Below are 72089 nucleotides of genomic sequence, written 5' to 3'. Positions count from 1 at the left end.
CCTGCCGCGTGTTTGAGGTCACGCATCAACCTGGCCTTCAACCCTTGGAGGATCAAACCATTTGCCCTTTCTGCTTGTCCATTCGACTGCGGGTGAGCGACTGAAGCATAGTCGACTCGAGTGCCTTGGGAAGCATAGAAAGCCCTGAACTCATCTGAATCAAAGTTTGAACCGTTGTCCGTGATGATGCTGTGTGGGTCCCCATATCTGAATGTTAACTCTTTGATGAAGCTGACGGCGGTACTTGAGTCGAGGTTTTTGATGGGTTTGGCTTCAATCCATTTAGTGAACTTGTCGACTGCAACAAGCAGATGGGTGAAGCCACTCCTACCAGTCCTCAGAGGTCCAACCATATCCAATCCCCAAACAACAAAGGGCCAGACGAGTGGAATGGTCTTCAGGGCTGATGCAGGCTTGTGTGACATGTTGGAGTAGAACTGACAACCTTCACATTTATCGACTATGTCCTTTGCCATTTCATTTGCTCACGGCCAATAGAATCCCGCTCAGTATGCTTTGGCCACAATGGTCCGAGAGGACGCATGGTGACCACAGGTCCCCGAGTGGATGTCGTTGAGAATCATTCGACCTTCATCTGGCGTGATGCACCGCTGAGCAACTCCAGTAACACTCTCTCTGTAAAGTTGTCCACCTATTACGGTGAAGGCTTTGGATCGACGGACAATCTGACATGCCTCATCTTCATCTCCTGGAAGCTCTTTCCTGAGAATATATGCAATGTATGGTATTGTCTAATCAGGAATGACGACCAAAACCTCCATGATCAAGTCGACCACGGCTGGAATCTCGACCTTAGTCGGATCGGTAGGACTTTTTGGTTGTGGGGGCTCTTCTGTGAAAGGATCCTCTTGAACTGATGGTGTGTGAAGATCCTCTAAGAACACATTGCTGGGAATGGGCTCCCGCTTGGAACCTATCTTTGCCAGGTCATCAGCTGCTTGATTCTTTAGTCGGGGTATATGGTGGAGCTCTAACCCTTCAAACTTCTTTTCCAACTTTCTCACTGCATTGCAATAGCCAGCCATAGCTGGGCTCCTGATGTCCCACTCCTTCATCACTTGATTGACCACTAAATCTGAGTCGCCGTAAACCAGTAGGCGACGGACGCCGAGTGAAATGGTTATATGCAACCCATACAGAAGTGCCTCATATTCAGCTTCATTGTTGGAGGAATCAAAGTGAATCTGGAGAACGTAACTGAGTTTGTCGCCTCGCGGGGATACCAGGACTACTCCAGCACCAAAACCATTCAGCATCTTGGATCCATCAAAGAACATAGTCCAATGTTCTGAGTGAATCTGAGTCGGTTGTTGCTGCTCAATCCACTCGGCGAGGAAATTTGCTATTTCTTGGGACTTGATTGCTTTCTTTGCCTCAAACTTGATATCCAACGGAAGGAGTTCAATCGCCCACTTTGCCACTCGACCAGTTGCATCTCTGTTGTTCAAAATTTCTGACAATGGAGCATCGCTGACGACTGTAATCGAATGATCTGAGAAATAATGTGCAACCTTCTTTGTGGTCAAATAAATCCCATAAACAAGCTTCTGATAATGCGGATATCTTTGCTTGGATGGAGTCAAGACTTCAGAAATATAGTACACTGGGCGCTGAACTTTGTAGGCTTTACCTTCTTCTTCCCGCTCGACCGTGAGTACTGTGCTGACAACTTGTCCAGTGGCTGCAATATAAAGCAGTAAAGGCTCTTTGCTGATTGGGGCAGCAAGCATCGGTTGGGTGGAAAGCAGGGCTTTGAGCTCTGCAAACGCTGCGTCAGCTTCAGGAGTCCACTCGAACTTGTCAGATTTCTTCATCAGTCGGTAAAGAGGCAATGCTTTTTCACTGAGACAAGAAATGAATCGACTCAAAGCGGCCAAGCAACCAGTAAGCTTCTGAACGTCATGTACACGCACAGAGCGTTTCATTCGGAGGATTGCACCAACTTTCTCTGGGTTTGCATCGATCCCACATTCAGAAACGAGGAAACCGAGTAACTTTCCACCTGGAACCCCGAATGTACACTTTGACGGATTAAGCTTGATATCATATCTCCTCAGATTGGCAAAGGTTTTAGCGAGGTCAGTCAACAGGTCGGAACCTTTACGCGACTTAACCACGATGTCATCCATGTATGCTTCTACATTCCGACGGATTTGAGTGAGCAAGCACTTCTGTATCATGCGCATGAATTTGGCACCAGCATTCTTGAGACCAAAGGGCATAGTAACATAGCAAAAGCACCCAAACGGGGTGATGAAAGCTGTTTTTATTTCATTGGGTCCACACAGTCGGATCTGGTGGTACCCAGAATATGCGTCCAGAAAGGACAATCGCTCACATCCCGCAGTCGAGTCGACTATCTGATCGATGCAGGGAAGAGGGAAGTGATCTTTCGGGAAGGCCCGATTGATATGCTTGAAGTCGATACACATACGGAGTGAATCATATTTCTTGGGAACCATGACGACGTTGGCAAGCCACTCGGAGTGGTAAATCTCTCGGATGAACTCAGCTGCTAGAAGCCGAGCCACTTCCTCGCCAATCGCCTTTCTTTTCTCCACCTCGGACCGTCGGAGATGCTCTTTGACAGGTTTTGCCTTTGGGTCGACTCGCAAACGGTGCTCAGCCAGTCCCCTGGGTACACCTGGCATGTCAGAAGGTTTCCATGTGAAGATGTCCCAGTTCTCATGGAGGAACTGGATGAGCGCTTCTTCCTATTTGTTGTTGAGTGTTATTGAGATATGAGTCGGAGCAGCGATGGGATCGGTCGGGTGAATATGAACTGATTTTGTTTCACCAGACGACTGAAATGCAAAGTCTGAAGCAGGCTTCTTAGCTCTCAACAAATCACTCGGATCTGCAGTCTTCTTGTATTCTTCCATTTCTACTACTGCCATTTGTTCATCGGCGATCTTTGAGCCCTTTTGGAGGCACTCTTCTGCTCGCTGCCGATTACCAGTGACTGTGATCACGTTCCTAGGGCCAGGCATCTTCAGCTTGAGGTACACGTAACATGGTCGAGCCATGAAACGAGCATATGCAGTTCTGCCCAGGATAGCACGATAAGCACTGTGAAAATCCACAACTTCAAACGTCAACTTTTCCTTATGGTAATTCTTTGAATCGCCGAAAACCACGTCAAGAGAGATCTGGCCGAGTGAATCGGCTTTCTTTCCAGGGATGACTCCGTGGAATCGCATGTTGCTCTCGCTGAGCTTGGACATCGGAATGCCCATCCCTCGGAGGGTCTCAGCATACAAAATGTTCAAACCACTGCCGCCATCCATCAAGACTTTGGTCAGTCGAGTGCCCCCAACGACTGGGTCGACCACCAACACTTGCCTCCCGGGGGTGGCAACGCGCGGAGGGTGGTTGGACTGGTCGAATGTGATGGGAGTCTTTGACCACTTCAAATATGTCGTTGTTGCCGGAGCAACCATGTTTACTTCCCTGTTGATGACCTTCAGTCGACTTTTGCTTTCAATGTCAGCAAAAATCACCAAAGTGGAATTGACATTGGGGAAACCATCATCATCCTCTTCCTTGTCCTCATCCTTATCAGATTCCTTCTCTTTCTCACTGGGTTGTTTCTCCCGGAATTGCTGGATAAGGAGCCAACATTGTCGAGTGGTATGTTTGGGATAAATCAGATTACCCTCTTCATCCTTCTTGGTGTGAATGTGACATGGTAAATCCAACACATCATTCCTTGCTTGATCTTTTACCTTCTTGGGGATCCAGGGCCCTTTAGGCTTTCCCTTAAATTTTCCTTGGGTCGCAACTGCAACCTCTCCAGGACCCGCAGGCTCGGCTTTGCGCTTCTGCTTCCGATTGGAATTACCTCCTCCAGTGTCCTGGCCGACTGGTTTGCTCTTGCCGCTGCGGAGTCGGTCTTGTTCTTCGCCATTAGCGTACCGAGTGGCTATTTCCATCATTCGGGTCAGGGTCATGTCTCCTGTCCGACCGAATTTCAGGTTAAGCTCTCGATACTGAACGCCCTCCTTGAAGGCGCAAACTGCTTGGTGCTAAGATACATTCTCCACTGTGTGATGCAAAGTGGTCCACCTCTGGATGTAATCCCTCAAAGTTTCATTCGGTTTTTGTACACAATGCTGCAATTCTGCCAGCCCTGCAGGTCATTTGCATGTGCCCTTGAACGTTCTTACAAACACTCGGGCTAACTCTTCCCAACTGAATATGCTGCCTGGAGTCAACTGATTCAGCCATGCTCTGGCCGAACCCTCTAGCATCAAGGGAAGATGCTTCATGGCTACTTCATCATTACCACCACCGATCTGCACAGCCACTCGGTAATCCTCCAGCCAAGTATAAGGCTTTGACTCACCGGTGAACTTGCTCACTCCCATTGCCAATCTGATTGGGAGGAATCTCAGTGGCTCTGATAGCCCTGCTGAAACACTCAGGTCCGGAGACATGAACTCTGCTGCTATTCGGACGGTCTCTGTCGAGTCCTTCCCTGCGTGCTCTGTTCCTGTCGACCAGACCTTGAACGAGGATCGACCTCGCATCAAACCCTGGCTCTCTTGAGTCGACTGGGACCATCCGCTCATTGCTGTACAGACGCCTGTCATCATATTGCCGGGGCACATATGATCCGCCCCTCGGAGGGGGTGTAGGCACTCGACGGCGGTCATCACGGCCGAGTCGATGATCATATTGCTCATGATTCCGACCCAGATACTGCTCCTGGCGGTGCCCACATCCCTCACGCCGCAGAGGTGATCTGGGGCTGTGGGCCGACTGGACTTTATCGGCCACCACAGATCTGCTGTGTATCCTGTTGCGGGACTGAGAAACTGCTGTGTTTTGCTCTCCTGCTGCCCGGAGCAGTGCCCAGATCTGCATCAAACCTCGTCCAACCTCTAACTGGGACGACTGGATGGACTCTGCTATATGAGCTGCAGCTGTAAGATTCTGAATCGGAGTGTGGTATACCTTAGGCTGAGGCAGGAACAATTGTCGCCGTCGACTGGACTCAGGGATCTGCTGTCGAGCGCGTTCGTCGAGTGCATGCTGAAGGTTTTCCAGTCAAGTGCGCTCAGCCAAAGTGGCCAGGCGCGCAGACTCCAAGGCCCGAGCCTCGGAGGTCTCTCCGATGATGGGCGTGTGGAGTGCCTCCACGTTGCGGCGGTGGAGTTCCTCCCTCTGCTGCGAAGACAGGGTTTCGGGATGGTATTCCTCGTGAACACGTGACGGATCGCCGCCGCTGCCGCGACGGAAACCAGGCGGGCTGCACGGCGTGTCGACCATCAGGACCTCCGCCGCAGGGTCGCTGCTGTCGCTCTTGGACAGGGTCTCGACGGAGCCAGTCGAACAGGCCGTAGAGAGATTCGTCGGGCTCGATTGCCGCAACTTGAGGGGTGGCCGACTGACGCGCCACCGCATGCTTCACCCACCGCTGAAGCCGTGATCGACCGGATCGCTTGCGACGGCGAACAGCGGGGAGCGAAGATGCTGTGGGAGCCGACCGATATTGGGTCGACGGCTGCCGCAGAAGGATGCCGCAAACGCATGCGCGAAAGTGCGTCGCCCCGCGGATGGGGAGCGTCTCGACGTCGAGGGGGCCTCCTGGAGCCAGGCGGAGTCGTCGGCGACGAAGACGAGCGCGCCGAGACGGATCTCGCGGCCCTCAGCCAATCCACCGCCGGAAACCATGATGATAGGAATCGGAAAAAAAATTGCAACCTCATCGGAAAGTCGCTAAGACACCTGCCCCACGGTGGGCGCCAACTGTCGTGGTTCTAAGTCTGACAGTAGAATGGGGGGTAGGTAGGAAGAGGCAAGATCCTAGCTACGATGAGGTTGTGCACGCAAGATTTACGAGTTCAGGCCCTTCTCAGATGAAGTAACAGCCCTACGTCTCGATGCCCGGAGGCTGGTCGATTGGATTATGCGTGAAGTTACAGGGGGTGCGAACCCTTGTCCCAGAGGAGGGGGTGGCTTATATAGAGTGCGCCAGAACCCCAGCCATTCCCCGTTACATAGGGTTCAATGTACATTAAGGTGGTAACGACTATATTAAAGACATATAAATGCTCATTAAGTCTACAGAGGGAATACCCGACCGTTGCTGTCCTGAGTGACCTTAGACCTTCTGTATTCCGAGTGGTTTCCGGTATGATCGAATGAGTATATCTTGGTCGAATGGAATTGGGCTATTCGGGTGAACTGTTGGTCGAGTGGCATGCACTCTGAGGTAACTTCAGTCGGTGGATGGTGTTGTCCTTAGAATGTCTTGACTGTAGGGCAGTGTCCTTGGGAAGGGTGTCTAGGTCAGGCCTATTACCCTATCCTAGGTACATATCATCGTCATTGACGGAGGCCCCGGCGGTGGTTGATGGCAGGCCCTTGCTGGCCATTGAGTATGAAGGAGGAAGAGGACGTCGACAGTAGCCAGGTGATCCAGTCTCTCCATCTAGCACTGAAACCAAGCGCCTGCAGGAGGTCGAGGAGGTACTTCCAGGAGACGTTGTCGAATGCACGGGCAATATCCAACTTCAATAGCAGGGCTGGTGTTTTCTTCATGTGTAGTGATCTGACCGTGTTTTGGACATATAGGAAGCTGTCATGAATGCCTTTTGAGCTGAGAAAAGCAGATTGCGCTGGTGAGATAATGTCCTGCACAACAGCCGCCAGCCTGATGGACAAGACCTTCGCTATCAGCTTCGCCATGGAGTGTATCAGACTGATTGGTCTGAAATCAGAGATCTTGTCAGCGCTGTCTTTTTTTGGGATTAGAGAGACTAGGGCGGTGTTCAATTGTGTGAGGTTTCCGCCGGCAAGTCTGTGGAACTGGTCGAAAACATGCATGATATCGCCTTTTATCGTGTTCCAACTCGACCCGAAGAAGACTCCTATGAAACCATCCGGCCCCGGTGCCTTTTCTGCTAGCGACTCCTTGATTGCAGCCCACACCTCTTCCGGAGTGAATGGATTATTTAGGCCTCTGTTCTGCACCGATGGGAGGTCAAACTGCTCCCAATCGATCGCCCTTGATCGAGGGGCTTTTGTGCCAAGAATAGAGCTGAAGTGTTCAGTGATCAGCTGCTCCTTTTCTGCATGAGTGGTGGCCATGGCTGTATCCCTGTGCAGGGAGTGGATGAAATGTTTTCGTCGCCTCGAGCACATCTTTGCATGAAAAAACTTTGTGCTTGCATCCGCCACTTTGAGCCAAGTTACTCTGGATGCCTGCCTCCGTCTTGCTCTCTCGATTGCTGCAAGGCCCAGGAGTCGCTGCTTCAGCATCTTTCTCAGGTTAAACTCAACAGGGGTGAGGGCTCTCTTTTCTTGTGCCACATCCAGGCGGAGAATGATCTCTATGGCAATATGGAATTGCATCTTGGGGTCACTGAAGAGGGACTTGCTCCAAATTTTGAGGTCTTTTGCAGTCCGATCCATCTTAATCTTCAGTCTGACGAACGCACAGGGGTGGTTCACTGGCCTGTTCCATGCCTTGTCCACGGTTTCAGTATAGTGGGGGAATTTTGGCCAGAAAGCTTCGAATCTGAAGCACGCACGACGCGGTGGGGCAGCCATGTCCGCAAGCAGTAGCGGACAGTGATCTGAACAGGCCGTTGATGCTGCCATCAGTGCATAGGTGGGAAACATGAGCTCCCAACTTGTGTTGCAAAAGAACTTGTCAATGCTGACTAGAGTTGGTCGCTCCCTCTCGTTACTCCACGTAAAACGCCTGTTTTTGCACTTAATTTCCCTCACCCCTGCGGCATCAATGGCTGCCCTGAATTTGTCCAGCACTCTACGGTTGATGTTGAGGTTGTTCTTGTCTCTTGATTCATAGATCATATTGAAATCACCATTTATCAGCCATGGCTCGCCGAGCGGTGGTGCAGAGGCAGAGACTTCGGCGAGGAAAGCATCATGGCCTGTCCCGTCTGCAGGGCCGTAGACGGAGGTCAGCCAGAAGCTAGTACCAGCCTGCAGGAGGTCAACCTTGGCTGTGATCGCGAATTCTCCTACAGCATGTGAGGTGAGTGGCCACGTCCGGGTTCCAGAAGATCGCTACTCCTCCTCTGGTGCCGATAGCCGGTAGGACAATGCATCCCGAGAGGCTTGCGCCGCCAATATCCCTAACTAGTTGCGGAGTCCAAACGTCGATCTTGGTCTCCTGGAGACAGAGGATGGCCGTTCAGAGAGAAACAACTACTTCGCTTACTGCAGATCGCTCCGCTGGTGAGTTTAGGCCGCGGACATTCCAACATAGAATTGGTGGGTTGTCATTCATGGGGACACAGATGATTCCTCCGATGACTATCATTACTAATGGGCATAAAGCCAAGCAAATACACCATTCATCTAGCATGGGAGCAGCGGTGACCACCAATAGGCCCCAGTAAACACCGTTGCCGAGCTATCCTCACAACTAAAACTGAATGTAAAGCTACTGAACCTAGCTCAAGCCAGCTTAAGGCCGGCCGCCATCGGAGACTACAACAAAGACTAATACAATAGAAGGGCCTTCCTATCATCGCTAAACCTTGGCCTCATCGGCAGCTCCTTCTGGCCCCGCGAGGCCGGCCGCCACCAGCAGGGCGTCTTTGCTGAGACGCGTGAGCCTGGCGATGGCGATGATGTCCGCTTCAGTGAGGGGCTCGTCGAAGCGCTTGATCAGGGCGTCGACAGCTTTCTTGGTCATCTTGTCTCCTGGCCCGAGCATGCCCAGCTCCTTGACGATCCGTAGCGCAGCCCGGTTCGCCACCGATCCCAGGTGGGAGTTCTTGGCCTGGCGAGCGCTCTGACGTGTTGGCACGGAGGTTGCTCTGGATCGTGGCGGCTCTGATAGGCGGGGTGGAGGCGCGGCTGCAAGCAACGGAGGTTGGACGTCCTTGAAGAGGCGGCGGGGGCCGGAGCAGCGCCGACGTCCTGAATCTCCAGAGTGCGTACCTGCTGCGTTACCGCTCCAAGCTGGACCTCCACCGTGTGGGCAGGCTGCGGGGTGTGGCAGTTGAACTGGCCTGGGCTGGAAGATGGGCCAGCCAGAGTTGGCCCAAAAACATCAGCCGGCCCAGTTGCCTTGGCTTGCATCTTCGAGAACTGGAGGGGGCTGGAGACCAGCTCGTCCACCGTGGCCTCCAGCTCAGCCGCCATGCAGTCAACGCGGTCGCATGGCTTGGTTGGACGCTTGGCATTGGCGAAGAAAGCGTCCACGGGGTCGTCGCCGGCCGTGGCCTGCACCCTGGGGCCTTGCTGGTCGGCGGCAGGGACAGGAGCGGCTTCCTTGCTGGAGTGGGGGCTTCTGCATCTGCTGCCATCTCTCCTGTGGCGCCTTCCAGGCGGCGAGCGGCTCCGCTGCCTTTCTTCCGGGGCCTTATTCTTGCCCGTTTCCTTGGCTGGAGCATGGCACGGGTTGCGCCCACGTCCCAGCAGCGTATCCCTCCAGGATCGCCTGCCGGACCCGTCTCCATCTTGGTCGCGGAGCGGCTCGCCTCGCGGCAAGCCCCTGCAGCCCGAGCTCACCACAGGTGGCTGCTGCTGGGGGCGGTGGCGCTCCGGCTGCTGCCCGTCTTCAACCTTCATGGTCCAGGTGCCCGGGAATTCATCACTACTACATATGTACATCGTGCCATAGTATCTTCGGAATTACTTCACGGATCTTTCGAATCTTCAGATTGCCTGACCAGCTCGGTATATGAAATGGTCTTTGTTGTATCGTGAGAATGTTATGCTTCGAAGCCCTGCGAGTTCATATACTGAAGCACCTTAATTAAATAAAGAGAGAGAAAAAAAACACTTTTAAAGCACCCACTCACCCTCTTGCCAACAGCCAGCCTGCAGTTACCCAACCGACCAAGGGCGCAAAGACCGGCGACATCATGGCCTCCGGCTCCGATCCCGACGCTCGCTACGTTGAGCTCGCATCCCTCTCCGGTGAGCAGCTCGTGGACCTCCTCCGCACCACCCACCGCAGGACCGACTTCGAAGCGGTCGCGCGCGTTCTCAGAGCGCGGGATCGGAGGATCGCCAAGGCCGAGGCCGCGCTCTCCGCCATCGACGCCCTGCGGAAGAAGTACGATGCGCTCCTGGACGAGCACCGTCGCTCGCGGGGCGAGGCCGAAGAGATGGCGCCCCTGTTCGTTGCCGTCGCCCTTGACAAGGTGCGTAGGGACGAGCCGCGCGTCGAGGAGTTGGACGATGTGCCGCTGAGTCGGCGTTTGAAGCGGCCGAGGCAAGGCGAGACCGGCGTTGTGGAATTGGGGAAGGCGGATGGACAGGGGCAGAGCAAGCCGGTCGCTACTCCGGAGAATTCGAAGCAGGGGCGGGGAATTGTGGCACCGGAGATGTTGGGTGGAGGAGGAATGCCCCGGACAGTGCCTCCTCTTTCCCCGGGGCTTCTTCAGAGGAGTGTTCTACCAAAGGTTTCGTCCCAAAGCGGCCATGGCAGAGCCAAATTTGGCAAGAAAGAAGGCTCATCTCATGGTGTCCTAGCAAGGGAAGTTAGTGAGCTACGCAGGGGAAATGGTAAAATTATCCAAACATCAAGGGTGGAATCATCATCAACATGTGCGAGCAAGATACCTGGGACTGCAATAAAAGAGTGCGCATCTTCTTCTCTGGGCATTCGCAGCCTCTCTGGGGCAGAGCTTCGAGCATATTTTCTCAAGCCAGAACGAACTGCCCCAGCTTCTTCTTCTATAGAAAAGAAAACGCAAAAATTCTGCGATTTGATGAAGAAAGGAAATGGCCTGCTAAGAAACTGCAGGGTGTGTCCTCCAAAAATAAACTGCTGGGTGGAGACTGAAGAGCATCCAAAACGTAGAGAAAATACTAATTGTTACACAAATGTTAGCTCGGAGTAAAGCTCGTATCTATTCAGACTGATTGAAGGGGCGAGGTTCATTCTTTGTAGTTAAGGTTAAGAAATTATAAACTTCTTATGTGTAGATGGGTTACTATGTCTGTTTTGCTCCACGGCTGCTGATGGAACTAGTCTGGTCTCTGGTGAGTCAGTATTGGGCGGAGTAATTTGCACTCTACCTCCTCTGGAACCATTATTAATAAACATATAACAATAACAATGATTCGAAGCATAGCTCGATATTGTATTCATACATGGATGATTCAAAACACTATAATGTTTATGTCACTGAGTACCATTATGCAAAATACGATGACATTTTCAAATTTGAACATTATTACGCTCCAGGTATTCTTAATGTGTTCTTTTTCTAGGAATGCAAATTTTTATGTAAAAGCTATTCCTTGTGCTCCTGCGTAGGATCAATTAGACATAATGGTAAATCCTGAAGCTACTGCACTTTTTACTAAATATAGTTTATAGCGCCACCTCAAATCGATCAAGATGGTGCTCTTTGGCTCTCTTTTTTTTTGGGAATACTCTTTGGCTCTATCATGGTTTGAAGATGAGTTCAAGTTGGTAACTTCAAACTGTAATAGTTGGGACTTATCTTTTTAGATGTCTCCCTTTTGAACACTACTTTGTTCGTTTGGTTGATTGTTCCATGTTCTCGTATTGGACCGCAAAGCTTATGTGCGAGTGAAGTTTTGTATTTCCATCCTATACTAACCAAATCAAGGTGGTAACTCTTTTAGGACACATAATCAAGAAGTTTTATCTTTTTAATTATATTGATGTAGACTGCTTCAGTTGGTTAGTAAAGATGCGATTGTACTTCATGTGGTATGGTGCTTAACTTGGTCTTTGATGGGGGCGCACATGTTCAGGTATAATAACACTATCAACGGATAGTAAAAGCATCATAAGGTCAAGGACACCCAAGTCCCATTCTCTTTGGTGTCAGCCAACGATGACCCCTTTTTCAAGAAAGTGATAACCCCAGCCTCGACATCAAACGATGCACACAACTAATTTATTTAATAAAATAAGTCTAAGTCACCGAGTACAAAAAGGTTTACAGCAAAACACAATCATACCAGTCGAAAACAAGATTACATGGCTCTTCCACATAATTTGTTTCTGGCATGCCAGCCAGATTGGTTGAACAAACTTCTTGCAACCATTTCTAGATGGCTGCATCCAAAGGTCATAAGTCCCCGCTCGTTCACACGCTACAGTGATGATCATGCCCGGCCATAAATGTCATCGGTGCCAATGGCCATTCGGCGCTGAAAGAGCCGGTTAAGGGAGTTTTCGTACACCAGATCCTATTTGGCGCCTTAAGCGCCAATTATAGGTAAATTCACTAACTGGCGCACACCCCCTCCGAGCAGAATGTGACAACATGGGCCAGCCCATGTGTATTTTTTCATAGTTTTCTGCGCGATTTTTCCAAGCATTTTTTCTTCTAGTTTTTCCTAGTATGGGTTTTCATGGTTTTTATTTTTATTTTTTTATTTCTTTTCAAATATGTGAACTTTTTCAAATTAAAAAACCTTTTGCAAATTTGTGAACTCTTTGAATTTTTTTCAAACTTCTGAACTTTTATTCAAGTTAGGATTTTTTTTCAAATTAGTGATTTTTTCAAATTTGATTTTTTGTGAACTTTTAAAAGTTTGCTAACTTTCATGAACTTTTCAAATTACAAACTTTTTTTGTTTTATCTTTCAGTTTGTTGTTTGTTTATGGTTTTATTCACTTTTCCATATTTTTTCCACCGTTATTTTGCTCTTTTCGTGGTTTTCATTGTTTCTTTTCTTTTTCTCTGTTTTTCTTAGGTTTTCTTTGTTTTTTGTCAGCTTTAATGCATTTTTCTTTTGTTTTCTATTTTCTTTACGTTTCTTCCGTTTTCTTAGTTTTCATGCATTTTTTGTTTCTTTCTTAGTTTTCACTGTATATATTCTTTTGCACTGTTTTTCTTTGTTCTTTTTTCTTGTAAGTTTTATTGTATTTTCTTTCTTCGTATAGAACATGAATATATTTTTATGCATGTTTAACATTTTTCCAAATATATTTAACTATTAAATATTTTCCTGTACATGTTGCACATTTTTTCAAAGACATCATTAACATTTTTTGCTAAACATAGATTTTGATGTCAACCCTTTCACATACACATTCAACATTTTTCGTATACAACAGAAACAGTTTTTTAGATTCACAAAAATCTGGAACATTTTTTATATATGTTTAAGATTATTCAAATACATGATCATTATTTTTGAAAAATGTTATACTTTTTATGTCTACTTTCTTCATAAACATTGTACATTTTTTGGATACATCATGAAAAAATTTATATACAATTTTAACTTTTTTATAATTAACTTTTTTTAATGCATTTTTTATGTCTACTTTTTCCCATACAACATTTTACATTTTTTCTGTGCATCACAAACATTTTTATATACACATGTAACAGTTTTCGAATACATGATTAACATGTTTGAAAGCATATTTTTGTTATGTCTACTTTTTATATAAACATTGTACATTTCTAGTATACATCTTTTATACACACATCTAACATTTTTCAAATACTACCCGTGTAGCAAAAATATAAAGACGTGTTTGCACTTCAATTTGAACTACAAAAACGTCCTATATTTTGGTATGGAGGGAGTACATTTTAACATTTTTTCGTATATACCTTTTGATGTCTATTTTTTCAATACATATTGTACATTTTTCGTATACATCAGAAACACTTTGCTATACACATTTAACATTTTTCAATTTGATCAGGCGTCGAATAGAAATGTCTCTTGATCGGTTGCATAAAGAAAGACAATGTGATCAGGCATCGAATAGATCGAATGCTTGCCAAGGCAAGAGCGGCGGGGTACATCACAGGGTTGGTGCCCCACCTCGTCCCAGGAGGGGTGACTCACTTGCAATATGCAGATGATACGATGCTTCTCTTCGAGACTAATAACCATAGTATAGCTTCGATCAAGCTGCTGCTCCTTGCTTTTGAGCTCCTTTCGGGGCTGAAAATAAACTTTCTAAAAAGCGAGGTGCCCACCATAGGGATGGGTGACCAAGATAGTAGGCGAGTTGCTAACCTACTTAACTGCAAGCTTGGGGGCTTTCCAATTAAGTACCTCGGCCTCTCGATATTCCAACGGAAACTTTCGATTTCCAAGTGGGAACCACTCTACGGCAAGGTGGCTAATAGGGTTAGCCCGTGGAGAGGGAGGTTTCTGTCTTCGGCGGCTAGGCTGATCCTTACTAACTCTAGCCTCTCCTCCCTCCCACTTTTCACTATGGGAATGTTTCTTCTTGCGGATGGGGTAGTTTAGGTGAATTTGGTAACTATCCGCATACCTTTAAAGGTCATAATTGTAAAAAGTTAAGACACCCCTCGCTCCCGGTTCTTTTGGGAAGGAACTGGAATCAATCGGAAGTACCACTTGGTCATGTGGGCGACGGTTTGCAGGCCAAAAAAATTCGGAGGCTTGGGGATTACCAATTCCAAGCTTATGAATGTGGCCCTTCTCACCAAATGGTGGTGGCGTCTGGCCCAAAACGAGCCAGAACTCTGGGCAGACCTTCTCCGAGCTAAATACTTCCCGGACGGAAATCTTTTTAAGGCTAAATCTACGGGTTCGGCGTTTTGGAATGGGATCCAAGCGGTCCGACCGGCCTTTGTGGTTGGGGCCCGGTTTGGCATTAATAATGGCATTTCCACACGGTTTTGGCTTGATAATTGATTGGATTCGAGCCCGCTATGGAAGTCCTACCCCTTACTCTTCCAACTAGCCACGGACACAAATGATGGTCCGCGAGGCCCTTAGTACCTCCCCATCAGCAATACACTTTATGCGCACCCTTTCTCCGCTGGAAGCGGCGAATTGGGATGAGCTAGTGGCCACAATTGGAAACAAACAACTCAACTTGAGGGCTGACGCTGTGACCTGGAGCCTGTCAGTGTCCCAAAAATTCTCGATCAAATCCTTGTACTCCAAGCTGACCGAAGAGTTGACTACGATGAGGTTGTTTTCATCGTAGCGATGCTTAAAGTCGGTTCGGGTTGAACTAGCAATGAATACATATTTCAATCATGAGATATGAAACATGGATGACAATAGGATTTCCATCTGATGGAAATGAAACCAAGGACTTGCATGTGTTACAGTCCAAGGCATTTTGTCTATCTAGAGGATGCTAGTAAGGGTGCAAACTTCAGAGTTCCAGCGATGGACAGAAGAGAGCAAAATGGAGTTGGAATCTTCGTACTTTGATGAAATGGTCAAAGGGGTTTGACTTCATCAATGGGTAACGAAGATGCTTGTAATTCAAGAAAGTAAGTGGGAGCATAATAATATTTCTTAAAACCTTGTGTGCTTGACACATTGTTAATTGGAAATAAATTTCTTGACATGAATTAGGACTTCATTTGAAAATAGTTTTTTGATGAAGTGCATAGGCTAAATAGCCTCAATATTAGGCATAATGATCTATGGAGATAGATTTACCTAATAGGGCTAAGCAATGAATACATATTGACAAGGTGCTAAAACCTTTTAGCATTTAAAACCGCCAAGGAGTGATTCTTGCCGGAGTCACATGGAAGAGTTTTTTGCAAGACTCGGTGTCGCAAAACACTGATGAGAAAACTACATGATGCAGATTCCACACACTTTTGTGTTTGGATTAATCATGTATTCCATGGTATGTAAAACAACCAGATACGTCCGATACTCCCAAGGTGTTGCGAGTATGGATACTAAAGTGATCAAAGTACTGATCGTGGGACAACAGTGAAAGATGTCATTGAGTACTAGAGTAAGTACTGATGATATGTTTTCTAGCAAGCGGAGATCATGAAGAGTTCGTTGTAAAATGTTACATCGATACAGTCTTCATCTTTTCTCCATGCGATTTTCGATTTGAGTTAAGGGTTTTGTGTAATACACAATATGGTGGCACGGTAGTTGGAAATTGTTCCCAACAGGATACTGTGGCGAATTCTATAACAAATGACTAAGTATGTTGACGCTTTAGAAGCGACAAACAAGATGTTGAATCATATAGTTCATTCATGGACTTAGTATGGTTCCAAGATGGCTTTTGTCAATGGGACACTACTGCAGGTAGTTTCTCCATAACTCAGTCTGAGGAATCCAGGTTCGACCTGTGATTCACATACATAAAAGCCAAGTCCGCACAAAATATGAATTTTGTGAAAGCGTGAAAATGCGAGGATATGCAGATATAGACACGGAGCTGAAGTTGTCAGATCTGATGGACATCAGGCTATACCACATGCGAAGCATTTTTTACACCAGTATGCCATAGGTGTGAAGTGCATTAGCATTAACTGGATTATTGACTCTAGTGCAAGTGGGAGTCTGTAGGAGATATGCCCTAGAGGCAATAATAAATGATATTATTTATCTCTGAGTTCATAATTATGTTTATGTTCCATGCTATAACTGCTATGGTTCTCGAGTCTGCAATAACACGAGGCTCGGAGGAAGACTCATATGCACGTGTGGAATAATAAATGGTAAGAAGTATTCCTAGTCTAGCCTCTAAGACTAGCTCAAGTGTTGCATGATGGTTCTGTTTTCCTGATCATGGGCATGTCTATGCCAGCAACTTTGAGGACACAATGTTAAGAGAACATTTGTGTTGAATCGACCCGGATTGATGTTATGCTATGAGATTCATTCGTCACAAGTTTATGGTTGATAACACAGAGATGGTTAATGTTTGCATAATTTCTTAGACCATGAGAGTATCAAGTTTCTTCATACTTGCTTCATGAACTTTGGGGTTTGTTAAACGTCATCTGTAAATGGGTGGCTATTACGGCGGCTTACGGGTTCATGGAAAAGTGTGTCAAGTAACTTGATAGCTCAAGATTGGGATTTGCTCCTCCGACGATGGAGAGATATTCTCGGGCCCTCTCGGTGTTATGGTATCCATCATCGTCTGGCCAGACACAGTGTGATTTGATCACATGGATGCCGGAACACGGAAACGAGAAAAGAGAACAAAACCGGTAACGAGGTAACTTGCATGGTGGACAAATTGTTCGTCCATGGGGATGCAATAAATCTCACCTCGGGTGTTTGTGACATATCGCGAAGCAACAGGAATAGCTCACTGCAACTGGAGGTTCACTCGAATATTCATTCGTGTGGGTATAGGGGTTAATATGGGTGTCCACGGCTCCGATGTTGATCATTGATCGGAAGGGGTTCCGGGTCATGTTTATACTTCACCGAACATATAGGGTCACACGCTTAAGGGTCATCTATCTGCTGAATACTAGATAGGGAGTCTGAGAGAAATTTGCCGAAAAAGTTTCGGAGACAATGGAAGAGTTCCGGAGAGAGAATAGCAAAATAGTTTCGTAAAACCGAAAAGTTGTTTCGGGATATACCATGAAGTCAAATTGGTTTCGGGACACGCCTGATAATTCTTGGAGGGTGTTAGAATTATTCTGGAAACTTCTGGGAATTTTTCGGGATAAAAACCGGAAATGTTCCGGAGCTGCCGGTACCGCTTTGGTTGTTTTTCGCAGATGAGATTCACTTATCTGAAATTGTTTCGGAACGAATCCAAAATCATTTTAGTGGGTACTGGAATTATTATAAGACCCACAGAAATATTTTCGGATTTAATGGACGCGAAAAATTGTCTTCATGAATAGTGAAAACGCATTCTTGTTTGCTTTTCGCAGATGAAAATCACTAAACCGAAATTGTTTCGGAACGCGTTGAAAATTGTTTTAGTGGGTACTGGAAATGTTCTGAGCCCACATAAATATTTTTAGTTCGAACGGACGCTGAAAAATGTCGTCATGAATAGTGAAAGTGCTTTTTACTTGGCTTCTTGGAGAAGCCACCTTGAGGGCCTTTTGGTATTATCCCCTTGGCTTCTTGGAGAAGCCACCCTTGGGCTTGGCCTATAAATAGGGGTGGAGGGGGCTGCCTAAAGACACACTCTTTCTCACATACAAGTGCCATGCATGATCTGGCTTCTCTCTCCCTCCCAGCGAAATAGTTTCGTAGAGCCGAAAGACTGTCTGGGTTCCGGCAGGAACTAGTTCTGGACGGCGAAGCCCTGCCGGATAGATGACACCGTATGTGTGCAACCCCGTAGAGAGGTCGTAGTTTCGATCCTTTTGCCCGAGGGGCTGTTTTGAGAGTGCCTCACGAAGGGCTGTCCAAGTGACGGTCCGAGTTCTGTGAGACCTCCCGAAGGGCTGTCCGAGTGACCGTCCGAGTTTCGAAGGTCCTCCCGAAGGGCTGTCCGCAACACCGTCTGGGGGACTGTTCGACCGCCTCCTGAAGGGCTGTCTGAGGAGCAGATGAGGGTATACATCCTCGCGGTTGGGAGGTTGTAAATCCTAGCTGCGGGGATCTGCACCGCCGATCGTCATCGACTCTACTTCCCGCTGCGCTACGAGTCGGTAACGAAAAAGATCAAACCATGTATGCAGTCTCCATAGTGGTCCTGGGCTGGTGCATAGGTTGGAAATTTTTTGTTTTCTGCTACATTACCCTACAGAAAAAGACCCCTCGAATCGAGGCGGTACTAGCACGAAGCCGCAGCGGTACTACGGGTGGGGGCTACAGCGGTACTACCGCTGTGGAGCGGTACTGCCGCTTGTAGCACCCAAGCGGTACTACCGCTCCGGCCCGCGGTACTACCGCTAGGACTAGAGAGGGCACACTGAGAGAGGGGAACGAGCTCATCAACGAAGCGGAAAGGCTCGGAGGGTGTGCAAAGGAAGTGTACGTGATGATTCCACCCTAGCCTTTCCAAAGCGGACCTCCTCTTGATAGTACGGTGATCCCTACGAAACTAGTCCACCAAACTAATTCGAAAGTACTACACCGTCTTCGCTTCAAACTCCGAGGGGAGGGAATCGTCTCGTGCCAAAGGATGAATCTCTGAAAAACTCAATGCACACGATTAGTCCGCAAAAGCATTGTCATCAATCACCAAAACATCTAAGGGATACAAATGCCCTTACAATCTCCCCCTTTTTGGTGGATTGATGACAATACGGGATTTGCACAAACGGGAATAGACAAAGGACATAAGCAGACCCCAAGTCTCTAAAATATAGACGGGCTCCCCCTAGATGTGTGCCATCAAGATAAGTGCTTTGGACTGCACGGCACACATACTAGGATCAACACTCCCCCTGTATTTTAGAGACCAACAACCTAAGCGTGATACATGAGAGCAGGAAATATGACATATTAAGCATGCTACTCATGAGATACTAAATGACAAGAGACATAGATAAAGATATGATAAGGATAAGGTAGCATATGTCTCACACCATATGTCTGGAACTTAGGTCTCACGGAACACAAAACCAAACAAAGCAAATGGAAGCAAACACAACGAAAGCACACAGACACACTCGCAACACAACGACGCAAATCCCTAAACTCTCTCCCCCTTTGGCATCGAGACACCAAAAGGGGCAAAGAGCGCTCCTACGGCTCCAGGTGAGAGCATGCTGAGGATCTCGAACATCAGTACTCCGCGTGATCGTCTGCACCGCCGTCCTCGGTCGGAAACTGCTCGGCATCTAAATCGGTCCACGGACAGTGCTGCTGGATCCACTCCTCCTCCTCAGTGATGTGACCCTCAGAGCCGCTGGTGACTGTCGCACCTAACTGACGCATAAGCTCCTTGTGGCGTCCCCTGGCATTCTTCTCAGCCACATGTGTCATGTACTGACCGTGAGACTCCATGCAGAACAGCTTCTTCATCTTGAGCTTGAGCTTCTTTGCCCAAGAGGGCTCTACCTCAGAAGGCACATAGTCATGGTCAACACCAGTATCAGCCTCGCCCTCGGTCTCCATGGCAGCAGCAGAAGAAGGAACCCCAGATTTAGGAACGGAGGTGCCCCAATTGTCCTTCTTCCTCAGACGCTTGGTCTCATGAGAAACCAACTCTCCAGTTTCCAGCAATTCCTCGGGATAGGTACTTCTCCAGGCCTTCTCAATGAGCAACATGATAAACAGAGCATAAATCGGGCACTTGCGCTCAGAAACAGCAGACAGAAGTTCAGACCACATAACATGAGAGATGTCCAGGGACTCGCCAGTGTTTGCTTCCTTCTCACGCTGGCAGAAGAGAAGCATGTCCACGAATAGGAGTGAACCATGTCCAGATTCCCGATACGAGGGAAGAGAGTCTCGCAGAAGATACGGTGAAGGATGTCCAGAAAGGCAGACAGCTCATAGGTTTCCTTCTTGGTCTCAGGGTTGATCTTCATAGTGCAGTAGGGCCAGGGGGCTTGCTTGTGAGTGGAGGTAATATTGTGGTGAGGACGGAACCCGACTAGAGTCTCGAGCCCTTGATCTTCCACCTCAAGCAACTCCATGAAGGCCTTCCACTTGACAGCTAGCAACTTCCCATTAGTCATCCAAGTCAGAGTCCTGTCTTCATCAGTTCCTAGGTGGACAGTGGCATAGAACTGAGCCACCAAATCTGCATCAAAGTCCTTGTTGAACTGCATGATCCTAAGAATGTTCAACTGAGAGCACATCTGAAGGGCATCACCAAAGTACTCCGGGTCCTTCTCCATAGCATCCATGTTGATGGAATGAACATTGACAAAGAGGTTCTTCTTAGCCTTTATCACGTCAAAGTAGGTGGCATACTGAAACCGGTTCCAGAACGGGCGATTGACAAGGTTGGATTCTTGGTCTTCCTCATATGGGTTGCGGGGACGCCTGTCCCAGAATTCCTTGGCAGTCATCTCAGTCACCTTCTTGCCAGTTGACTTCGGCCTGTTGGCAGTCTTCTTCTTGAGATGAGGATTAGCACTTGAGGAAGCACCCACTGGCGGCGGTGGAGCACTGGAAGAACCACCTGCAGACTCAGATGAGCGGTACCGCTTTGACGTTGAACGCCCGGGGTTGACACGGCGGACTTGCTGCTCAGGATGTTCATCACCTGGAACCAAACACACGGACACACGAAACAACCAGAAGAAACGATCAAAACCAAATAAACACAACAAACATGGATCAACATGCGGTAGGGAATGATGGAACTGGGCATCCGGCGGTAGTACCACGCCTGCACAGCGGCAGTACCGCTCCAGCGGTAGTACCGCGCCATATGGGTGGTAGTACCGCTTAGTGCCGCTCGCGCGGTAGTACCGCGCAGGAGGGGCGGTAGTACCGCCCGAGACGGGGCACGGAGGATCCCTACTGCCGTGGACAGATCCGGCACTACCGGGGATGCCAAATTCAAAAATAAACCTACCAAACACCAATCCAAAGAGTCTAGTTGCCTTCTCCAACTACTCAAGCCTAGATTTGGCCAAAAATCTAGAGATGCAGCCACTATTGTCCCTAAAATACGAGATCTGAAAACTAGACAAGAAGAGAAGAGGAACGGGGGCAATACCGGCATCCATGGCAAGAGGACGAGGTGGGGATCGACTCCACCGAGGGAAAAGGAGAGAAACGGTCCGGAGACGGAGGGCCGCCGGAGCCCTCCCGCGGCGAGATGGCACTGGAGAGACGAAGAGGAACGAGGGGACGAAGCAAATGGTTATGGGGGGAGGAAACCACCCCTGCCCACGACTTAACCCCCTGGTCCCGCCCCTCAGCGGTAGTACCGCGGTGATGGGCGGTAGTACCGCGGCTGAGGGCAGTAGTACCGCTTATGCACCTTAGCGGTAGTACCGCGCAGCAACAGCGGTAGTACCACCCAGCGCAACTCAAAACTAGACTCAACAAGCACGGCACAAAAGAAAAGAAGAGAAAACGACGGCAAGAAGAGAAAACCAAGAGACACCTGAAGAACACTAGCAAGAGGTCAGAAGACACACCCCTTCAAGAAAGGGGCGGTGGCCGAGGCCACCTATGTTTGAGTCAATTGGTATGGCACCGCGAATAATTATCCTTGGGCCCATGACCAAAACTCGTCTTTGAAGCACAAGTACCATAAAAAATGGCTAATGTGAAAGAGTGAGATTAGTTTATGCATTATGGGGGAGGAAGGGTTCATTTAGAGAACAACACTCCCCCTATGTCCATGCCTACACCTAGACAAGAATGCATGATGAATGTGAGGGGTGTGCAAAGGTTCAAACCACATTGCTCGAATCAATGATATTTAGCTCATGCCTTAACTCGCGAAATCTTGCTTCATCCAATGGCTTCGTGAAAATATCTGCAAGGTTATCATGAGTGTTGACATAGTTGAGCTCGATCTCCCCTCGCCTAATATGATCCCGGATGAAGTGATACCGAATCTCAATATGCTTCGTCTTGAAGTGTTGCACCGGGTTGAGAGAAATCTTGATGGCACTTTCATTGTCACACCAAAGAGGCACTTTGTCACAAATGACACCGTAATCCTTTAAAGTTTGCCTCATCCATAAGAGTTGTGCACAACAACTCCCGGCCGCCACATACTCCGCTTCGGTGGACGAGAGAGACACACAACTTTGCTTTTTAGAAGACCAACTTACCAAAGAGCAACCAAGAAATTGGCACCCTCCGGAAGTGGACTTCCTATCCACTTTGTCTCCCGGCCAATCGGACTTCGAATACCCTACAAGCTTGAAGTTTGCTCCTCTTGGGTACCATAAGCCAAAGTTTGGGGTATGAGCCAAATATCGAAAGATTCGCTTGACCGCCACAAAGTGGCTTTCCTTAGGTGCGGCTTGAAAACATGCACAAATTCCCACACTCAACATGATATCCGGTCTAGATGCACAAAGGTAAAGTAATGAACCAATCATGGAGCGATATACCTTTTGATCCACCGCTTTACCATTGGGATCGATGTCAAGTTGGCACTTGGTGGGCATTGGAGTGGACGCCGGCTTGACATCACTTAGCTTGAATCTCTTGAGCATGTCTTGAGTGTATTTGGCTTGGTTGATGAAGGTTCCTTCTCTTCTTTGCTTTACTTCGAAACCGAGAAAGAACTTCAACTCTCCCATGGAAGACATCTTGAACTTTGAGGTCATGAGTGCGGCAAATTCCTCATTGAAAGCTTTGTTAGGGGAACCAAAGATAATGTCATCAACATATAGTTGGCACACAAACAACTCCCCTTTGACCTTCTTAGTAAAAAGAGTGGGGTCGATTAGCCCAACTTCAAACCCACGATCTTGTAACAACTCGGTAAGGTGGTCATACCACGCACGTGGGGCTTGTTTAAGGCCATAGAGTGCCTTATCGAGTTGATACACATGATCGGAAAAGTAGGGATCCTCGAACCCGGGGGGTTGCTTGACATACACCAACTCATTAATAGGTCCATTAAGAAAAGCACTCTTCACATCCATTTGTTGCAACTTAAAGTTGTGATGAGAAGCATAAGCAATCAACAAATGAATAGATTCAAGGCGAGCAACGGGAGCAAAGGTTTCACCGTAGTCGATACCCTCGACTTGGGAGTAGCCTTGTGCCACCAATCGTGCCTTGTTGCGGATGATGGTCCCATGAGCATCTTGCTTGTTCTTGAATATCCACTTCGTTCCAATGACATTGTGGTTCCCCGTTGGCCTTGGCACTAATCTCCACACCTTGTTGTACTCGAAGTTGTTGAGTTCTTCATGCATGGCATTGAGCCAATCCGGATCTTCAAGAGCTTCATATACCTTTTGGGGTTCCACACAAGAGACAAACGCGTGATGTTCACAATAGTTTGCCAATTGTCTACGAGTGCTTACCCCCTTTTGAATGCTTCCAAGCACATTCTTCATGAGATGACCCTTGGTGGAGAGCTTGGAAGCAATCTTGGCGGCACGACGCTCCAATTCCTCCTCGGAGGTGAGTTGAGGAGCGGTCACTTGATCATCTTGAGCGCCGTCTTGAGCTTGTTCTTGATCTTGAACTTGCTCGGAGGAGAGAACTTGACCTTGGGCATCACTTGGTGTGTCTCCACCGTCTTGATCATGATTTTTCCCTTTGTCTTGTTCATGAGGTTGAGGGCATTCACTTTGTTCTTCGGAAGCGTGTGGGCCTTGGGTTGGTGATGGCTCCACTTGAGTGGAGCATTGTCCTTCTCCTTCGGCCACAAGGGGTTCCTGAATGGGTAGGATAAAACCAACACCCATTCTTCTTATGACTTGAGGAGGAATTTCCTCACCTACATCACAAGTGCCACTTTGCTCCACTTGGGAGCCGTTATTCTCACCAAACTCCACGTTACACGTCTCCTCAATAAGTCCCGTGGATTTATTGAGGACACGGTAAGCATGAGAGTTTGTAGCATAACCAACAAATATGCCCTCATATGCTCTAGCCTCAAATTTAGACAACCGAACACCTTTCTTGAGAATGAAACACTTACACCCGAACATCCGAAAGTACTTGAGGTTGGGCTTGTTACCGGTGAGTATCTCATATGGAGTCTTGTTCAAGCCCTTGCGGAGGTAGAGCCGATTGGATGCATGACACGCGGTGTTGATGGCTTCGGCCCAAAAGTTGTATGGAGACTTGAACTCCGCCATCATGGTCCTTGCGGCATCCATCAACGTCCGGTTCTTCCTCTCCGCAACACCGTTTTGTTGAGGGGTGTAAGGTGCGGAATATTGATGCTTGATCCCCTCATCACTAAGAAACTCATCCAAGGTGTAGTTCTTGAACTCGGTGCCGTTGTCACTTCTTATTGTCAAGATCTTTGCATTGTGTTGACATTGGGCTTCATTTGCAAAGTCAATGACGGTTTGTTGGGTCTCACTCTTCCTCTTGAAGAAATACACCCAAGTGTATCTTGAATAGTCATCCACAATTACCAAGCAATACTTTCTACCCCCAAGACTATCAAAGGATGGAGGCCCAAAGAGATCCAAATGAAGGAGCTCCAAAGGCCTCTTCGAGTAAATGAGAGTCGTGGGAGGGTGAGCCTTCTCATGAAGCTTTCCTTCGATACAAGCACTGCAAGCACGATCTTTAGCAAAACTAACGTTCGTTAGTCCACGGACATGGTCCCCCTTGAGAAGACTTTGCAAAGATCTCATATTGACATGGGCTAAACGGCGATGCCAAAGCCATCCCACGTCAACTTTAGCCATTAGGCATGTCGCGGTCTTAGTGGGTCGCTCCGAAAAGTTAATCACATAGAGACCGTTCTCGACATGCCCAACAAAGGCTACTTTAAGAGTCTTGCTCCACAAGAGGGCCACGGTATCAATATCAAAGAAGGTGGAAAAGCCCATGATAGCAAGTTGACGAACGGAAAGTAAATTGTATGCAAGGGACTCAACAAGCATGACTTTCTCGATCGTGAGATCATGAGAAATGACTACTTTGCCGAGTCCCAATACCTTAGAGGACGAGGCATCACCCCACTCGACATTGGTGCGCATAGATGGAATCTTGTGCACGTCCACCACCAAGTCCTTGCTTCGGGTCATATGATTTGTAGCTCCACTATCGAGCAACCATGATCCCCCACCGGAAGCAAACACCTACAAGAGATCAATGCTTGTTTTTAGGTACCCATTTTGTAATGGGTCCTTTGATGTTAGTAAAAAGGGTCTTAGGAACCCAAATAGACCATTCAATGTACTCATGATGAGAACCAACAAATTTGGCATAAACATGCCCATCACTAGCACGGCATAACACATAAGAAGGATTAAAGTCGTCGGCTTTGTTGGATGGGGTGGTATTGCCCTTCTTGACACCGTCACCCTTCGCATTGTTCTTCTTCTCCTTGGAAGCACCCTCTCCCTCCTTCACAAAAGTTTGCTTGAGAGGAGGAGGTCGTTTGGTCTTGTCATTCTTCTTCTTGTTCTTGGGCTTGGGTGCGAACCCAATCCCCTCCTTGGCCACAACTTCCTTTTGGTTTCTCAAAAGGTCGTTGAGGTTCTTCTCACCTTGTATGCATGACACAAGGCCTTTCTCAAGTTGCTCCTTCAACTTACCATTCTCCTCAACAAGATGCACATGCTCACAACAAGGGTTAGTAGCATTTGCATTCTCAATTAACACCATATGAGGAAAGGTGGCTTTCTCCTTAGTTAGCTTTACTTGGAGTTGACCATGAGACTCCTTGAGGCTAGCATGAACACCCTTCAAGACTTTGTGAGCCTTGTCGAGAATGTCAAACTCCTCTTTAAGTCTAGCAAGATCAACCCCAAGTTTTGCCTTCTCGGAGTTTAGCACACGAGACACAACAAGAGCATGATCAAGATCTTTCTTTAACTTAGCATGATCATCGTTGTATGACTCCTCAAGAGCCAAACAAAGACCACGCTCTTCGTCAAGAGCATTGGAAAGATCCGAAATCTCATCGGCATAGTCACGACTATGCCCCTCCATCTTAGAGATGGTATCTTCGTGAGCCTCGATCATGTCATTGGCTTCACCAAGTTGTTCCAAGAGAGCAACGAAGTACTTCTTGGATTTACCCTTGAGTTTACCCATAAAGGTCTCAAACTCATTTTCCTCCACATTTGTCCCCTCATGTTCATCAATGCTATCCGTCGAATAAGGATGATTAATGATGGTAGTTTTGATGTTGGGGGTTACCTTGTTGGTGGCTTTAGCCATGAGGCACTTGGCGGTGATGTTCTCATTGGGTGAGTCGAAGAGAGACATCCGTGGAGTCATCGCAATGGCAACGGAGGCCATGGCAACCGACTCACCATCTTCATCATCGTCATCATCCTCATTGTACTCTTCTTGTACCACCAATGCCTTGGGAGGAGTCTTCTTGGTGAAGTTGCTCTTGTTGGGGAACGACTTGGCCTTGTCCTTTCTAATGAGCTTGCCACCATTGTCTTCCCTCTTCTCATAAGGGCACTCCGCAACAAAGTGGCTCACATTGCCACAATTGAAGCAAGTCCTCACTCGTTGCTTGCCCTTTGCGCCACTTGAATTGTTCTTGTTGAAGTTTGGCCTTGTGTTCTTCTTGCTCCAAAATTGCCTTGAAGCAAGAGCCATGTGTTCATGATAGGCATACTTCGTATCTTCGAGGTTGCCCTCCTCTTCTTCCTCTTCATCCTCTTCCTCCATACTAACCTTGGCCTTTAGAGAAAGGTTGGGCTTCTTTACTCTTTGAGAGCGAAGAACCGCATTGTCGGCGGTCTTGTCCAAGATGCTCATAGCAACAAACTCATCCAACAGTTCACTTGATGACAAGGTGTGGAAGTCCAGCCTTTGATGAATTACGGAGGACATGGCTTTGTGGTAGGGCATCATTGCCTTGAGGAATTTGCGCTTGATCCAATTGTCATCCGTGTCCTTACTTCCATGATCTCGGAGAGAGACCGCGAGTTTGGTTACTCTCCGAAAAAGCTCACGAGGTTCTTCATCTTCTTTCATTGCAAACTCGTCGGCTTCATCTTGCACCACTTCATAGTTGGAGCGTTGAATGCTTGCACTTCCCCGATAGAGGGAAACAACTTGGAGCCAAGCATCTTTGGCCACGGTGTAAGGCCGGAGATGAGGAAGATCTTCGGGTGGGATTGCTTCTTGGATGATGAAGAGAGCATTCTCATTGAATTGATGATCCACAACTTCTCTAGGAGTGAAGTTACTTCGGTCATGCGGATAAAAACCTTCTTCAATGATCCTCCAAAGGTTAGTGTTCACATGATTTAAATGACGCTTAAAACGATAGACCCAAGAATCAAAATCTACACTCTTCTCAATCTTAGGGGTCGGGCCAGCATGATTCAAATGAGTGGAAGGGAGCGGTCCACCATAGGCAGGTGGAGGTTCCACATGGGCAAAGATGTCGGTCCCATTTTTACCAGTAGAAGAAGGAGCTTTCTCGCTAGTAGCTTCCCCCTTGTCGGAGGTAGCATCTGTCACCTTGTTAGCGGGATCACCGACTTTCAACGGTGCAGTGGAAAGTTTAAGCCCTTCTAAGAATTTATTAAACATGTTTTCGACCTCGGTCGTCATGGAGGTTTTCAATGTGTCCAACGCCACATTGAATTCCTCACGAGAGACCGCGGTTCCCCCATCTCCTGTAGACGAGACCGGATTCACACCGGAGTGCTCCTCCACACCGTCTACGACGTCAACCATACTCTTTGGACGGTAAAGTCCTTAATAAAGAGACGAGGCTCTGATACCAATTGAAAGGATCGATATAGTTGACTAGAGGGGGGTGAATAGGCAACTAACAATTTTTAGCTTTTCTTTACCAATTTAAACTTTGCATCAAAGTAGGTTGTCTAGATATGCAACTAGGTGAGCAACCTATATGATGCAACAACAACAAGCGCACAAGCAAGAAAGGGATACAACACAATATAAGCGTGCACAAGTAAAGGTAGAGATAACCAAGAGTGGAGCCGGTGGAGACAAGGATGTGTTACCGAAGTTCCTTCCTTTTGAGGGGAAGTACGTCTCCGTTAGAGCGGTGTGGAGGCACAATACTCCCCAAGAAGCCACTAGGGCCACCGTATTCTCCTCACACCCTCACACAATGCGAGATGTCGTGATTCCACTATTGGTGCCCTTGAAGACGGCGACCGAACCTTTACAAACAAGGTTGGGGCAATCTCCACAACTTAATTGGAGGCTCCCAACAACACCACAAAACTTCACCACAATGGACTATGGCTCCGCGGTGACCTCAACCGTCTAGGATGCTCAAACACCCAAGAGTAACAAGATCCGCTAGGGATAAGTGGGGGAAATCAAATTTCTCTTGGTGGAAGTGTAGATCGGGGCCTTCTCAACCAATCCTGAGCAAATCAACAAGTTTGATTGGCTAGGGAGAGAGATCGGGCGAAAATGAAGCTTGGAGCAACAATGGAGCTTTTGGGGGAAGAGATGGGTCAACTTTGGAGAAGAAGACCCCCTTTTATAGTGGGGGAAGCAATCCAACCGTTACCCCCCACTTCAGCCCCGCAGAGAGTAGTACTACCGCTTGGCCAGCGGTACTACCGCTCGCCCTCGCGGTACTGCCGCTGGGCCCAGAGCGGTACTACCGCGGTGGTCAGGGCGGTACTACCGCACACCAGCGGTACTACCGCCCCCACTGCCGCGGCTAGTACCTAAAACCCGACACGAAAAAAAAAACCTCGAATCGAGGCGGTACTAGCACGAAGCCGCAGCGATACTACAGCTGGGGGCTACAGCGGTACTACCGCTGTGGAGCGGTACTGCCGCTTGTAGCACCCAAGCGGTACTACCGCTCCGGCCCGCGGTACTACCGCTGGGACCAGAGAGGGCACACTGAGAGAAGGGAACGAGCTCATCAACGAAGCGGAAAGGCTCGGAGGGTGTGCAAAGGAAGTGTACGTGATGATTCCACCCTAGCCTTTCCAAAGTGGACCTCCTCTTGATAGTACGGTGATCCCTACGAAACTAGTCCACCAAACTAATTCGAAAGTACTACACCGTCTTCGCTTCAAACTCCGAGGGGAGGGAATCGTCTCGTGCCAAAGGATGAATCTCTGAAAAACTCAATGCACGATTAGTCCGCAAAAGCATTGTAATCAATCACCAAAACATCTAAGGGATACAAATGCCCTTACACAAATGTTTAGAAATCATTTACCGACCACGGATAATGTCGCTAAGTGTAATGGCCCATCAGATGGGTCTTGCGCCGTTTGTGGTCTCGAGGAGGACGCGAACCATGTCCTTTTTCGGTGCTCTTTAGCTAGGTTTGCTTGGAGTGCTGTCAGGGACGCATTCCACCAGAACTGGAACCCGGCGTCGGGTTCGGATTTGCTAACTTTATTGCAAACCCAAAGGGAGGCTAATGCAAGGATTGTGTGGCGTTGCGTAGGGGCGCTTTTGTGGTCTTTATGAATGACCCGGAACAAAATTACGATTGAGAAAAAGTTCCCTTCGCATCTGGCAGATATTATTTTCAAATGTCATCTCTCTAAAGATGTGGATACCGTTGGAGAAAGAACGCGATGTTGAGCGCATGAGAGAGACCATGGAGAAGATTAGAAACACCCTCACGCCTCTCCTATTCGCGCCGGGAGGAAGGACCTGCTGATTTACTAGCGATATCTTTTGCGCTCCTCACTTCCTGTCGTTTGGACCTATTCCGTATTTCATTTTCATCGGTGCTGTCATGTATCATTTGAACTTAGTGGTTGTAGGTTTCAGTACTTGTTCGAATGCTGTCTTATGGCTTTATTAATTTAAAACCGAACGCTCCTAGTGTCTTCGTTTCAAAACGGCAATAGAAGGTCTCTTGATCGGTTGCATAAAAAAAAAGACAATGTGATCAAGCGGCGAAGGCCCAGGCAAACGTTGGGGGTTCTTCTTCCCCAATTCCTCTCCATCTTCTTCTGATTCTGTAGCCACCAAAATGCATCGAACCAGACTACCAGGGAACCAAATTGAGTCATGAATCGACCGACAGTGCTAACACACTGGTCCTGCCACTCTGCCTCAACCCTCGATCATGAACCGCTTGGCATGAAGATCCAGGTGCAGTCATCTCACAAACTATTAGATCACCCAAGTTCATGGCAAAGGTAATCCATGGACCACCTACAAGACGTTACTCAGACTCCAACCGCATGGAAAAACCCAATTATCAAATCAGAACTGACGAAAGCAGCTTATGCTTCTTGCCGCTTCGCCCCGAACGTCGGTCACCATATATAGAAGAACTAAAGAACCAACGCAACGCAATACAACGGCGGCACCAGCACGGCTACAAATAGCACACTCAACTCGACGGCAGCAAGGCCACAACGTCCCTGAGCCCTCTAACTACAACCATCCCAGCGAACTCAGCCGCAAATTCTTTCTTCCTCTCTCTCACTGGCGCCATGCTCGAATAATGTGACATCCCATCCAGCCGGCCACTCCTATAGTGTCACTAGTGCCACCTGGTGCGGTTCTCTTTGATCACCGCCGCTGCCCTACTCTTCAGTCGCCGCAACTCGACCACGACGACGCTGATGTTGTCCTTGCTGCCGCGTGCGATGGCGAGCTCCACCAGCAGCGCTGCGGCGTCGGCCGCCGTGCTCCCGGAGACGGACTCCGGGTACTTGGAGGCCGCACGCCCACTTAGGCAATTCCTCGCGATCTTGCAGGCAACGTCATTGGACACCACATCCCACAGGCCGTCGCTTGCTAGTATGAGGAACTCGTCTTTGTCCGTCCGGTCCATGACGGTAACTTCTGGTTCCGCTATCACATATGGTTTCAGGTAATAGTCTCCTGAGATGGGCAGCCATAAGGAATTCAGAACAGTGCATAATTCGTGAGGTGTATATAAATCTATGCATAATCCTTGTCAAGTTGTAACTAGGCTACTGGCAGTTTTCTTACCAAAGCTACTACCAATGTTAATATTTTCAAAACAACTATAGCACTGTCAATCTCAGCTAGAAATATTTAGCTTGTGCGTATATGTCTGCCGACAACAAATGTACAGATCAAGACGGTACAGCATCGTACCGATTGACCTCGAAGTTGCGAGCACTCCCAGGATACGGTATCCATTCCAGTTAATGACCTTGCCACCAGCTGCTTCTACTCTTTCCATTTCGTCAGGTCGGTCTGGCTGTGTATCGTTAAAACAAGATAAAGACATCAACGTTCCCATATACACTACTGTCCTACAAAGGTGCAATTGCAGAAGAAGCGAAATTGTTCAAAAGGAAGTTATCCCAGCAAACAGAAATTCCCTAATGTCTTGCATGGACAAACAATAGACACGACTGACATACAGAACCACCAGCTTGCAGTGCAAAATGACGGATATGATGAGAAATGATGCTTTTGTATAAAGTTGCTACCACGGAAACAGCACGTTCGACGAAAGTCAGGCGGATAACTAAAGGCAGAATGACACATCAACTATCTGCATCTGAGGTTTTGAAAACAAGATGTTCTAGTTGCGGATATATCAAGCCATATCAAGTGCGACAGGAGACTTCCGCTCTTCAAGTATTGTTGCCAGAGTACCAAACAAGACAAATTGTCTATCACCAACCTTAAGCAGTTGAGTAGCATTGCATTGACCTTGCCACCGTTTAGATACAAATCTAAATAAAACTGATCCACGCGGCTACATGTTTGTGTTTTTGTTGAGCAAGATAAGGCTTCACAAGCTCTGCTTGGGGAAAAATATTCCTATTGTTTTGAAGCAGCACCTTGAATCAACCATTTTCATTTATGAACAGATGCAAAATTGTGCACAATCTCTGCATCCTGTATCATTGCAGTAAAACCCTTGTGCATCGTGTTGGTCCCCACAATGACTACGAAAACACATAGCTGACTAATGGCAATGCTTAAAGCAGCAGTCTGGCAACACTTTCATAGACGACCAGCATACTTGATATGACTTGACAGACCCGCATCTAAAGCAAATTATTTTCTCAATCTTAATAGTGCCCATAGTACGTCACTTGCCAAGACACCCACCACAACTTCGGTGAGCATATCGCTCTCCATTACTGTGTGGACTAACTAACTGCCCCTGTGTTGCAACAAGGGCATACATATTCTAGTTGTTCAACACCAATCGTGTCCGACATAAATCTCATACCCATCGCATTCTAGATTTTGGTAAGATTTGATTTGATTTGAGTATGGGTAAGGGAAGGCAAGGAAAATTTTGATTCAGTTGATGTTTTGGCAAGGTTTTTCTTTTATTTAGGGAGGTGGGGGGAGGGGGAGTTGGACGTACCTACGTACAATCTCCAACACCCCTTTGAGGTAAGTACTACTCCCTCCGTCCCACAATATAAGAGCGTTTTTGACACTAGAGTAAAAACGCTCTTATATTGTGGGACGGAGGGAGTAGTACTTACCTCAAAGGGTACGTCCAACTCCCCTTTGAGGTAAGTACTACTCCCTCCGTCCCATAATATAAGAGCGTTTTTGACACTAGTGTAGTGTCAAAAATGCTTTTATATTATGGGACGGAGGGAGTAGCATACAATAAGCTAGGCACACACTGTATCACAACCTTCTGAGATGTTTAACCCAATACCATGTACACGGCACTTGCAGAGCATGCTATCGCACCAAATAATTTCGAAAGGAAAGACCATTAGGCTTAAGCATTAATCTTTAGCACCACTCTGCGTCGGAACAGATGGATGGATGGGATCTGGCAATGGTTTAGACACCGAGAACCCTAAGTGTGTCTATGGAGGCCAACTCGGTCCTACCTATTACACTCTACGGAAATGCTAAGCACGGGACTGGTAAATGGGCTTGACAAATATCTTGACTTTGAGTTACAAGTGAGAAGTTAGCTATTGCATGTTGTTTCAGCCATGTTGAGTGGAAATATTGCCAGAAATACAGTGCTAAGCTAGTTCCCTTCTCCCCAGTTTAGCCAATCGATGGTCGTCTGAGCTGCCGTCCTACTGCACAAGAAGGACATCATATGAAGGTAGCTTGACACTGAACAGGGGAAGCCATCAGATGGAGCCGCTGTCACTCACACATTATTACTCCCTCCGTCTCTAAATACAAGTCTTCTTAGATATTTTAATGTGTACTACATGTTTTGCTCCGTATGTAGTCCATATTGAAATCTCTAAAAAAAACTTATATTTAGGAAAGGGGGGGGGTTATTTTTTTAATTATGTACGTACTTTTCTAAAGTAGAGCTACCGACCTAAATCATCATAAGTTCATAACTTAATTTCCATTCAGGAGCTACTTACCACACATACAGTGTGTTCTCTCACGCATGTGTTGAGGTGTATACTCCCAACCAAACCATAAGACGTACGGCCAGAGGATCGAAAGAATGGCCGCCAAACCGACTTTGAGCCAACCAAATTCAGTCGACACACATTTGGCAACCAGGCAGAGAAGGTGCCTTAGCCCAACGGAGAAACTTCATATACGTGTAGTGCCGACGCCCTTTCGGCACAATTAGCACCCACAACCTACCAGATATCACCGGAGTTTTTCCCTCAACGACCCGACCAGGGAGCTGGGGTGAGAGAGTTCCAGCGAACTCATACGTTTTGCACATGACACAGGGTGACGCAGTCTACTAGTCCCACACGGCCGCCCCAACCCAACTACGCGACCGCAACGAGCAGAGCAAATAACGAGCGTCTGCTTCTGTACTGTGTTAAAAAAAAACTTGTAATTTGGACTCCAACCCATCATCGCGCATGGAACAGACCAAGCGTCCCTGTTTCGACACGCCCGCGCGCAAAAGCAGGGGCTGGCACGGCGCGCGCGACACCTGTAGCCCGGGGCCGGAACGGAAACAGATCTCGCGGAAAAGATGGCGTGAACCAGCGATTTATCTGACCCTGTTAATTTGAACGGACGGATGCGTGGCAGCGTCGTGTACCTTGTGGTCGGCGGAGAGCGGCACGGGGACGCCGCCGCGGGAGAGCACGGCGCGGGAGTCGCCGCAGTTCGCGACGACGATGCGGCGCGGGCCCACGACGGCCACGACGGCGGTGGACCCCACCGTCTGCTCGCCGGCGTCGGTCCCGTCGTCGACGCCGACCTCGCCGTCCACCCGGGCGAAGCAGGCCGTCATGGCCTCCTTCCACCGCGTGACGTTCTCGTCGTCCTCGTCCTGACCCTGCCCTCCGCCCCCGGGCTGCAGACGACGAAGCCGCACCTCCTCCGCGAGCACCAGGTGCATCCGCAGCCGGCACGCCTCCGCCACGCGCGACCCGCCGTGCCCGTCGTACACAGCGAAGAAGCCCTCGTCCCCTGCCCCGTACTCCACTTCGCCGCTCCCCTCCACCACCGCCGTCTCAGCCAGGAACGGCGCGGCCACGGCCACCGCGTCCTCCATCTCCCGCCGGCGCCCGATCACGGACACCGCCCCGTGCGACACGCACGCCGAGCACCTAGACGCCACAACCGGGGGCTCCGGCGCCACCTTCGCGGAGTCAGACGATTCCGAGGAGCTGTCCGGCGCCGGCCGCACCCGCTTCGCACCCTCGTCCTCCGCAGCCGCAGACGCCGTACGTCCTAGCCGCCGGATCTCAAGCCGGCGCCGTCGCGCCGAACGGGCCACGGTCATCAGCTTCTTGTCGGCGGCGAGGAGCTCCCGTGCATGATCTCGCTTGCTCGTCTCGCTGCTCATTTCCCTCGCCGCGCCGGAGAGAACAAAAAGAACCGGGGGCGTGGGGCGGCGAGGCGCCTCTAATACCCGCGGCCACGGGAGGAAAAAGGTTAGACAGCGCTCCGAGGCCGTCCGATTGCCCGTAGATGGCCCGGATACGTGACAGCGAGGGCGGGAGCCGTATCCGGACGTGGATCTCGCGGGCCTGGACGTGGACGGCGGCGATGAGCCAGCGGCCGGCGCGTGGCGAGCGCGATGAGCGGCTCGGAGTCTCGGGGCTCGCGGAAGGGCGTGGTGCGCGCGGCTCATGTGGACCGTAGAGAGGGGCGTTGGCTTCTGGCGGCGGGGCCAGGCGTGCTAGTCGGTTGGAGCGCTTGTGGACAGGGTTCAGGGAACGATCTAACGTTTGGCGCTTTTAGGTAACGCGTGGGACCTGAATTGAAAGTAGGAGGGGTTACGTGGAGGGGAGAGGAATGACGCCTGTGGGGCATGTTGTGCAGTTTTGACTGGTAGACAAGAACTGGTAGATGCACACAAGCTGTCACCAAGGTTTTGGACCCCGATGAAAAAACAATCTCATGAGGCATTGAGGTTTTCGTTTACTGTGGAGAACGCAATTTTGAACAATTTTCAATTTGGATAAAATTCAGTCGAAATTCAGTTAAATTCAATTTTTTGGGGATATCTTGCTCGGTAAGGTGATTTCTCGTGGGCATCAAGATCTACCCCGGTAACCGAATTTCTCAAGCGGTAACCAAAGCCCTAGCCGTCACTACTCACCAAAGGCCTCTTATGTTTTTCATGTGCTCAATCAAACATCAGAGCAATCCTATATACCAAGATGGCAGGCACCCTCTTCCTGTGTTTTTTCTATTTTATTTACAAATCATGTGTATCAGAGAGGCACTCGTTAGATTTTGATGGGCATTCACAAACGCATCATCTTCAAAATTGGTACTCCATTTCGTTTTTGCTAGTCCCCTTGTATTTCAATCAATTTTTATCATGAACTTGGTTAATAAAACATAAATTATACTCTTTTTGTCTTAAGATATAAGATGTTTTTTGTTCTAGATTTAGACCAAAAAAACGTCTTATATTTTGAGATAGGGGGAGTATGTAGTAAAATAATACCAAGATAAAAAAGTTCAAATACAAATACACAATATATTTGTTAACCAACCCATGGTTAAATTTTATGCAAAATACAAGATGGATTTATAAACTCAAACATAGAAAGTAATAATGGCATCGGTAATAAATTAGTGATAGGTATCAAACATTCTACTAGTACTACTAGTACCATCTACAAACTCAGACGGAGGAAGTAATAATGGCACTAGTAAGACATTAGTAGCGGGTATATAACATTCAAGAAACCACTTTTTGCGGGAAGGACTTCTAATCTATTCATTACATCATGGCAGTACAAAAAACACAACGGTAACAAAAATTACATCTATACCATCTAACAACAACTGCAAGCATTGGAGCGAGCTGAAGACGCATCGCTGTCATCCCCCCTCCCTCACAGTAGTCGAACAAACCTTGTTAAAGTAGGCAGCTAGAAAGTCGACGCCTCAAAGGACAAACGCACTAGAACAACAGCAGCAAGGCATTATAACTTCATTAAATCAATTCATGATTATTTCTATAACTTTTTGACCTCATCGGCACACATTTATCTTTCTACGCGCCGAAATAGACTCCATCGTATGGCATAGACATTATAAAAGACAAAAGCATTTAAAGAGTGCAAAGGTGTTCTTCTGAACCCGTCCATCAGTTACATTCCTTGTGCATCAGCTTATGGTGAAAGAAGACACAATAATGCAACCGATCGTACACGCAACGACCGAGAATAATCACCTAGGACAGAGGTAGTTTAGAGACGTCCCTGTCGGATCGCACAGTGCGGGATCACGAGAACTGCGACGGGCGCATACGGAACGGAAGGTGCGTGGTGGCAGTAGCCGCGGGCGGGATCGATCGGTTGCGGCGAAAGCTACGTGAATCATTGCGATGGCGCCCGTTCACTGGAGTGGCACGAGATGCGGTACATCCGGGTCTCACCTGACCACCAGAGTTGGACTTGGACAAAAGGTTTAGCACGAAACAGGCGAGGTTTTACGCTGCGCGCCGCTCCCCCTGCCCTCGGCGGTCCTGCCAGATTCAGGAAAGCGGGCTCGTTTCGACGGATCACAGCGAGCGACTCGGCGGGGGAAAGCGTGCGGTTGTCGCTGGCGAGCGGCAGCGGCGGGAAGGGATGGGGCAGGTAGCGGGAGCGGTCCGTGGGCAGGTTTTTTGCATGGGTGGTGGGGGGGCAAAATCGAGCGTGAACCTGCGATATTCGGGGCATGGGCGTGGACGCGTGTCGACGGCTTCGGGGCGCGGGGGGGAGGACATGCCGGGTCCAGATGCAGCGCCCCCGCCACCTCCTTCCAGGGTCCTGTGCGCCGGGGCCCACTTACGCACGCACTGCGTGCGCGACGTGGAGACGTCGGCCGTCTCACTCCTACACCTCTCCTGTTTTCTTTCCCTCCCTCGACTTTGGTCTCTCTCTCGTGGGTCAGTCAGTCAGTCAGTGGCGGCCGTCGTGCGGCACGGGTCGCTGCGTTACGTGCCACGTGTGACTGTGTGTGCCTGCGTGGCTCCGTATCTTTTTCTCGGCGTGCCGACGGCTCGTGGTTTTTGAATTCCGCGGCTGAAACCATGACTACGGCAGTCTGATTAAGGCTGGCCTGTGCCCAGCGCACCGGAAGATTGTTTCTTTTCTCGCAAATTAACTAACTACCGCGCGTTGCAACGAGGGATACATGGCAGAGGGCTTCCGTGACAAAAATAATAATAACACTACTGCTAAGCTATGTTCGACAGAAAACCAGTAGTTCTATCCCTCAAAAAAAGAAAATCATTAGTTCTAAGCTATGTTCAGCGAGTTCCATCATGATGCGCGTGTTCCTTGACGATGAAGCAAGTCCATGATGATGACACCTATTTACTCCCTTCGTTTCAAAAATAGATGACTCAACTTTGTACTAAAATTATTTTGAAACGGAGGAAGTAATATTGAACCAAAAACTTACTTCTACTCATTAACTTTTTACTTTGTTTTAGCATCAGATAAGTTCCAATGATATTACTCAGATGTAGGAATAGAAAGAAAAAAACAATAAGTATTCACGAAGGTTTACATCAACAAAATGGATTCCTCGAGCTCAGACGAAAAAAAATAGTATTACAGTATTTGAAGAAAGACGCAAGGGAAGACAAAAAAGGGCGACCCAAGCATCACAAGTATCTTAAGATTGAATCGGAGCATGTTTCTCGGCTGCTAATGGGTCGTTGGTAAAAATGGCAGTTTCAGAGCTCAAACAACTGGAAACGGTGTCTGCCATTATGCGTGCTACTACATTGCCCATTTGCCACATATTAAAAACAGAACGAATTCTGAAAGACCATTACACCACTCATCGATCCAAGCTAGGGACATATACACAATAATATAGGGTAGCACTATTGAGTTTGGTACTTCTGTCAGCTCCTTGGGTGTCGGGAATCTGATTTTACGTGTTCTAGACGAGCTCATTTAGCACTTTTGTACATGTTGTCAATTGCGCCCTGCAAATAAATGAAGTAAGGTTAGCGCTGCTCGTTGTCCTGTTTGTAGAAGGCATCAGAATACCAGGAGCAAAACAATGCTGTCATGCTGATGAAATAGTAAGTTCAGAAATATCCACTGCATTGGTTTTCTGATGGTTTGAAAAAGGTCGCCCAGTTCGTAAGATGATGAATTAAAGGGACAAGAAACAAATTGCACAAGGTCGTCATGCATGTAAACGACATATGCTTTTTTTTTATGTTTGAAGTGGATGTAGATGACATATGCTGAACATGGCTCACAACAATAATTGGATGAACAATACCTGGTAGTACTTGAGCAACTGCGGCCGCTTCCTTTTATATGTTGGAGTGATCAGGTCACGCTCCATGTCAAACGGCACTGGGTCAAGGTGCACAGCTCTTATGAATTCAAAACCTTTGAGCTGCACAAAGATAAGTAGAAAGTTAGGCTGTGCACTGGAGTAAGCCGTGAATATCATCAGAAAAAAGAGCAAAACAAAAAAGCAATTAACAACATCACCTTCTTCTCTTTTCCTGTTTTTGAGAGTTCCCCCAAAATATATTCTTTTGCTTTTGGATTCTCACATAGTGCCTCAAAATCACCACTGATTCCATTTCCCTCAGCCCAGCTCTCAAGGGCTTCCTTGTTAGGATTGACTACGGCAACAAGGAATGACTCGAAACTATTTCCATATACCCATATCTGGCAAATGTTTGCAAAATTGAAGAAAATATTTCAGATATTACAATAGAACGCAACAATAAGTACGACGAAGCATGAATAAACTATTTTGACCGGTTATATCATAGTATAAAGAACAATGGTGCAGAAAAAAGAACTTATAAATCCTGGAAATTGAGCTCTATATACCGAGTCTATAGCAGAAACAACACCGTAAATGTTCTCCAAATTTTCAACTGCTACATATTCTCCTTGTGAAAGCTTGAAGATATTCTTCTTCCGATCAATGATCTTCATACTTCCATCAGGTTGCCACTCGCCAATGTCCCCTGTAAGCAGAAAAGGAAAAAAAATGTTTTGAATCTCCACTTCGGATGAGGCACAATATAGAATAGTTTGTGCAGTATAATGACTACAGCAACTAGAGCTGGGAGTGAATTTCTCGTTAGAACTTTTTCTATTAAACAATGTGATCTTCGTAATACTGTTACCCAGGCTAAGGTGAGAAAGGACATGCAAACTAGATCCAGATTAACTGGGGTGAACTCTTATCCTCCATATGTTCCCTTCCACATGGACCGATAATGCCACACATTCAGAGGCCTAGAATACTAGAATATTCACGGCCTAGAATATATGACAAATGTTTATGTTCCATTCTTTACTTTTGCAGCGGCCACATAGTGGAAACAGATGACAACTTAAACACTGAAAGGAAGATGTACCTGTATGGAACCATCCATCAACCAAAACTTCCTCTGTAAGGTCTTCACGCCTGTAGTACCCTGAGAATAATGTTTCTCCCTTGATGCAGATTTCTCCACGAGGTGTGCTTGCAAGTGCATCATAATTCATGTCAGGGACAGATTCTAGGCGGGCATCAATATTTGGAACTGGAGGACCAACAGTCCCTATCATGGACATCTGATTTGGTAGCGAGACAAATGATCCAGCACAAGTTTCCGTGAGACCTAACATAGAAGAAGATCAAGGAGCAAGCCGGAAGTGATAGTTAGGTTGGCGAAGAAAGGCGAAAAAAAACATCAGCTTATGCAGATGAAGTACTGACCTAATGTAGGTAAAAGAACATACACAACTCTCTTTTTATGTTGTCAACCAGTTTAAGAATAGTGCACTAAAGAACATATAGTTCTGTTCAAAGAGTAAGCATTTCTTATTGATAACATAGATCTCAAAAGCTAACAACGTGGTTATACCTGTCATCTTTAACAGAAAACAGCTGATCTAATCCATACAAGTAAAATAATAAAGTTTACTGACCAAATGAAATAGAGCAGAAACATCAGGTGATCATGCAACTGGAACGATCATAACAGAAAAAAAACGTAAAAATTGTATCCCAAGAAAAGAAAAAGATGTACCATATCCTTGTAAAACATGTGCGCATGTCACCACTCGCAGGTATTCTTCCACATGAGTGGCAAGTGGGGCAGCTCCGGATAAAATTACACGGACATTTCCTCCAAGACCTTCTTTCACCTTAATCGCAATAAACACAATTTCTAGAATATGAAGGCAGCAAGTTGGGAACACCATACAAAATGAAGAAGCAGTGACTGCCATGCTGAAATACCTTACTGAAAACTACTTTGTCACATATTGCAGCAGCTTCATTGTGCTTAGCTCCCCTCATCATTCTAAACTGCTTGCTGCAAAACAAAATGTCTACATCATACTTGGATTTGTGACAGGTGAGGTCCTTCAATGATGCAGTGAGAATGTAGCTAGCCTAGGGCCAGGGCTAGGAGGGCTGTATCCTGGATCCAGCCCAAAGTTATAGAGTAAGTAAGCAGTTTTTGGCCCAAAACTCTGGATCCCAAGAGACCAGCAGCTCCTAGCCCAGGATACCACTCCTCTTGGCCCAATCCTGGGTCCACCACTGGCTACGGACACTTAATAATTTTTTTAATTTTTTTTAGGGGAAGGACACTTAATAATTGAAGAACTTAGCATGGAGTCACTGGCAGTGCAAGCAAGTATTCCACACTTCCACCCAAAAAAGATAACTGCTCTGAGATTAGCAAACTTACAATTTGTAAGCAAGATTGAACATCGTGCTCTTTATGAAACCACCAGCTGAGATTTTAGCTTGAAGCCCTGAAAAAAGTGTAAAGCAAAGGGATGAACTGTATGTAAAAATTTGCACTCAGAATCGGCTCCAAGTTCTTTTGAACTTCGAACAGTAGAAGCAGATTGTGACAACGGATAGCCAAAGAACTGTACATCAAGTTAATGCATGGACATGCATCAACAGCGAAAAAGAACCACAGAAGGGAGGGTACATCCTGGACAAGTTCTTGGGCTTTTGCTGGTGATGTTCTGCTGGAACTGCCAGGTTTGGGTGCATCCTGGACAGTTCAAGACTGTTAAGCTTCATGCACTAGCCAACGCAACCAAAAGTCCGAACTGATGGAAAGGGCTAGTGCAATCCACATATACTGTAACACCCCCTCTCACGTGTGACGGGGAAGACAAGTCAACACGTGCAACCGGAAGAGAGTGACGGCGCGCGAAACTCACATATGACTCAAGAGGCCTCTACGTGGACACAAAGGGGGGCTATCAGCAATTTTTAATAAATTGCGAAAGTCAGGACTTGAACTCAAGACCTTAGCTCCGGTACCATGTTAAGCTTCATGCACTAGCCAACGCAACCAAAAGTCCGAACTAATGGAAAGAGCTAGTGCAATCCAGATATACTGTAACAAAGACATGCCGTGCCTCGTGCAATCTCACCGACGGAAGCTTGTATTTTTGTTAGAAACAAGACACGGAAAAGAAGTGAGCAGGGGTTGCATTGGAGGTTGGGTCTTAAACAGATAATCACTTTTAGTGAGCAGGGGAAAGGGGGTGTTTTTTAGCTCTGTTTGGGGATGAGGGTGTCTCAGTCAAGTTAATAAATCTAGGCAGTTGCTTTATTAATCTATTCATTCATGATATGCCAAACGAAATAAAATGGAGATGCACGTTTGTTTATGGCGAATCGCAAAACCATTTACGTCATGATATGTGGGATCTCCTCTGCTGCATCAGGACCTTGGTTCCTTGGCTGATGGCGGGAGATTCCAATGAAATTATGCTAAAATTATGTTTACTGAAATTATGCTAAGATATGTTTGCTGAAATGAAAATTTTCATGTAAGTTAATTGAGAGTATCTGATAATTACCAATGGAAATGGAGCATATTTAAAGTGATAAAGGATTACAATACATGTATATAAGTGGTATATGACTATATGAGGAGTGAGAGTACATACTCCCATGTGCACAGCACCACTTTACATATGTCTATTTAGAAGTGCGCTGACTGCAAGGGTTACGACAAAAACATATAGTTATGTTTCTTATACAACTATAATGGTCTGAACGTGTATTTCATTACCCTGCACAAGAATAAGCAGTGTGGGTCTCTCTTATTCCTCCAATTAGTGTAGGAATTATAGTCTCTCAGCAGTGAACGTGGAAGCTCTTTGTAACCTTATTTTAATATTAGATATAAATGTTAGGCGACTCAAGCAGACCCTTACCAGAAAATATCCGATCAAGAACACGTGGCACAGCACATAAGATAGTTGGTTTCAGTGTACCAATATCCTCAACCAGTAACTTAACATCCTGCACCATATTTTAAATAGTCAATACAGGTGCAAAAGCACAACCACGAGAAGGATTCAGGTAAACACATAATGATGCTTACCCCACGCCAAAATCCAATAGATGCACCATGGAACATAAACAGCTCTTCCACAACTCGGTCAAAGATATGAGCAAGAGGAAGATAAGACATATAAACGTCTGTTTCCTCCAGCTGAGATTATCACATAGCAAAAGAAATTAAATATTAATTGGTCGTGAGGTAAGATTACATGGCATAATGGCTGCTGGCGTCTTACCCGCTCGTTTACAGAGTTAAGAAGCCGGTCCACACCTGCAATGAGACAGATAATGCTCGCATTGGATATCAGTACACCTTTGGGGTCGCCAGTAGTTCCACTAGTGTACATTATAGTACATATATCTGTCCTTTGATTCACTGGAAGATCAAATTCTTGGTCACCTGCCTGCAGATAAGATGCCACAAGGAAAGTACACAGTTAATAACTGTGTCGATAAGATCATCACAGTAAAATGTTTTACATCAATTGGAAAACTAGAATATTTACATGTTCTATTGCGAGTGCAAATGTATTGTGTGATCTAGCACAGGTAACATAAATGATCTAAGGAGATCTGATCAAAGATGGTAACAACAAATGAACAAATAACTTGACTAGTTTGCAGCCAGTAACCATTAGATTCCTTATTTCTGTTGTTCCACGAATTTGATTATGTTAAATGTTTGCTCATCCAGTCATTCACTAAACTGAGGATACAATTAGACATAATACTGAAGTGCGGAACATAACATCATGATGAAATATTCACATTTAAAAACAATATTCAGAAGAATCACATGCAAAGCTGACGACCTATCTTACCAAAGATATGAACTCATCCCATGAGTATATTGAGAGCCCATACTTGGAAACTTCTTCCTTTTGTTCTTGTGTCACTTTACCAAAACTCACAATGGCTACAAACAAAATAATATATTTGCTTTATAGGTGGAAACCTTTTGGTATTAGATGATGAGATCTATCTAGGATAAGTGAAACTCACTTTTCAAGAACTCAGTTGACTTGGGAAATGTCTTCAAGAGCTGTCAAATTGAGATAAAAGAGAGATATTAATAACAGAAAACCCATTAGCATGGTTGCATCACAACTGTGACAATTTTGGCGTGTTGAACATAAATGGACAAAATCATAAGGTAATTGCTTAACAGTAGAGAGCTGTGTCGACAGATGGAATGTTTTCTATTAATACAAACTAAGACTTCTATTAATCCAAACAGCTTATGGAACTGTACAGAGCATAACTGACAACAAGAAACTTTTGAAGCCTTGTTTGGTTGGCCCCAAACCAGCCAGGATCTCGGCCAAAAAAAAACTGGGCTTGTCTGGGATTGGGCTACCCAAGAGGGGCTTTAGGGATATAAAAGACAGTTGATGTACTGCTTTGTATGTTTCCACTTTCCTAAGTTACCAACCGAATAGGGGTCATTGGGTCAACATGCATCATCCCCCAGGCAAAGGCATGAATACCAAATATTGAAAAGAGAAGTTTATGGAACATCGCAAGCATACAAATTCTACATATGAGATGATGAAGGAAACAAACCTCCGCAACTTTCTTCTCCTCTGCAAAGGCAATCTCAACTTCTGCATGGCACAGAATAAACTCTATCGCACCAGCCCCTACAGAAAGAGCATCGTCAATAAGCAAGTTGAACTGTATCATCAGTATTGTTTCTTTTATCGTTTGTAATGTGGGGAAAAGGATCCGTACTTAAGAATGTTCAATTGCATAGTGCTCTGCTCAGATATTAGATTACTTGTTTGCACATGTTTCAAGGATGTGGTGGGGCTTTTCATTCTTTTTTCAAGATGTGGTTTTAGCTTGATCATGATTTCAGAAATCTTAAATAGTGCAAAGCATATGAATATCGAGACCCGCTTCTCAATGAAGTGTATAATTCAGTGATGCGCAACAAACAAAAAAACTGAAAGAGGGACATACTGCAAGCCCATCAATGTCATAAAATGGAGATGTCAGGATATATACCAAGAGTGTCATATAATGGAACACAGTAGACTCCATGGGCATTGCAAGCCTGCAAGGGGTAGAGATTGCAAGTGAATTAGGTTCGTAAGAGATACATGGCAAACATAGTGCTCTTGATTGGTTAAGGAAAACTCGAGAAGTCCAACACGATGAAAATAGTTACTTGTTGCAAGAATGAATTAAATGCTGCATGCGGTAGAACAAGATTTACCTCCATCGTGATGATCCATTCAGGGCTATTAGCACCATATATACCGCAACGACTGCCCTGCAAAATCATCCAGTTTAAACTTTTTCAGTCATCAAGAAATAAACTTAATCATGAAGCATCAAAGTGACTCCCCCGAGATAATAAAAAGTTCACATAATGTTTAATTTCATGTGTTCATTCAAGATGAGAAAACATATCACCTAACTGAAAAATGTTTGAAGTAAATTAGCATTAGAGTGAATAGAATATATAAGAAACGAGAGCAAACCTTCGTGAGTCCACAGCTCCTAATAGAGTTACCGATTTTATTTGCAATGTCAAACACCTCCTTATATGTCCTCCAAACGTATGCACCAGCCTATTTGTTTATACCACACAAATCATACTTTAGCAAGAATTCTACTGCTTTTATATTTCAGGGGAATATAAGTTGTACAAGGAATGATCAACCAAATGGTACCTTCCCATCAACAATCGCACGGTGACCAAGCATTCTGTTGTTTGGATACTTCTCCACTGCCATTCTGTGTATGAGCACACATCATTGAAACTCAAAGCAAAATAAGCTCAGTAAGACAAAAGGTCGCCAGATTTAAGAGTTTTAGAAGCAGGTCAACAGTCAAAATGCAACGAACCAACTTGCTCGGTAAATTTCCTTGGTTAAGTAACCCGAAACAAACCAGACACTATTGACCAATCTGACATCAGCGTTATCCCCACAGAAGACTACGGAGAAAGTGAATTCAATTTGATGACAGGTCTGCATGGTCAGCGATTTGATGCTTTCTTCCACAGCTGATTAACAGTTTTAGAGGGTCATGAACGAGCAGGAAATAGTACTGCTGAGTTCGAACTAGTAATCTTGAACTTTATTCCTCTGCTTTAAAGAAAATTATCACTCCATAGAAACAGCGTACTACTGATCCAGAATTTAAAGGCATTTAACGAGTCTATAGTCTATACAACCGCCCAACCAACAGAGCAAGATTTCGGAGCCGAAATGCAAAAAGGAAATTCAGATAAATGCAGAGTACTACTAGGGCCATTTTGTCGAGGGCGTGGGGGACAGATCCCGAGGGCTAGCATACGCAAGCAAACCGACATAAATGCCATAAAGAATAGGGTTCATGCGAGTAGTTAGTTGGACGGGAGGCAAAGGAGAATCGGGCATAGTATCAAACCCCAGTCTCCGTGCAGTACTACTAGCAAGGACAGCGCCAAATCACCACAACCAAATAAATACTCCGCGTCCCACCCACTACGCGTGAAGAGAACCACCGGATTCAATCCTTTGACTAACGCTGCCGAAAAGAGAAATAATCCTAGGAGCCATTCGGGCTCCCCCACCCCTCATCAAGGGAGCAAATAAGGAATCAACCAGAGGCCCCGGAGGAGCAAGGAGAGCTCACCGGAAGATGTCGTAGCAGCTGTCCAGGCCGTCGACGGGCGCCGGGAAGCCGTCGCGGGCGAAGGCGCTCCGGTAGGTGGGCCCCACCGAGGGCCGGCCGTCGGCGGCCGGGCGGCCCTCCTCGACCTTCACCACGTGCTGCATCTCCGCCATCCCTCTCCCTCCTGCTTGCTCCGGCAGCCTTGCCTAGCTCTTGCTGCGCTTCGAAATGGACCGAAGTAGAAAGAGGCGTGGAGACGGGGGGCCTAAATAGTAATACTCCTTGCAGAAATGAGATATTGGTGGGTGGGTGCAGCGGGTAGCGGTGGGGCCACCTGGCATGGACAGTGGGAGGTTGGGCCGCCCAGCGGCTGTGGGGCTTGCGTGGGCCGCTGGTTGGTGGGGCAGCTGACCGGTGCGACCTTCCTTGTCGAGACTCGGGTGGTCGCTCATCCAGACGTATCTACAGGGACATGGCATTTTTGCGGACAGGGATTATTGGTGGCATCAGCTCTCCAGTTTTCTTCGTTTCTAGGCAAAAAACAGTTGAAGCGATTCCGGATGATTGCACCGGGCCTTCAATGGCACTGAATGCCCCAAAAAGGGATGCATATTGTCGCGATCCTATTGAATTTTAATAAAGTGTCGATGGGTTTGACATGATTTTGATTTAAACCGCTATGCATTCATTACGGTGGCTGTGTGACCCTGTCAGGTATTATTATTACTGAACTAACTCGTTTAACACGTGGATTTCATCCTGCGACACGTGGATGGTTATTTGTCGTTGACGAGGAACAGTGTAATAAAGACTAAATTTTTTTAGGCAAAGTTATACAAAGGCTGCGACAATTAATATAGATGCTGTAAAAAAATATACCATGTTGTAGGGGCTTCTAGATTCTCGGTTAATCCGGACATGTTTGACGAAAAAAACTTGGAAGATAATATGGAAAGTGCTTGCACGCATGGCCCCACAAATATTTTGCAAAAAAGTTATTTTACTAGTGCATGCATATGCATATTGTTGGAAATATTAGCATTTTGCAAAATGTATGCAGTCAGCATGGCTAATACGGTATGCATCTCATACCAATACCTAAGTATGTGAGCACGTACAATACAAAGAACCGAAACATATATGAACAGAATATATACGGCTAGCACAAGAACAAGCAAATAGGGGATGAACAAGTCATACTCTCCAGTTGGCCAGGCCAACGCGGCAGCCTCGGCATCGGCCGAGGCCAGTCTTCTTGGCGGCTTCGTCATCAGACATGGAGTCGATGCAGGGGAAGTAGTGGAAGCAGAGGCGATCGGTGGCGGGAGCAGTCGCGTCGAGACGCTCCCCAAAAACCTTATTACCGTTCTCCCAGGCAGGATCTCGAACGACAGGGTTCCGGAAGCATCTGCTCTCCTGACCAACCGTGCACGCGGTCGTCGGGATGGGATCGCCGGAAGCAGCACACAGAGAGGAACAGTAGATGACGGCTAGGGTTGTGCGAGAAGGAGTGAGTGAACTGAGTTGCGGTTCACTCCACTGGCCAGAACCTTCTAATATAGGCCGTCGAGTAAATGGGGCTGGGCTTAGGCCCACGACCGAGTCCGCGAACAACCCATGGTCCAACGTCTCGGACAATGGCACTTTCGTAGGCGACTCGTTAATTAATCTAAGATTAGTTAACCATTCCTGATCGACAAAAATAAGCTTCGGCTCGGCTCAACCCCGCAACCCGCGGCGCGCGCGCGTTGATACGTCTCCGTCGTATCTATAGTTTTTTGTCGTTTCATGCCTATATTCTACAACTTTCATATACCTTTGGCAATATTTTATATTATTTTTGGGACTAACATATTGATCCAGTGTCCAGTGCCAGTTCTTGTTTGTTGCATATTTTTTGTATCGCCGCATCTCCATATCAAACAAAGTCCAAATGCAATAAAATTTTACGGAGAATTATTTTGGAATATATGTGATTTTTGGGAGGTGGAATCAACGTAAACGGAGGCCCACAGCCTCCACAAGGCACCAGGGCGCGAGGACCCCCCTCCCGCAGGCACGCGGTGGTGGGTGGTGAGCACCTTGAAGGTCAGTTGCTGCCCTTTTTTCGCCGCAAGAAAGATAATATCCGGAAAAAAAATCGTGTTAAGATCTCAGCGCAATCGGAGTTACGGATCTTTGGGAATTTAAGAAACAGTTTTTGGTCAAAAAACGAGAATGCAAAACAGAAGAGAACAGAGAGAGACCCAATCTAGGAGGGGCTCCTGCCCCTCCGCCGCCATGGCGGCCATGGACCAGAGGGGGAACTCTCCTCCCATCTAGGGGGTGGCCAAGGAAGAAGAAGAAAGAGGGGGGCTCTCTCCCCCTTTCTCCCGGTGGCGCCAGAACATCGCCGGGGCAATCATCATGTGACGGCGATCTACTCCAACAACTTTGTCATCTTCACCAACAACTCCATCACCGTAATTTTCGTTCCAGCAAATTTTGGGCATTCGATATGTCCTATTTTTAGCAAAGGCCGTGATGAAATTTTCCATGGATTTCGCCATGACTTTTGCTAAGAAAGTAGGACATATCGAGTGCCTAGACATTTCAGCATGACTTTCCATATATGTGATGTTGATCGATGCTTAGGGTTGACTTTCAGTCTGATGGGGATATCACCGACGGTCGAAATATCAGTGAGGGATTGTCCACCATATATACACCAACATTATTAGTACTAGTGTAGATCGATGTTCTTGAGGAAAGGATATCGGTCGTTGTCTGATACGTCTCCAACATATCTATAATGTTTGATTGTTCCATGCTATTATATTATCTATTTTGGATGTTTTATATGCATTATTATGCTATTTTATATTATTTTTGGGACTAACTTATTAACCTAGAGCCCAGTGCCAGTTTCTATTTTTCCTTGTTTTTTGAGTTTTGCAGAAAAGGAATATCAAACAGAGTCCAAACGAGCTAAAATTTATGATGATTTTTTATGGACCAGAAGAAGCCCACGGAGCATCAGTGTTGGACCAGAAGCTTCACGAGGAAGCGGCAAGGGTGGAGGGCGCGCCACCTGCCTTGCCGCTGCCTCGTGGACCCCCCTGACTTGTTCCCGACGCCAAAAATTCCTATAAATACCAAAACCCCCAGAAAGAAACCTAGATCGGGAGTTCCGCCGCTGCAAGCCTCTATAGCAACGAAAAACCAATCGGGAGCCCGTTCCAGTACCCTGCCGGAGGGGCAAACCATCACCGGTGGCCATCTTCATCATCCCGGCGGTCTCCATAACGAGGAGGGAGTAGTTCACCCTCAGAGCTGAGGGTATGTACCAGTAGCTATGTGTTTGATCTCTCTCTCTCTCTCGTGTTCTTGATTTGGCACGATCTTGATGTACAACGAGCTTTGTTACTATAGTTGGACATATGGTGTTTCTCCCCCTCTATCTTCTTATGATGAATTGAGTTTTACCTTTGAGGTTTCACTATTATCGGATTGAATACTATTATGGATTTGAGAACATTTGATGTATGTCTTGCGTGGGATACCCGTGGTGACAATGGGGTGTTCTATTGATTCACTTGATGTATGCTTTGGCACTCAACTCTCAGATTCCCGAGGTGACATTGGGGTAATCTATGCATAGGGGTTGATGCATGTTTTCGTCCTTGTTTCTCCGGTAGGAATCTTCGGGCACTCTTTGAGGTTCTTTGTGTTGGATTGAATATTATGAATCTGAAGTTGTTTGATGCATATCGTAGAATTGACCCACGGATACTTGTGGTGGCATTGGAGTGTCTAGGTGACATTAGGGTTGGTTGATGTGTATCATAAGGTGTTATTTTACTACGAACTCTAGGGCTGTTTGTGACCCTTATAGGAATAGCTCAAGGGATTGATCGGAAAGAATAACTTTGAGGTGGTTTTGTACCCTACAAGCAATTTCATCTTATGTTCTCCGCGATAGGAACTTTGGAGCGACTTTTGTCGCACGTTCAGGAATTGTTATATAATTCAATTATGTTATCATTGTTGAGAGAACTTGCACTAGTGAAAGTATGAACCCTAGGCCTTGTTTTCAAGCATTGCAATACCGTTTTAGTTCAGTTTTGTTACTTGCTACCTTGCTGTTTTTATATTTTCAGATTACAAAAACCTATATCTACTATCCATATTACACTTGTATCACCATCTCTTTGCCGAACCAGTGCCCCATACAATTCAACATTGTATTGGGTGTGTTGGTGACACAAGAGACTCTTTGTTATTTGGTTGCAGAGTTGTTTGAGAGAGACCATCTTCATCCTACGCCTCCCATGGATTGATAAATCTTAGTTCATCCACTTGAGGGAAAATTGCTACTGTCCTACAAAACTCTGTACTTGGAGGCCCAACACGAGTCTACAAGAAGACGGTTGTGTAGTAGACATCAAGCTCTTTTCTGGCGCCATTGCCGGGGAGGTTAGTGCTTGAAGGTATATCATTAGATCTTGCAATTAAATCTTTTAGTTTCTTGTTTTATCACTATTTTAGTCTATAAAATAAAACTACAAAAAAATGGAATTGAGGTTGTCTCATATGCTTCATCTTTTTAATGTCTTACGTGAAAATGATGGAAAGGAAAATTGTGCTCAAGTGTTAGAAGAAGAAGTCAATAAAATGTTTGGCACTAAACCTTTGAATGATAAACATGATTGCAATGTTGTTAGCGTGCTTGCTATGAATATTCGTAATACTAATGATGATTGCACTAGTCATGATAAAGAAGTTTCTTATAAGCATGTCAATTTCTGTGGAGTGAATAGAGTTTGTGAAGACTGCTACTTCTTGAGATTGTGTTGTTTTTTTCCTTGAAGAGGAAAGGGTGATGCAGCAAAGTAGAGATAAGTATTTCCCTCAGTTTGAGAACCAAGGTATCAATCCAGTAGGAGACAACGCACGAATCACCTAATACCTGCACAAACAATCATACAACTTGCACCCAACACGATAAAGGGGTTGTCAATCCCTTCACGGTTACTTGCAAAAGTGAGATCTGATAGAGATAGATGAAACTAAACAAAAGGTAAAGTGAATATTTTTGGTATTTTTGGTTTATAGATCGGAAAGTAAAAGATTGCAAAATAGTAGATCGGAAACTAATATGATGGAAAATAGACCCGGGGGGCATAGGTTTCACTAGAGGCTTCTCTCAAGATAGCAAATAATACGGTGGGTGAACAAATTACTGTCGAGCAATTGATAGAAAAGCGCAAAGTTATGACGATATCTAAGGCAATGATTATGAAATATAGGCATCACGTCCATGTCAAGTAGACCGAAACAATTCTGCATCTACTACTATTACTCCACACATTGACCGACTCCTGCCTGCATCTAGAGTATTAAGTTCATGAAGAACAGAGTAACGCATTAAGTAAGATGACATGATGTAGAGGAATTAACTCAAGCAATATGATGAAACCCCCATCTTTTTATCCTCGATGGAAACAATACAATACGTGCCTTGCTTCCCCTACTGTCACCGGGAAAGGACACCGCAAGATTAAACCCAAAGCTAAGCACTTCTCCCATTGCAAGAAAAACCAATCTAGTTGGCCAAACCAAACCGATAGTTCGAAGAGAATTACAAAGATATCAAATCATGCATAAAAGAATTCAGAGAAGATTCAAATAATATTCATAGATAAGCTGATCATAAATCCACAATTCATCGGATCTCGACAAACACACCGCAAAAGAATATTACATCGGATAGATCTCCAAGAACATCGAGTAGAACATGGTATTGAGAATCAAAGAGAGAGAAGAAGCCATCTAGCTACTAGCTATGGACCCGTAGGTCTGTGGTAAACTACTCACGCTTCATCGGAAGGGCAATAGAGTTTATGTAGAAGCCCTCCGTGATCGAATCCCCCTCCGGCAGGGTGCCGGAAAAGGTCCCTAGATGGGATCTCACGGGTACAGAAGGTTGCGGCGGTGGAAAAGTGTTTTCGTGGATACCTCTGGTGGTTTGAGAGTATATGTGAATATATAGGCGAAGGAATTAGGTCAGGGGAGTCACGAGAGGCCCACAAGGTAGAGGGGCACGCCCTCCACCCTTGTGGCCGCCTCGTGGCTCTTCTGACTTGCACTCCAAGCCTCATGGGTGTCTTTTGGTCCAAGAAAAATCATCGCGAAGGTTTTATTCCGTTTGGTATTCCTTTCCTGTGAAACTCAAAAACAAGGAAAAACAGGAACTAGCACTGGGCTCTAGGTTAATAAGTTAGTCCCAAAAAATAATATAAAATAGCATATTAATGCATATAAAACATCCAAAACAGATAATATAATAGCATGGAACAATCAAAAATTATAGATACGTTGGATACATATCAAGCATCGCCAAGCTTAATTCCTGCTCGTCCTCGAGTAGGTAAATGATAAAAACAGAATTTTTGACGTGGAATGCTACCTAACATATTTATCCATGTAATTTTTCTTTAGTGTGGCATGAATATTCAGATCCATAAGATTCAAAACAAAAGTTTAATATTGACATAAAAACAATAATACTTCAAGCATACTAACAAGGCAATTATGTCTTCTCAAAATAACATGGCCAAAGAAAGCTTATCCCTACAAAATTGTATAGTCTGGCTATGCTCCATCTTCGTCACACAAAATATTCAAATCATGCACAACCCCGATGATAAGCCAAGCAATTGTTTCATACTTTTGATGTTCTCAAACTTTTTCAACTTTCACGCAATACATGAGCGTGAGACATGGACATAGCACTATAGGTGGAGTAGAATATGGTGGTTGTGGAGAAGACAAAAAGAAGGAGATAGTCTCACATCAACTAGGCATATCAACGGCCTATGGAGATGCCCATCAATAGATATCAATGTGAGTGAGTAGGGATTGCCATGCAACGGATGCACTAGAGCTATATGTTTATGAAAGAAAACTAAGTGGGTGTGCATCCAACTTGCTTGCTCATGAAGACATAGGGCAATTTGAGAAAGCCCATCATTGGAATATACAAGCCAAGTTCTATAATGAAAAATTCCCACTAGCATATGAAAGTGACAACATAGGAGACTCTCTATCATGAAGATCATGGTGCTACTTTGAAGCACAAGTGTGGAAAAAAGGATAGTAACATTGCCCCTTCTCTCTTTTTCTCTCATTTTTTTGGCCTTCTCTTTTTTTGGGGGGGGGGGCTTCTCTCTCTCTTTTTTTTCCTCACATGGCACAATGCTCTAATAATGATGATCATCACACTTTTATTTACTTACAACTCAAAAATTACAATTCGATACTAGAACAAAATATGACTCTATATGAATGACTCCGGCGCTGTACCGGGATGTGCAATGACTCAAGAGTGACATGTATAAAAAATGATGAAAGGTGGCTTTGCCACAAATACAATGTCAACTACATCATCATGCAAAGCAATATGACAATGATGGAACGTGTCATAATAAATGGAACGGTGGAAAGTTGCATGGTAATATATCTCGGAATGGCTATGGAAATGCCATAATAGGTAGGTATGGTGGCTGTTTTGAGGAAGGTATATGGTGGGTGTATGGTACCGGCGAAAGTTGCGCGGTACTAGAGAGGCTAGCTGTCACACCCTGCATTTTGTAACATGTCATTTGCATTAATAAAGCATGAGTATTTGGATCAACAAAAACTTTTGTATTATTTGGCTTTTTATTTGGAGTTGGTTTTCTCTCTGTGCTTTTCAAGTGCTCTGTAAAGTCAACACAACTCCACCTTATATACTTCATCTCCTTGCCCCAAACTTCTGCCCAATGATCATGCCATGTGTATAGAACAGTATAGTATTTTCTTATTAAAAAAATTGGCCAAATAGTATTTTCAAAAATTAGTTTTCCAAAAACCCCTGAAATGAGGTTTGCACTACAAGTACTTGATTTGGGGCATGAAAAATATTTAAAAGAGTATATTTGAAACCTATTAGATGTAGGACTCCCATAAACCCCAAAAATATAATTTCAAAAGTAATTTTCCTATTTTATTTAAGGGCTTTTTCTTAAAGCCAAAAATGGTCTTTAATAGGTTAAAATTATTTTAAAGCTTCAAAAATATTTGAGAAAAATCAGGGAAACTCAGTGGACATATATTTTCCATATGTAAGAGTTTCAACACATTGTCATGTTCAAAATATTGGGCAAACCCCTCCAAAACCATTTCTGTCCATTTCAAGTATTTGAAATATTTCTACAAGAAATATTTAAAAAAAAATCCAGGAAAATTCTAGCAAGTCACATATGAATAATATGATGACCTTGCCGAGTTTCAGCTCAATCCAAATTGTTTTGGATCACAAAAGTGCCCCAAAACCATCTCTGTTCAGGTTCAAGTTTGAACAACTTTACATTGCCAACTTATTCCAAATGCCCCCAAACTTTGTGGTCATGCTCAAAAGCCCAAATGATGACACTACACCAAGTGGTGCATCAAGGGGAATGGTTTTGCACGACTAGATCTTGGTGAATGCATTTCTGTTGATTTCTAGGGTTTACAAAAGTTGCACTGGCAACTTTTCCCAAATGAGCTCAATTTTGGTGGAGCACCCTATTTCTATGTGCCATTCCATCCTGTTAAGTAGCATGGCAAGTGGAATTCATTTTCTTGCCCAAACCACCAACAAACACCTTCTGCCACTTTATCAAAATTCCATTTTTGACCTTTTCCACTAATCTCCATGGGCTCAACTTTGTACCACAGCTACTACTGACCCTCTTCTACCTCCAGTAACTTTCCCCTAGCCATTGCTCAATGATTGAGGGGTGAAACACCCCCATTTACCTCCCTGGACAGCAGCTTCTCTCTCTCCCTCAACCTCCCTCCTCACTCCAGTGGCCACCCAAGGCATCCAAAGCCCCTCCCCCTTTCTTTACTACACCCTAGAGCCACCAGACATATTTGGTCGCGCCCACGTGGCCTAAAAAAGGCCATGCCAGCCGTTTGCACGCTCTGGAGCGCGCTACAGTGCGCTCTGGCACTGTAGCTGCCCACGGCCGAGCGCTTCCGGCCACCTCGGCTCTCCCCCTCACGCCCGAAGATGCTCCTCGACGTCTGTGTCACGCCACAGCCTGGTCCCCCTCCTCCTTCTCCCTCCTCTCGCCCCAGCTCGCACGCGCGACAATCGCCCGAGCGCACCAGTGAGCGTGCTCACACGCACGGCGCCTCTGACTCCCTGCTCTCTCTCTCTCTCTTCACTCCTCTCGCCCTAAACCAACCCCACGAGCACCCCAGACACCTCTCTGCGAGCCCCCGTGACCCGTAGCAACCGCAACAGGCTCGCCGGCGCACACCTCTTCAGTGGACCGTCGCCCGCCTATAAATAGGCCTCCCCGAGCTCTTCTATCCTCACCACTCGCTCTCTCACTCCCCTAAACACACCCTGCACCACTCACCCCTCTCCAGACGAGCCCGAACTCGAGATCGAGCTCGAGCTCCGCCGCCTCGGGTAGCCGTCGATCCCACGGTACAGGCCACCCCCGACCCTCTTTATTGCTTCTCTGGAACGCACATAGCCCACTGATCGATTACCCCCTCTTTCCCGCTCGTTTTGCAGTCGGAAACGGCCGGAGCCATCGACGCCCGACGCTCCTCCGTCGCGAACCTCCTCGCCGGCGAACCGCTGCTCCCCTCCGGCCAACTCTGGCACCACCCGAACGGCGACACGACGAGGAGTCCAACGATGCCATCAGCTCACCTCGCCGTGCCCGGAAACGTCGCCGGTGGGCTCGCCGGCCCTCTGTCGTAGGGTTAGGGATGACAAGCGGGCCCCGCCTGTCAGCCTCTCCCCTCCATCGTCCCTCTATCTCTCTCTCTCTCGCTGACGCCTGGGCCCCGCCCGTTAGGTTTAAAACTGGCGCGCGCGCATGCACCAGTGCACTAGGCCGCCTCTCTGACTGGGCCTGCTGCGCTGCGGCGGTTCTGGCCCAGTTGCACAGTGCTCCTTTTCCTTTTTCTTTTCTGATAAACTTGCAAAAATTCCACAGGATTAAATATTCAACCAAATGCAATAATTGCAGTTCCTAAAATCTTGTAAAAATCCCACCTATTTAATGGTATAACTTTCATTCATGTCCAACCAACTTTTATGTATTGTTGATATTCAAATTCAAATTTGAATATATTTAAACCCCTCTGAAAATCCATTTCTTCTATTCTGCTACTCCAAATCCAAAACTAGGAATTTTCCCCTTCTTTGTTTTCACCCTAGTATTTAACAAAAATGAGTTGACATTTTTCTGAGCACTTTGGTTTTTCTGATTTATTATTGCCTTATTTTCCCGTCATTTCTTTTGCGATGAATAGATCCCGTATTTGGCGAAGTAATTGGATAAGAAGAAGGAGAAGGACTTGAAGACTTTGAAGACCAAGGCAAGCAGCCCTTTGACCATGTCTATGAAACCCTTTTTATGCATGTCATATAGCACTTTTATTGCTTGCATCGGAGACATGATGATGAGGTGACCACATGGGGTGGTTTGCCACCGTTACTTCCTCGTTGATCCTTGCATTGTGCGTGACCCTACCTTCTTATGAGGGTTATGCCGGTGGGAGTAGATAGGATGCTAAAGTAGTTGCTACGCAAAAAGGGACGGGAATATGCATGGTGATGGAGACAAAGTGTTTTCAAAAGACTTAAAAAAAACCCACCGGGTGCCACTTATGCCCGAAGGAGATGATGAGTTGGGTAACCACTTGATGATGAAGTGGTGTACCGAGGCAAGTGTGTGTGTTGTTTTCAAAACGGATTGGTTTAAGTTGCGACCGTTATTCCAACCTTACATGCGCAACCACTCTACCCTTATATGGGAAAGGGCATTATTGATTACCTAGGCCGATACTAGCTTGGAGCCCGCATAACTTGTGACGGGAGAGTCGTTGTTGCGCTCTCTCGCGACGGGGTCGTGCCAGGTAGGGCGGCCATGACTGTTTTTACAGGGCACCGTACACACCGTGGGTACCCCCGTGCTTGTGGTATGTGATGAATATGGGAGCATGGCTCCAAAGTCTTAAGATGTGGAATGTTGGGCATGGGGGCTGCTACCAATCGAGTGGACTCTATGTTAGTGTCGTCTAGAGAAAGGTAGTGATCAGGTGCTTACCCCGGGTACTTGAGGTGCCGCGGGTCGTGGATGACACGGAAGTTTCCCGGACCTTGTGGGTAAAGTGTGCAACCTCTGCAGAGTGTAAAACTATTCGAATAGCCATGTCCACGGTCAAGGACAGTTGGGTAACCACTCTTGGGCTACGTCCACATGTTTACAAACCAGTGTGTGTGTTTGGATAAGTGGGAAGAACTACTTGGGTCAAGTCAAAGGACTTGACATGATTGAGTTGGGTTGATGCCCACTCCATTTATGTTGACATCTGTAACCAGTCCCTATGGTTACTTGAATTCGTATGATGCATGTTATACCAACTGTTGAACATGTCATAGCACAACAAAACTAGCTTTCTGCAAAATTTACCTATATCATGCATTGTTGTATCTTGAACCAAAACATGGGTTGCTTGCGAGTACATTCAAAGTACTCATTGGCTTGCCACTGGTTATTTAATTGGCCAGGCATGGAAGAACAGGAGTTCGAAGAAGAGTTCTTTGGAGACTAACATGCGAACTAGGACGTTTCCCAGTCAGAATGCCTGTAGGGTTAAGGCAGATGGCATGGGTTCTACTTATCGACGAAGATTTCCGCTGCTTAAGTTTATTTGGTACCCAGCCCTCGTGGTTTTATCTATGTAAGACTTGACCATAATGGTCATAATTTGTGTTAGACGGTCTGTATGGATGTAAGACTCTTGTTATTCATCTTTTGTGTGTTCAGTGAGCATTTATCTCTGGGATCACTTTACACGTGCATTCGGTGATCACGACTTATGAGTCGGGGTCCCCACACTAGCAATGGTGGAAGGGTGAGAGTGCGTATAATCCATGGACTCAACATTAGTCATAAATAACTCACATACTTATTGCAAAAATCTATTAGTTATCAAAACAAAGTACTACGCGCATGCTACTAGGGGGATATATTGGTAGGAAAACACCATCGCTCGTCCCCGACCGCCGCTCATAAGGAAGACAATCAAAAAATACCTCATGCTCCAACTTCGTTACATAACGGTTCACCATACGTGCATGCTAGGGGATTCACAAACCTCAACACAAGTATTTCTCAAATTCATAATTACTCACTAGCATGACTCTAATATCACCATCTCTATATCTCAAAACAATCATAAAGAATCAAACTTCTCATATTATTCAATGCACTTTATATGAAAGTTTTTATTATATCCCTCTTGGATGCCTATCATATTAGGACTAAATTTATAACCAAAGCAAATTACCATGCTGTTTAAAGACTTTCAAAATAATATAAGTGAAGCATGAGAGTTCAACAATTTCTATAAAATAAAGCCACCGTCGTGCTCAAAAAAGATATAAGTGAAGCACTAGAGCAAAATTGCCTAGCTCAAAAGATATAAGTGAAGCACTAGAGCAAAATTGCCTAGCTCAAAAGATATAAGTGAAGCACATAGAGTATTCTAATAAATCATGATTCATGTGTGTCCCTCTCAAAAGATGTGTACAACAAGGATGATTGTGTCAAACTAAAAAGCAAAGACTCAGATCATACAAGACGCTCCAAGAAAAACACATATCATGTGGTGAATAAAAATATAGCCTCAAGTAAAGTTACCGATAGACGAAGATGAAAGAGGGGATGCCTTCCGGGGCATCCCCAAGCTTAGGCTCTTGGTTGTCCTTGAATATTACCTTGGGATGCCTTGGGCATCCCCAAGCTTAGGCTCTTGCCACTCCTTATTCCATAGCCCATCAAATCCTTACCAAAAAATTGAAAACTTCACAACACAAAACTCAATAGAAAATCTCATAAGCTCCGTTAGTATAAGAAAATAAATCACCACTTTTGGTACTGTTGTGAACTCATTCTTTATTTATATTGGTGTAATATCTACTGTATTCCAACTTTTCCATGGTTCATACCCCACGATACTACCCATAGATTCATCAAAATAAGCAAACAACACATAGAAAACAGAATCTGTCAAAAACAGAACAGTCTGTAGTAATCTGTAACTCTCGAATACTTTTGTAACTCCAAAAATTCTGAGAAATTAGGACAACCTAAGCAATTTGTTTATTAATCTTCTTCAAAAATTAGGACAACCTAACACATAGTGATATACGTTATTGTATGAGATGATCATGTTTTGTAAAAGTTATCGGCAACTGGCAGGAGCCTTATGGTTGTCGCTTTATTGTATGAAATGCAAACGCCAAGTAATTGCTTTACTTTATCACTATGCGTTAGCGATAGTTGTAGAAGCAATAGTTGGCGAGATGACAACGACGCTACGATGGGGATCAAGGTGTCAAGCCGGTGACGATGGAAATCATGACAGTGCTTTGGAGATGGAGATCAAAGGCACAAGATGATGATGGCCATATCATGTCACATATTTTGATTGCATGTGATGTTTATATTTTATGCATCTTATTTTGCTTAGTACGGAGGTAGCGTTATAATATGATCCCTTACTAAAATTGCAAGGTATAAGTGTTCTCCCTCAGTATGCACCGTTGTGATAGTTCTTCATGCTGAGACACCACGTGATGATCAGGCGTGATAGGCTCTACGTTCACATACAGCGGGTGCAAGACAGTTTTGCACATGCGGAATACTCGGGTTAAACTTGACGAGCCTAGCATGTACAGACATGGCCTCGAAACACTGGAGACTGAAAGGTCGAACGTGAATCATATAACAGATATGATCAACATAGAGATTTTCACCATTGATGACTACTCCATCTCACGTGATGATCGGACATGGTTTAGTTGATTTGGATCACGTGATCATTTAGATGACTCGAGGGATGTCTATGTAAGTGGGAGTTCTTAAGTAATATAATTAATTGAACTTAATTTATCATGAACTTTTGCATATCTATGTTGTAGATCAATAGCTCGCGTATAGCTCCCCTGTTTTATTTTTGATATGTTCCTAGAGAAAACTAAGTTAAAAGATGATAGTAGCAATGATACGGACTAGGTCCGTGATCTGAGGATTATCCTTATTGTTGCACAGAAGAATTATGTCCTTGATGCACCGCTAGGTGACACGCCTATTGCAGGAGCAGATGCATACGTTATGAACGTTTGACAAGCTCGGTATGATGACTACTTAATTGTTTAGTGCACCATGCTTTACGGCTTAGAAACGGGGACTTCAAAAATGGTTTGAATGCCATGGAGCATATGAGATGTTCCAAGAGCTGAAAATGATATTTCAGACTCATGCCCGTGTTAAGAGGTATGAGACTCTGACAAGTACTTTGCCTACAAGATGGAGGAGAATGGCTTAGCCGGTGAGCATGTACTCAGAATGTCTGGGTAGTACAACCGCTTGAATCGAGTGGGAGTTAATCTTAAAGATAAGATAGTGATTGACAGAGTTCTCTAGTCACTATCACCAAGCTACTAGAACTTCGTGATGAACTACAATATGCAAGGGGATGACGAAAATGATTCCTGAGCTCTTCACGATGCTGAAATCGGCGAAGGTAGAAATTAAGAAAAAACATCAAGTGTCGATGGTTGATAATACCACTAGTTTCAAGTAAAAGGGCAAGGGAAAGAAAAGGGAACTTCAAGAATGGAAAGCAAGTTGCCACTCCCGTGAAGAAGCCCAAAGCTGGACCCAAGTCTGAAACTGAGTGCTTATACTGCAAAGGAAATGGTCACTGGAAGTGGAACTGCCCCAAACATTTGGCGGATAATAAGGATGGCAAAGTGAACAAAGGTATATTTGATATACAGATTATTGTGTACCTTACTAGTGTTCGTAGTAGCCCCTGGGTATTTGATACTAGTTCTGTCGCTAAGATTAGTAACTCAAAACAGGAATTACAGAATGAATAGAGACTAGTCTAGGGCGAGGTGACATGTGTGTTGGAAGTGATTCCAAGGTTGATAAGATCACCATAGCACACTCCCTCTACCTTCGGGATTAGTGTTGAACCTAAATAAATGTTATTTGGTGTTTGCGTTGAGCATCAATATGATTGGATCATGTTTATTGCAATATGGTTATTCATTTAAAGTCAGAGAATAATTGTTGTTCTGTTTACATGAATAAAACCTTCTATGGTCATACACCCTATGCAAATGGTTTATCGAATCTTGATCGTAGTGATACACATATTCATAATATTGATGCCAAAATATGCAAAGTTGATAATGATAGTGCAACATATTTGTGGCACTGCCGTTTAGGTCATATTGGTGTAAAGCGCATGAAGAAACTCCATGCGGATGGACTTTTGGAATCACTCGATTATGAATCATTTGATGCTTGTGAACCATGCCTCATGGGCAAGATGACTAAGACTCCGTTCTCCGGAACAATGGAGTGAGCCACTAACTTATTGGAAAAAATACATCCCGATGTATGCGGTCTGATGAGTGTTGAGGCTCGTGGCGGGTATCGTTATTTTCTGACCTTCATAGATGATTTGAGCAGATATGGGTATATATACTTGATGAAACACAAGTCTGAAACATTTGAAAAGTTCAAAGAATTTCAGAGTGAAGTGGAGAATCATCGTAACAAGAAAATAAAGTTTCTATGATCTGATCGTGGAGGCGAATATTTGAGTTACGAGTTTGGCCTTCATTTAAAACAATGTGAATAGTTTCTCAACTCACACCACCTGGAACACCATAGCGTAATGGTGTGTCCGAACGTCGTAACCGTACTTTATAAGATATGGTGCGATCTATGATGTCTCTTACAAATTTGCCACTGTCGTTTTGGGGTTATGCATTAGAGACAGCTGCATTCACGTTAAATAGGGCACCATCTAAATCCGTTGAGACGACTGAAGGAAATATGCCCTAGAGGCAATAATAGAGTTGTTATTTATATTTCCTTATATCATGATAAATGTTTATTATTCATTCTAGAATTGTATTAACCCGAAACTTAGTACATGTGTGAATACATAGACAAACAGAGTGTCACTAGTATGCCTCTACTTGACTAGCTCATTGAATCAAAGATGGTTAAGTTTCCTAGCCATAGACATGAGTTGTCATTTGATTAACGGGATCACATCATTAGAGAATGACGTGATTGACTTGACCCATTCCGTTAGCTTAGCATTTGATCGTTTAGTATATTGCTATTGCTTTCTTCATGACTTGTACATGTTCCTATGACTATGAGATTATGCAACTCCCGAATACCGGAGGAACACTTTGTGTGCTACCAAACGTCACAATGTAACTGGGTGATTATAAAGGTGCTCTACAGGTGTCTCCGATGGTACTTGTTGAGTTGGCATAGATCGAGATTAGGATTTTTCACTCCGATTGTCGGAGAGGTATCTCTGGGCCTTCTCGGTAATGCACATCACTATAAGCCTTGCAAGCAATGTGACTAATGAGTTAGTTGCGGGATGATGCATTACGGAACGAGTAAAGAGACTTGCCGGTAATGAGATTGAACTAGGTATTGAGATACCGACGATCGAATCTCGGGCAAGTAACATACCAATGAAAAAGGGAACAACGTATGTTGTTATGCGGTTTGACCGATAAAGATCTTCGTACAATATGTAGGAGCCAATATGAGCATCTAGGTTCCGCTATTGGTTATTGACCGGAGACATGTCTCGGTCATGTCTACATAGTTCTCGAACCCGTAGGGTCCGCACGCTTAACGTTCGGTGACGATCCGTATTATGAGTTTATGTGTTTTGATGTACCGAAGATAGTTCGGAGTCCCGGATGTGATCAGGGACATGACGAGGAGTCTCGAAATGGTCGAGACATAAAGATTGATATATTGGACGACTATATTCGGACACCGGATGAGTTCCGGGGGTCACCGGATATTTATTGGAGTGCCGGGGGGTTATCGGAACCCTCGGGGGAACTAATGGGCCAACATGGGCCTTGTGGGATAGAGAGGAGAGGGCCTAGGGCTGGCCGCGCGCCCCCCTTTGGGAGTCCGAATTGGACAAGGAGGGGGGCGGCGCCCCCTCTTTCCTCCCTCTCTCCCTCTCCTTCCTTCCCCCTTCCTCCTTCCTAGTTGGACTAGGAAAGGGGAGTCCTACTCCCACTAGGAGGAGGACTCCCCCCTCTCCTTGGCGCGCCCCAAGGCCGGCCGGCCTCTCCCCTTGCTCCTTTATATACGGGGGCAGGAGGGCACCCTAGAACAGACAAGTTGATTGTTCCAAGCCATGTGCGGTGCCCCCCTCCACCATATTCCACCTCGGTCATATCGTTGCAGTGCTTAGGCGAAGCCCTGCTCCGGTAGCTTCATCATCACCGTCATCACGCCGTCGTGCTGAGGAAGCTCTCCCTCGACACTCTGCTGGATCGTGAGTTCGTGGGACGTCACCGAGCTGAACGTGTGCAGATCGCGGAGGTGCCGTACGTTCGGTACTAGGATCGGTCGATCATGAAGACGTACGACTACATCAACTGCGTTGTCATAACGCTTCCGCTTACGGTCTACGAGGGTATGTGGACAACACTCTCCCCTCTCGTTGATATGCATCACCATGATCATGCGTGTGCGTAGGAATTTTTTTGAAATTACTACGTTCCCCATCAATGGCATCCGAGCCAGGTTTATGCATAGATGTTATATGCACGAGTAGAACACAAGTGATTTGTGGGCGATAATAGTCATACTGCTTACCAGCATGTCATACTTTGATTCGGCGGTATTGTTGGATCAAGCGGCCCGAACGGACATTACGCGTACGCTTACGCAAGACTGGTTCTACCGACGTGCTTCGCACACAGGTGCCTGGCGGGTGTCAGTTTCTCCAACTTTACTTGAATCGAGTGTGGCTACGCCCAGTCCTTGTTGAAGGTTAAAACAGCACATACTTGACGAAAAATCGTTGTGGTTTTGATGCGTAGGTAAGAACGGTTCTTGCTCAGCCCGTAGAAGCCACGTAAAACTTGCAACAACAAAGTAGAGGACGTCTAACTTGTTTTTGCAGGGCATGTTGTGATGTAATATGGTCAAGACGTGATGAGATATAAATTGTTGTATGAGATGATCATGTTTTGTTAAAGTTATCGGCAACTGGCAAGAGCCTTATGGTTGTCTCTTTATTGCATAAGATGCAAGTGCCATGTAATTGCTTTACTTTATCGCTATGCGATAGCAATAGTTGCAAAAGCAATAGCTGGTGAGACGACCATGTGACGACATGTTGATAAAAGATCAAGATGATGGAGATCATGGTGTCATGCCGGCAACAATGAAGATCATGACAGTACTTTGGAGATGGAGATCAAAAGCACAAGATGATGATGGCCATATCATGTCACATATTTTGATTGCATGTGATGTTTATCTTTTATACATCTTATTTTGCTTAGTTGGACGGTAGCTTTATAAGATGACCCCTTACTAAAATTTCAAGGTATAAGTGTTCTCCCTGAGTATGCACCGTTGCGACAGTTCTTCGTGCCGAGACACCACATGATGATCGGGCGTGATAAGCTTTACGTTCACATATAACGGGTGCAAGCCAGTTTTGCACACGCAGAATACTCGGGTAAAACTTGACGAGCCTAGCATATGCAGATATGGCCTTGGAACACTGAGACCGAAAGGTCGAGCGTGAATCATATAGTAGATATGATCAACATAGTGATGTTCACCATTGAAAACTACTCCATCTCACGTGATGATCGAACATGGTTTAGTTGATATGGATCGCGTGATCACTTAGATGATTAGAGGGATGTCTATCTAAGTGGGAGTTCTTAAGTAATATGATTAATTGAACTTTAAATTTATCATGAACTTAGTCCTGGTAGTATTAGCATATCTATGTTGTAGATCAATGGCTCACGTTTAGCTCCCCTATTTTATTTTTGATATGTTCCTAGAGAAAACTAAGTTGAAAGATGTTAGTAGTAATGATGCGGATTGGATCCGTGATCTGAGGATTATCCTCATTGCTACACAGAAGAATTATGTCCTTGACGCATCGCTAGGTGACAGACCGATTGCAGGAGCAGATGCAGGCGTTATGAATGTTTGGCAAGCTCGATATGATGACTACTTGATAGTTTAGTGCACCATGCTTTACGGCATAGAATCGGGGCTTCAAAGACGTTTTGAACGCTACAGAGCATATGAGATGTTCCAAGAGTTGAAATTAGTATTTCAGACTCATGCCCATGTCGAAAGGTATGAGACCTTTGAAAAGCCCTTAGCCTACAAGATGGAGGAGAATTGCTCAGCTAGTGAGCATGTGCTCAGAATGTCTGAGTACTACAATCACTTGAATCAAGTGGGAGTTAATCTTCCAGATAAGATAGTGATTGACAGAGTTCTCTAGTCACTATCACCAAGTTACTAGAACTTCATGATGAACTATAATGTGCAAGGGATAACGGAAACGATTCCCAAGCTCTTCGTGATGCTGAAATCGACGAAGGTAGAAATCAAGAAAAGCATCAAGTGTTGATGGTTGACAAGACCACTAGTTTCAAGAAAAGGGCAAAGGGAAGAAGGGGAACTTCAAGAAGAACGACAGGCAAGTTGCTGCTCAAGTGAAGAATCCCAAGTCTGGACCTAAGCCTGAGACTAAGTGCTTCTACTGCAAAGGGACTGGTCACTGGAAGCAGAACTGCCCCAAGTATTTGGCGGATAAGAAGGATGGCAAAGTGAACAAAGGTATATTTGATATACATGTTATTTATGTGTACTTTACTAGTGTTTATAGCAACCCCTCAGTATTTGATACTAGTTCAGTTGCTAAGATTAGTAACTCGAAACAGGAGTTGCAGAATGAACAGAGACTAGCTAAGGGTGAAGTGACGATGTGTGTTGGAAGTGGTTCCAAGATTGATATGATCATCATTGCACACTCCCTATACTTTCGGGATTAGTGTTGAACCTAAATAAATGTTATTTGGTGTTTGCGTTAAGCATGAATATGATTTGATCATGTTTATTGCAATACGGTTATTCATTTAAAGTCAGAGAATAATTGTTGTTCTGTTTACATGAATAAAACCTTCAATGGTCATACACCCAAGGTGAATGGTTTATTGAATCTCGATAGTAGTGATACACATATTCATAATATTGAAGCCAAAAGATGCAGAGTTGATAATGATAGTGCAACTTATTTGTGGCACTGCCGTTTAGGTCATATTGGTGTAAAGCGTATGAAGAAACTCCATTCTGATGGACTTTTGGAATCACTTGATTATGAATCACTTGGTACTTGCGAACCATGCCTCATGGGCAAGATGACTAAGACTCCGTTCTCCGGAACAATGGAGCGAGCAACATATTTATTGGAAATCATACATATTGATGTATGTGGTCCGGTGAATGTTGAGGCTCACGGTGGGTATCATTATTTTCTCACCTTCACAAATGATTTGAGCAGATATGGGTATATCTACTTGATGAAACATAAGTCTGAAACATTTGAAAAGTTCAAAGAATTTCAGAGCGAAGTGGAAAATCATCGTAACAAGAAAATAGAGTTTCTACGATCTGATCGTGGAGGAGAATATTTGAGTTACGAGTTTGGTCTTCATTTGAAACAATGCGGAATAGTTTCGCAACTCACGCCACCCGGAACACCACAACATAATGGTGTGTCCGAACATCGTAATCGTACTTTACTAGATATGGTGCGATCTATGATGTCTCTTACTGATTTACCGCTATCGTTTTGGGGTTATGCTTTAGAGACGGCTGCATTCACGTTAAATAGGGCACCATCTAAATCCGTTGAGGCGACACCTTATGAACTGTGGTTTGGCAAGAAACAAAAGTTGCCGTTTCTTAAAGTTTGGGGCTGCAATGCTTATGTGAAAAAGCTTCAAGCTGATAAGCTCAAACCCAAATCGGAGAAATGTGTCTTCATAGGATACCCAAAGGAGACTGTTGGGTACACCTTCTATCACAGATCCGAAGGCAAGACATTCATTGCTAAAAATGGATCCTTTATAGAGAAGGAGTTTCTCTTGAAAGAAGTGAGTGGGAGGAAAGTAGAACTTGATGAGGTAACTGTACCTGCTCCCTTATTGGAAAGTAGTTCATCACAGAAATCTGTTCCTGTGACTCCTACACCAATTAGTGAGGAAGCTAATGATGATGATCATGTAACTTCAGATCAAGTTACTACCAAAGCTTGTAGGTCAACTAGAGTAAGATCCGCACCAGAGTGGTACGGTAATCCTGTTCTGGAGGTCATGTTACTTGACCATGATGAACCTACAAACTATGAGGAAGCAATGATGAGCCCAGATTTCGCAAAATAGCTTGAGGCCATGAAATCTGAGATGGGATCCATGTGTGAGAACAAAGTGTAGACTTTGGTTGACTTGCCTGATGATCGGCAAGCCATCGAGAATAAATGGATCTTCAAGAAGAAGACTCACACTGACGGTAATGTTACTGTCTATAAAGCTCGACTTGTTGTGAAAGGTTTTTGACAAGTTCAAGGAGTTGACTACGATGAGACCTTCTCACCCGTAGTGATGCTTAAGTCCGTCCGAATCATGTTAGTAATTGCCGCATTTTATGATTATGAAATTTGGCAGATGGATGTAAAAACTGCATTCCTGAATGGATATCTGGAAGAGGAGTTGTATATGATGCAACCTGAAGGTTTTATCGATCCAAAGGATGCTAACAAAGTGTGCAAGCTCCAGCGATCCATTTATGGACTGGTGCAAGCATCTCGGAGTTGGAATAAACGTTTTGATAGTGCGATCAAAGCATATGGTTTTATACAGACTTTTGGAGAAGCCCGTATTTACAAGAAAGTGAGTGGGAGCTCTGTAGCATTTCTAATATTATATGTGGATGACATACTGTTGATTGGAAATGATATAGAATTTCTGGATAGCATAAAAGGATACTTGAATAAGAGTTTTTCAATGAAAGACCTAGGTGAAACTGCTTATATATTGGGCATCAAGATCTATAGAGATAGATCAAGACGCTTAATTGGACTTTCACAAAGCACATACCTTGATAAAGTTTTGAAGAAGTTCAAAATGGATCAAGCAAAGAAAGGGTTCTTGCCTGTGTTACAAGGTGTGAAGTTGAGTCAGACTCAATGCCCGACCACTGCAGAAGATACAGAGAAAATGAAAGGTGTTCCCTATGCTTCAGCCATAGGCTCTATCATGTATGCAATGTTGTGTACCAGACCTGATGTGTGCCTTGCTATTAGTTTAGCAGGGAGGTACCAAAGTAATCCAGGAGTGGATCACTGGACAACGGTCAAGAACATCCTAAAATACCTGAAAAGGACTAAGGATATGTTTCTCGTTTATGGAGGTGACAAAGAGCTCGTCATAAATGGTTACATTGATACAAGCTTTGACACTGATCCGGATGACTCTAATTCACAAACCGGATACGTATTTATATTGAACGGTGGAGCTGTCAGTTGGTGCAGTTCTAAGCAAAGCGTCGTGGCGGGATCTACGTGTGAAGTACATAGCTGCTTCGGAAGCAGCAAATGAAGGAGTCTGGATGAAGGTGTTCATATCCGATCTAGGTGTCATACCTAGTGCATCGGGTCCAATGAAAATCTTTTGTGACAATACTGGTGCAATTGCCTTGGCAAATAAATCCAGATTTCACAAGAGAACCAAGCACATCAAGAGACGCTTCAATTCCATCCGCGATCAAGTCAAGGAGGGAGACATAGAGATTTGCAAGATACATACGGATCTGAATGTTGCAAACCCGTTGACTAAGCCTCTCTCACGAGCAAAACATGATCAACGCCAAGACTCCATGGGTGTTAGAATCATTACTGTGTAATCTAGATTATTGACTCTAGTGCAAGTGGAAGACTGAAGGAAATATGCCCTAGAGGCAATAATAAAGTTGTTATTTATATTTCCTTATATCATGATAAATGTTTATTATTCATGCTATAATTGTATTAACCGGAAACTTAGTACATGTGTGAATACATAGACAAACAGAGTGTCACTAGTATGCCTCTACTTGACTAGCTCGTTGAATCAAAGATGGTAAAGTTTCCTAGCCATAGACATGAGTTGTCATTTGATTAACGGGATCACATCATTAGAGAATGATGTGATTGACTTGACCCATTCCGTTAGCTTAGCATTTGATCGTTTAGTATATTGCTATTGCTTTCTTCATGACTTATACATGTTCCTATGACTATGAGATTATGCAACTCCCGAATACCGGAGGAACACTTAGTGTGCTACCAAACATCACAACGTAACTGGGTGATTATAAAGGTGCTCTACATGTGTCTCCGATGGTACTTGTTGAGTTGGCATAGATCGAGATTAGGATTTGTCATTCCGATTGTCAGAGAGGTATCTCCGGGCCTTCTAGGTAATGCACATCACTACAAGACTTGCAAGCAATGTGACTAATGAGTTAGTTGCGGGATGATGCATTACGAAACGAGTAAAGAGACTTGCCGGTAACGAGATTGAACTAGGTATTGAGATACCGACGATCGAATCTCGAGCAAGTAACATACCGATGACAAAGGGAACAACGTAAGTTGTTATGCGGTTTGACCGATAAAGATCTTCATAGAATATGTAGGAGCCAATATGAGCATCCAGGTTCCGCTATTGGTTATTGACCGGAGACATGTCTCGGTCATGTCTACATAGTTCTCGAACCCGTAGGGTCCGCACGCTTAACGTTCGGTGACGATCCGTATTATGAGTTTATGTGTTTTGATGTACTGAAGATAGTCCGGAGTCCCGGATGTGATCAGGGACATGACGAGGAGTCTCGAAATGGTTGAGACATAAAGATTGATATATTGGACGACTATATTCGGACACCGGATGAGTTTCGGGGGTCACCGGATATTTATCGGAGTGTCGGGGGGTTATCGGAACCCCCGAGGGAACTAATGGGCCAACATGGGCCTTGTGGGAGAGAGAGGAGAGGGCCTAGGGCTGGCCGCACACCCCCCTTTGGGAGTCCGAATTGCACAAGGAGGGGGGGCGGCGCCCCCTCTTTCCTCCCTCTCTTCTTCTCCTTCCTCCCCCCTTCCTCCTTCCTAGTTGGACTAGGAAAGGGGAGTCCTACTCCCACTAGGAGGAGGACTCCCCCTTCTCCTTGGCACACCCCAAGGCCGGCCGGCCTCCCCCTTGCTCCTTTATATACGGGGGCAGGAGGGCACCCTAGAACAGACAAGTTGATTGTTCCAAGCCATGTGCAGTGCCCCCCTCCACCATATTCCACCTCGGTCATATCGTTGCAGTGCTTAGGTGAAGCCCTGCGCCGGTAACTTCATCATCACCGTCATCACGCCATCATGCTGACGAAGTTCTCCCTCGACAATCTGCTGGATCGTGAGTTCGTGGGATGTCACCAAGCTGAACGTGTGCAGATCGCGGAGGTGCCATACGTTCGGTACTAGGATCGGTCGATCGTGAAGACGTACGACTACATCAACCGCGTTGTCATAACGCTTCCGCTTACGGTCTACGAGGGTACATGGACAACACTTTCCCCTCGCGTTGCCATGCATCACCATGATCATGCATGTGCGTAGGAATTTTTTGAAATTACTATGTTCCCCAACAATGACACTGTATGAACTATGGTTTGATAAGAAACCTAACCTGTCATTTCTTAAAGTTTGGGGTTGCGATGCTTATGTGAAAAAGCTTCAGCCAGATAAGCTCGAACCCAAATCGGAAAAGTGTGTCTTCATAGGATACCCAAAAGAAACTGTTGGGTACACCTTCTATAACAGATCCGAAGGCAAGATTTTTGTTGCTAAGAATGGATCCTTTCTAGAGAAGGAGTTTCTCTCGAAAGAAGTGAGTGGGAGAAAAGTAGAACTTGATGAGGTAATTGTACCTTCTCTCAAAATGGAAAATAGCTCATCACAGGAATCAGTTCTAGTGATATCTACACCAACTAGAGAGGAAGCTAATTATAATGATCATGAAACTTCAGATCAAGTTACTACTGAACCTCGTAGGTCAATCAGAGCACGTTCCGCACCTAAGTTGTACGGTAATCCTGTTCTGGAAGTCATGTTACTAGACCATGACGAACCTACGGACTATGAGGAAGCGATGATGAGCCTAGATTTCGCAAAATGGCTGGAGGCCATGAAATCTGAGATAGGATCCATGTACGAGAACAAAGTGTGGACTTTGGTGGGCTTGCCCAATGATTGGCAAGCCATTGAGAATAAATGGATCTTCAAGAGGAAGATGGACACTCATGGTAGTGTTACTATCTACAAAGCTCGACTTGTCGCAAAAGGTATTCGACAAGTTCAAGGTGTTGACTACGATGAGATTTTCTCACTCGTAGCGATGCTTAAGTCTGTCCGAATCATGTTAGCAATTGCCGCATTTTATGAAATCTGGCAAATGGACGTCAAAACTGCATTCCTTAATGGATTTCTTAAAGAAGAGTTGTATATGATGCAACCAGAAGGTTTTGTCGATCCTAAAGGTGCTAACAAAGTGTGCAAGCTCCAACGATCCATTTATGGACTGGTGTAAGCATCTT

The 72089-nt window shown here is 45.6% G+C and overlaps 2 protein-coding genes across 2 annotated transcripts; both read right to left on the bottom strand.

Annotated features, from left to right (window-relative positions):
• Positions 1-30381: 30381 nt before the first annotated feature.
• Positions 30382-35236, bottom strand: LOC123078700 (probable protein phosphatase 2C 8). Its single transcript, XM_044501292.1, has 3 exons — positions 34145-35236; positions 31270-31375; positions 30382-31029 (listed from the first exon to the last, which is right to left on the bottom strand). The coding sequence occupies exons 1-3, from the start codon at positions 35183-35185 to the stop codon at positions 30686-30688; spliced, it is 1491 nt and encodes a 496-aa protein (XP_044357227.1). The 5' UTR covers positions 35186-35236; the 3' UTR covers positions 30382-30685.
• A 2790-nt stretch (positions 35237-38026) lies between these two features.
• On the bottom strand, positions 38027-46780 carry LOC123078699 (long chain acyl-CoA synthetase 4). The gene is made up of 19 exons (XM_044501291.1): positions 46489-46780; positions 45540-45603; positions 45348-45437; positions 45080-45136; positions 44869-44917; positions 44425-44501; positions 43864-43903; positions 43683-43777; positions 43098-43265; positions 42902-43012; positions 42732-42819; positions 41234-41300; positions 40777-40852; positions 40565-40682; positions 39908-40153; positions 39372-39511; positions 39021-39203; positions 38803-38922; positions 38027-38497 (listed from the first exon to the last, which is right to left on the bottom strand). The coding sequence occupies exons 1-19, from the start codon at positions 46638-46640 to the stop codon at positions 38462-38464; spliced, it is 1977 nt and encodes a 658-aa protein (XP_044357226.1). The 5' UTR covers positions 46641-46780; the 3' UTR covers positions 38027-38461.
• Positions 46781-72089: the final 25309 nt, after the last annotated feature.

Source organism: Triticum aestivum, chromosome 3D, assembly GCF_018294505.1.
Source record: "Triticum aestivum cultivar Chinese Spring chromosome 3D, IWGSC CS RefSeq v2.1, whole genome shotgun sequence".
Taxonomy (NCBI): Eukaryota; Viridiplantae; Streptophyta; class Magnoliopsida; order Poales; family Poaceae; genus Triticum; species Triticum aestivum.
This window is presented reverse-complemented; position numbering and strand designations above follow the sequence as displayed.

Coding starts and splice junctions, on each gene's coding strand:
- LOC123078699 (XM_044501291.1), bottom strand. CDS start 46,640: ATGGCGGAGATGCAGCACGTGGTGAAGGTCGAGGAGGGCCGCCCGGCC. Junction 43,904..44,424: donor AGGAGAAGAAAGTTGCGGAG/GTTTGTTTCCTT, acceptor TCAATTTGACAG/CTCTTGAAGACATTTCCCAA. Junction 42,820..42,901: donor CTATTGGATTTTGGCGTGGG/GTAAGCATCATT, acceptor AATATGGTGCAG/GATGTTAAGTTACTGGTTGA.
- LOC123078700 (XM_044501292.1), bottom strand. CDS start 35,185: ATGAGCCGCGCGCACCACGCCCTTCCGCGAGCCCCGAGACTCCGAGCC. Junction 31,376..34,144: donor CGCTCTCCGCCGACCACAAG/GTACACGACGCT, acceptor AACGATACACAG/CCAGACCGACCTGACGAAAT. Junction 31,030..31,269: donor CGCAACTTCGAGGTCAATCG/GTACGATGCTGT, acceptor TGCCCATCTCAG/GAGACTATTACCTGAAACCA.